Here is a 64,668-nt window from a genome sequence, read left to right as displayed (position 1 = left end):
CATAATGGTGTTTTATAGCCTAAGACAAATTTTTTCCAAATGAAAGATTTTACAGTCATCATGACCTGATACACTTACCAAGTTTTGTTTCTTTCACTAGCCTGCCCAGGTCAAATCACACCTCCTGATTTAATACAGTATATCCAGCAAGGGAGATAAAGAGGAGAACATCATGTCAGGTAGCGTAACGAGCACTGATCAGCAGAACAGAGCCTTTTAAATGTAGTCCGTGTGCTATGAAAAATCAACCAAAACTGAGAAACTCTTATTATCATTCAACCTACAGTAGTAGCTTAAAACAGATTATTATTCTGGCTGGTGTAAATGATTTTAACATTAAAATTTCTAATACCATTAAATGTTATATGCCTTTTTGAAATATAACACATAGGTCGATTTTTGATTAAGCTTAAAACTTCTCCAAGAGAAATAACTTCATTAACTCCTCTGATTAATTAAACAGTCAAATTTTCATGTGTTTAAATAAATATGAGTGTACCAAACAGGAAAGTATAACAGAGATGGTTATGAAAATATATTGCTCATTGAAGGCTATTAAATTTACACTGAAATTACAGCAATGCTGCTACTGTTTTGCTGTAGAATGGTACTAGAAAAGAAACCTAGAGTGCCACAGATTCTTCCCTATGAAAACCGTGCTCTGCAGAAGCAGAATGTCAACACTTCCATTCACATTTTCAACACTGCAGCTACATTTTCTACTTAGGAGAAAATTAGTATCATAAAGCTCCACATTTATCATTTCATGGTGTTCTTCACACTTTTGATTCAGCATTTATGAGCTTGCATTGTGCCAGAAGTTTATTATTATCCATTTATAGGAAGCCAACAAAATAGTAAATTATGTATTTGAGAACTCTGCTGGGTGACATTTTAAAAGTTCATTGGACTATTTTATTTATTTATTTCTTTAGCAGAGTAGAAATTTGTTGCAAACACTCAAGATCTGATAACTGATTCTCATTTAGATGTCACTGAGACGTAAGTGCAATGTATTTTCATTAATATTTCATTGTGTAATTGTGTCTTACTTTGACATTGCAATCTTGTAGTTATCTGTCCTATGACTAAAGAGCTACTTGTAATCAGATAGGTATACTGGACTCCATTATGTATCACCACACATTCTTAGCATACAGAATGCTATTAAATTATAATTGCTTCTGGTTTATCCCTTATGGGAAGATAAATAACAATCTATAACAATATACACATTCATACAAGAACACACATAAAATGTTGTCAAATACATCAAGATATTGGATTCAAGTCTTTTATTTCTACTAAATACAATCCCCATTACTGTAACAGAAAGATTTGAGATTGTTACTGTATGCCAAAATAGTGGTTTAAAAAAACAACAACAATTACGTAACAACAGAAGATGCTCATTTGTTTAATATACACAATTCAACCTAAAACCCAAACAAACAAGAAACAACCAACAAACCAAAACCTAGAGTTCCTCTTATTTATTCTGGGAATAGAAATCACTGTAAAAAGTAAGAAAATATATAGCAACAGTGATTATCTTATGTGAGATTGCTTCAACATAGAATATTTTAAACTGTATATATCAGAAGTTCCTAAACTGCCGGAATAATACCAAATAAAATTTGTAGATGGAAACGCAGTATTACATTTTTTCCCATCCTCCATTAAGTGAAGTTCTGCTCTGTTTTACTTAAGGATAAATTATATTAAAGCCATGATCCAGAGTTGATTCGGAAAGAAGAATCTCATATTAAATAAGTGAAGTGGAAATTGAAGATTTATGAGAAAATAATTCATCTATTAGAAGAACTTCATAGGTAAATACATAGAACTGATACCACTATGGAGAGTTCCCACTGAATTAGCACTTTGGTAGCAGCTAAGTGAAATGTGGAAGTTAACCAATTAGGAGAAAACTCCAACACGGCATGTCTCATATTTTTCATTTTCATATTTAGGGGGGTAGCACCATTCCTGCCGCAGAAGCTGAAGAAGAGACCAGGTGAGTTCACAGCACAATTCTCCCACTGTGGGCAATGCAGAGCATAGTAAGCATGGTTTCCAGGTGCAAACTGTGTTTATATCATACTCCTCTTTTCCCTTAATGCATCAATTCAGTTTGTTCCCTCTGTGAAGAAGAAGATGTCAAAGATTTATGCTGACTTCTTCCCACCAGGAAATTTCAGTTTGCCATACAAATCCTAAAGTGTTCCTGTATGGTTTCTTTAAGTCATCCTAAAAGTATCCAGCTTAAATGTTTTGTATTTTATTTCCACTTTTCAATGTGCTATAGATTTCTGTATTATCAGTAACAAACTGCATTGTGGAAGTTATTGAGAGAACAGCTGCACAATTTGAATCCTGTGTAGGGATGAATTGGTGCTTCTGGCACAAGGGAAGGAATGAAAAGTGTTTGGGGCCTCTGGGAAGTTTCTGCTGTAAGAACAACACTAAAATCATTTCTGTTGTTACCTTTAGCTTTCAGTCCCCAGCCTTTAGAATAGCAGTTTGCTCCTCTGAAGTAATGTTCCACACTGTCCACAGACTCCAACTGCTCTCTCACTGAGGATATATTTGCTCTGTTCTGATTTTTTTCACCCCCCTAAGGACGTGTACTAGATACTGTATAGATACTGGGCTGCGTGGTCCTGGTTATAAAACAGTTCTCCTTAGTAAGAAATGAACAAAACATATGTCAATCATCTTTTTTTTCATTTATTTGTATTATTGTGGAAGGTTTCCATACACTCCAGTCAAGAACAGCACCTTTACACACTGTGGCTCATATGACAAATGCCTCAATATATTTTTAGGGTAAAGAAGCAGTCCGTGAAAAAAAGAAAGACAATAATAATAATAATAATAATAATAATAATAATAATAATAATAATAATAATAATAATAATGGTGAGCAATGTTGGGGCAGCAAATAGAGCAAGTAGCAATATAACATTGTGTAAATATGTATCAAAATTACTGTATTTCATAGAGAGTGGTTATCAACCTTAGTAACTGTGAAGGTTGATTTTATACTTATCAACTTAAATCACAACCAATTCCACTCAAACAAGTAAACAAGTAACATGATAAATATTGAAGAGTCAGTGTGAATGGGATAATGATCACACCTATTCTCTTTGAACAGAAACTTGACTGTATATGCAGATGTATACCATCATAATTTTACTACTACTGCAAATTGAAAAATGAAACATGCATCCATAGTTGGAGAACCCAGTGTTTTTGTCCTGTCACCAACAATCAACATATGCAACTGCAGTCAAAATTGTGTCTACAGAATTGTATGTAAGTATGTAAATAGATATAAATATCATGAATAGTAACATTAAGAATCGTTTGAAATCATTTTGAAGATGAAAGACTTTGACAGATATTTCCAAGTGCACTGTCTTTATGATACCTCAGTTTCTCTTTTTGCTCTTAATTATTTATTTTCAATAAGAAAATAGCCAGAAAGGACCAGAGATTTCTCATATTTTTATCAGGTTATTCTCTGCATACAGTAGAAACAGTCATGAAGTGTTTCTCTAAAGGTGTAAGTGACTTTGAACTACTGATTGTACAGGAGGTGGCTAAATTGGTGTTGTGCTTCTAATTGGTGACATGCACTCTTTTGTAAAGCTCAGTACCAAAGAGGGGGAAGAAGATCCAAGCATCATTTTGAACACTTTCTAATATCAGATTTCAGACATTCTAAAGAATGCTTCTAATTTCTCCCTTGGAAAGGGACTTAATCAGTGACTCACTTGGAACTGAGCCACCATCATAATTACAAGACAAAAGATCTCAAGACAATCGGCATTTCAGTGTAGCAAAATCCCAGTTCTACCATTCTGTAATGTTTCCACAGAAATTGAATAGAATACTCCTGAGATCTGTTTATTAGATTTGTCCCACAGACTTTGACCTTTCAAAACACACAAAAGATCATGGGGCAAACCACTCACAGGAGTAATTTTTATTTTGTTTCTGACCTCTCCCTTTGACCTTGGGAGAAATGCTTTATGTATATGTAGCAGAGCAACTACTTTTATTATTTGAAACAGCAGAAACAACCACTTTTGAATATTCTTTTCATTCTCCTTAAATATACATGCAGAACAGACTATTCCATATGACTTCTATAATTCTTGATCATTTAAAATATAGGTCAGTAGAAAGAATCCATAATTTATGTCCAATTTCCAACCTTGCAAGCCCAGATAATGCAACTTATGGTACTGAATTGTAGTTAAAAAAATAGGTAGAATATGAGATGCCATTGTTCACTTGTAGTGCAGCAATTATGTATGGAAATATTTCACTGGATTCTTTGCTTATAACTTCTGCTTTCCTTCACCTTAAATGTACTGATTTTACTAAGTATTACAAATGGAGCTGACAGACCTCTATGATTAGGGCTATCTATTTACTATCCCTTATAATGGCTATATTTTAATTACTGGAATTAGAATTATCTGACTCTTCCCATGCTTTGGAATGTCTGGATTGACCTGTTTCCAGCAGTGAGGACAGGAACTAGCATTGACCTGATATTATTACTCCTCTCAGTGCACATGCAAGGTTCTTACTTGGCCCTGTTTTGAAACAGAACTGGAAACTTGACAGGACTAACTGTAATGCAATGAAAGACATTGCTGGGTTTGTCTTTATGAGAAAACACTTCAATTACGTGTTACAAACCTCTGAAAATCACCATCTGTAGACAATGGCTAATCCTTCATTCGGAATTTCTTTCAAGTGCTGTATTCACACTCTAGGCAGATTCTGTAATATGCAAGGCAGAAGATAAACAAGTACACATACACCACAGTAAGGATATAGAAATCTTGAGGTTTCTGACAAAGATTTAGAAGTCCAAGTGTATTAATGAATTATTTCAGCATCAAATAATAAGGTCTAGGAAAATAAACAAAGCATACACATTATTTTCTTGTAAAAAATACAAAGAACTTGTAAAATCAAAAAATGGAGTAAAAAAAAAATACAACAAAATTTATTTCAGATATCAGAAGCTGCAGGCAAACAAAATTTTACAGCACTAGTCAAATCTAAGTTGCTGCCAATTTATTTGGAAAGCACTGGCAGTAATAAAGACTGAGCTATGTGCCGTCTGGATTTTAGAGACTGGAGCTCCATCATTTCAGAGGCAACAGTCTGGTTTAGGCTTTAACTAGGTAATGCAAATTAGACCTCATCTTCTTTTAGTATAGATGGCTCCTTGACAATGAAAATCATTTGTAGAGAAGAGATGAAGGCACTGCAGAGGTTAAGTGTGCCCTGATTAAAGCAGTGAGTGGGATCTCCATACCACAGTTAAGATGCTCAGATTCTCTAGGCTTTTGGGCTCCAGTCAATATACTGGACCCTGAAGAAGCTTTGATTTCTACAGTCCCTAATCCAAGCTTTGAACTTTCATCTTCCTTCAAACCTCATCCCCATTCTACCTTTTAGATGCTAATTTGCTATTTTTTCAAAGTACAAGGGTCACTCATGAATTTGGATAAAACAGTTTTGCAGTCTTAGATTTTCAAGAATACAAAGGTGAACAAGAAATAAATATCATTTAAATAGCTGAAAATTCTATATTTTTAACAATTCCCGGCCTAGTAAAGTACAGATAGTGAACAACATTTTTGTATTACTCATTACTCTGAGGCACAAAATTACATCAGGTACTGATCTAGGAATTTAAGAGCAGCTTGAAGGTAATTCTTTTGGTAGAATGGTAATATAGAAAAAAAAGAGAGAGAGAGAAAAAAGGACACTCAATTCCTAATCTACCTTGTGTCTCATGATACCTGTATTCACTGTTACACAGTTTAAAGAGCAAATCTTGTTTTTAGTTCTGGATATGGAATAGACTTAATTTTTAATAGTTAAATGCAAACTGGACACTTAACTGCGCTTCCCTTCTTTGCAGACTTTCAAGTTTGGGTGTAACACAGGTTCTCTCTGATTTTCACTGACTGCTACATGCATGCATGCATTTTGTTCTGCAGTTTTAAAGTGTTAATAGTGAAGTACTAGGAAAACAAAAATTAATTGGAGCAATATTACAGACATTTTAATGTGAGAAACATTTTATGAAGATGTGAAGAATAGTGAAAAAGGTGAAGATTAGTAAAATTCAACTATATTTCTTGTGTCTTCTGCTTTTCAGACAACTAGAATTTATGGAGGACTTTGATTTACACCATCCATCATAGACAAATGCTGAACAAGAAGATGGAACTGTACTGTTCTAGAAAAGCAAACATTCAAGAGCTCTTTTTTGTGCACAGACAGTTTTGCTTTGCCTTACTTAATCAGTATGATGAAAATCTGCAGCTCTCTATTCCTATGTCCTAAAGGTCTGATTTTTAGCCTTCTTAATGTAGCGCTCTTACAAAAATACATGCAGACTCATTATTTCTTTATTGCACATAACCCTGATCCAGTCAAAAGACTAATTAAATGTACATGAATACTCTTATCCATACCAGTGTGTTTTCATATACCTATGCATACAGCTATGCCTTTAGACCTTGCCTTGCCATCAATGAACAGACCAGATACAGCACTTTCACAAAGGCAAGACTGTTTTTCCTAAAAAATACATTATACTGGTAATCACACAGACTGCAGGCAGCACCAAGAACATACAGCTGATTACTGAATTGTTCTTGATAAGGAATTATAGTCGTTTGTTTAATGGATAAATCCAAGCATACTGGAAAAATGCACAATGAGAGCATGTTTCATCTGACTGTTTCCATCAGACTCACTGTCTTTTAGTTATAGGATGTCTAAACAGACAAAGCAAGGTTTGTGGAAGCTTATATAAAGCACAAGGTTTCTTAATAGGAACCTCTCCATCAACTAATACTAGCAAAAAGCAATTTTGAAATGTCCAAGCATACTTCTGCCTCTATAAACAACTTGTTACAGGATGGGAGCTAGAACTGCCACACTCAGCATCTGAAGGAAAGGAGAACTGCAGTGATATCCCCTGGATATGGAGGGTAAAACAGGTCCTCTTAGACTTCCCATTCACAGATTGCTTACATGACCAGTGAAGAAGAGACAAGCAGTGATGTGGTATATCCATTTTGATCAACAAACATGAAAAACTACTCAAAGGAAAAAAAAAAAAAAAAAAAAGGGCTCTATTCTGATACTGCTAGCACATATTGCTAATGAGTAGCTCTGCTTTCCACGACTGGACTTCAAAATGTCACAAAGTAGGCACCATTTACTATGCTATTAGACTTTTAATCAAAATTGACAGCACTGTTTTTCTAAAAGAGTGTATGCTGCTACTTGTACTTCTTAAATCTAATAGTCTTGGTGATTATTTATATTGAAACAGATAAATTGCCAGCTTGGATACTATTTATGAACAAAGTACAGACATGACAAGAAAAACAGTATGCAGGATGTATATATACATGACTCATATTGCTCTCTTTTTCCTGTTCTTCAGTAATTTCCCTTTAACAGGAATTATTTATTTATTTGCTTATTGGATGGATGGATGGATGGATGGATGGATGGATGGATGGATGGATGGATGGATGGATGGGAGAGGGAACACTAAGAAAAAAACGTTTTATTAGGACTGTTTTTCTACTAATTTCTTGCTCTTTCTGTAGTGTTCTTCATGGATCTGCCCTTACCATGAGGCAAGCAAAGGCCAACCAACCCCATGAATATGCCCACGAACAGATTAGTGCTGCAAACTTGTGTTTTGTTGATCATAAATTGCCTTATCAGGGGAATATAAACAACCTTGGACTATGAGCACTACACTGCAAATATTCTTTAAATCAGGATATCTTGTCAAATTATGTACATTTTTTAAAAACTACTCTCTAGGCTGTTAGATTAGCACTTCACTTTCGATTATTACTTCTTTTATTAAAGAAACTTAAATCCTGTTCAGAAGAGCTTATTTAGGTTGAGCTGTCACCTTTAGCTTCAGAACATTAAGTCTTGACAAATGCTTCTTTTGAAGTCTGACACCTGTTTCTTTGGCATTTCCCACTTTCAGGAACTCACTAGACTATAATAATACTCAGCACAGCAGAAGTAAAGAGAATGAATTAAAGCAGAAATGCTTTTAGACGTGAAAGAGCAGTACAAAAGAGCATCCCCTCACTCAAGTTTCCTCAGTAGTTTAGATAGGAGCTCAGGAGAGCTCATCTCAAAGTTGTATTTTTTTCTTTAATAGGAATCTAATGCCCATGAAAGGCGGCAGATTAGCAGCCCTAGAGACCAGACAATTCTATCTTAAAACGGATACAGATCAGCAGGAGAAGCCAGCTTTCTTTACAGCTGCTTTCAGAAATATAGGGAAACATCCTTATTATTAAGACCTTCTCATAGGCCAAATATTAGGTATTTGCTCTTTCTGTAACTGAAATGCTTGAGGGAAATGTTTCTCATAGACTTTGAAACATGACTTTGTTGGATTTTTGATTACACATGTCTTCATGAAGATTTTAATAGTAAATTTTTTCAAATATTTATTTATTGGCTTGCAGATGGTAGAGGTCTACATCTATGAAACCACTTAAATCAGTGAAAATAACACTCACTGACTCTCTCCTGTCTACAGGGCTAGATCAACTTTGTTTACCTCCGCTACATATTTACTATTTACCCACCATATTTTTTTTATTTTTTTTTTTTTTCCTCATTCAAAATCTGTTTTTAGTCTTTCAAAACCAATTTTATCCAGAGAATATCTTTTGGCCTGTTTTTTTATTTTTATTTTTTGTTTTTTTGTTTTTTTTTTTTTGGAAAGATTCATCGTGATGTAATACACATTCAGTCTTATCCTGAAAACTGCAAGACTTTGTAACAAAACCTGTTAGATTTATTCTACTGAAGAAAGATTTCAAAATAGAGTCAGTATTGCAATGCAACTTGAATTCTATATCAGAAATGGTCAAAAATGTAAAAACAACCTTTTAGAGTCCTTTCATACAGCAATAATCTTCCTAATCAAACTGACCATCTTTCAGGACTACCATCTTTTACAGCATGCTTAAGCAGGGCTTATACCTACTAGGGATATAATAAAGAGGGGAGTCACAGGGACACGGCTCCCCAGAAGCAGCCTGCAAAGTGGTAAGAGCAATGATCACACACAGGATCTCAAACAAACCTCTGAGCCCGATTCTGGCAGATTCCTATTTGAAGACTCCCACACTACCACCTTTGAATTTTTTCAGACCTAAGTTATTGTGTATATATGTTTAAATACATGGAGAGGTTGCTGTTCTTATTTATGTGAGTAGATGTGAGGTGTACATTTTCACAGTTGGTAGATGCATTCATTATAAAAACTGAGCTCATTAAAATAAATCAAGAATCAGAAAATTATACAAATGTGTGCATAGACAACATGCATACAAAATACATTATTATGATATCTGAAAACTTCATGTAAACATGAGATATTATTAACTACATGCAAATGCAGGATTTACTGAGAAAACATATAATTATGTTATAAACTAATGTCAACTGTTTTCTTACCTTACTGGACATAAAAGAAAGTGAACCCCTTCTTAATTAGGTGAATGATCTGCAATATATTTCCCATCTGAAAAAATAAAATTGAAACAATTGAAATTACGTTAGCCATACAGAAAATGATAAAACTACTAGCAAAGCTTTTCGTAAGTACTGGTCACTTTTCTAGTCTGAAAGAAAAGAGAAAAAATCAATGCTGTAAAGCACTAACACCAGTGCTAGAGTATTTACAGTCCAAATCACTATTCTACTTCAAGCTATGTAGTTTAATTTGCAAGAACTGCTTCAAACTATACATGAAGCAACTAAGAAAGACATTTGTCATACTCCAGAAGACTTACTGTTTTCTACAGAAAAGAAAAAAGAAAAAAAAAAAGAACATAAAATCTCTAAGGAAGTAAACAGGTTGATCTCAAGCTTATGTTATCCTATGGAGGACAGTATAATGTAAAGAGCATGGAAGAACTTCCAGCTCTGCCAGTCAGGGAATGTAAATGTCCTTTTGCTACCAGCTTTTCATACCAACATACTTCTTTCTTTTGATATCCTTAAGGGTGTACATAAACAATAAACATATAGCATTCATTAATTCAGTTTCATATGACTAGAGAGCATGACTGCATTTAGAAGTAAAAACAGATCCAATAAGGTTTGGAAATTATTAGCATGGAAAAATCACAACTGTAAAATGATTGAAGTGAAGGGGGAAAAACAGTGGGCATAGATCTGACCAGTGTGGGAGCAAGAAGAAGGTCCTGACACTACCTGCGCATTGCTACCTGTACATCTTGCCATAATGAGGTAAGAGCTTAAGATTCATGTCTGAAGGCAACAGGCTACCCATCACATAGATCAGTGGGATTTGTTTTGGCATTCCCAGTGGTGCAGCAGCAGCAGAGCTGCTGCACTGTGGTAAGCGGCTGATTAGCTGCGTCTCACTTTTGTGTCAGGCAGTAGTTTCCACTGAATTCCTATGGGGTGTTCAGAATACAGTCAATTGCTTAATGATTTGGAAGTGACTTGAAACTGCTTCATATGAAAGGGAAGAGGCATGGTATATTACAATGCACTGCCTCCCTTGGTGCTTGGGAAGCATGGAGGCAGGGAGAGGGTAGTCAGGGACACTCCAGCTGGAGCTGGACTTGAAGATGGGCTCAGGGCACTGAATCATATGAGGCAGAAGGCAGATTTGGAGAGAACTTTTCTTGGTGATAAGGACCGTGACCAGACATTTAGGCATACTAACATTGGTTGAGAGTGCCAATGGAGAAGGCAGAAAGGAAGCTTGGGTACCAATACTTATACCTACAAAAAGTTAATCCAAAGACTATTTTTAAATAAATATGTGTCAGTTCTGATTTTTCTTTATCAACTGACAGGCTACTTAAAATACAAATAGCAGCAGCAACAAATTCACTTTGTACTATAAGACGTTTAAAATACCACACTATCAATACCAAACTTTCTGTATTAGTAAATGTGGATTATTACAATGTATTCAGGGAAACAGAAAACTGCAAAGAATTGTGTGAAACTATGAAATTTATATGCATCACATATAAGAAAGCACAGAAGTTCAAATAAATCAACAAAAGAAGTTGAAAATCACTGCCAACTTCCACCTATCATTATCATTCTGCAGTATTCTTCATTCTGTAACAGTATTTGGATGACACATAACTACAGCTGAATACTTTTTAATGAATAATTTATTTTACCAATTTTCTGTCTTTTTTTTTTTTTTTTTTTTTTTTTTTTCTGTGACATATCCATGAATAAACAGATCACACTTCTCTTTATTCATAATTTAAAATTCTCTGACAGTCCCTCCTCAACCTGCTTCCCCTTCACAGTATCTATAGTGCTTATGTTGCCTATATGGATATTCTAGATTTTGAAGTTGGGAAGGATTGGAATCTGAGCTATGCAGTTCAGTCATGTGTGGTCATACACCATTGTTTCTACCTCCCAGTTGGACTCTTCTGAAGTAATTGGGTGTGAATGCTCATGGAGAATAAATTAAACTTTGCTTTTTGTGATCTTGTATGTAAAAACAACTCTCTCTGTGCATTGGCACCAATAAAACAGAAAATAAAACTCCACAGAAAAGTAACACACAAAAGGCATGAGCACAGCTGAAAGGAATCCATTTAAATATTCATATGAATATTCATGGGAATATTTTGCAGTATGTTTTCAAATTAACCATTGTGAAAACAACCTCTTCCTTACTAGCTTCAACTTTTAGCTCACCTGTTTTTGATGAGACCAGAGGGAACACTGCAGTGGTTGAAAAGAAGGACAGGCTTGGGGCTATTGTTGGCTTGGACTCCAGTCAGTCTTTCTTGGACCCAGGCCTAAAGGCATCTCTTTTCTACATCATGGTCGGTCTCTTCTGCAAAGGAAAGCGGTGAGAATTTTGGAATGCTCAATGTGAAAGCTACAGCAGGGTTGTTTCCTGGATAGGATGATGGAGAGGAGGGGAACACCCTGCGAGCGAACACTACAGCAAAATTTCACTGCTGCAGAATAATCAGGCACTTAATATACTTATGGTGGTTTTGTATTATGTGTGGAGCACAGATTTCTAAACCCCAGATCAGATGTCAGCACAGAAATACATCATTCACATTAGCCAACTGGAGGCACTATGCAGTCCCCATAGCACCTGGCTATCTCTACTCAGTAGGTGCCAAAGGGGAGAGATGCAGCCCTAGACTTCTATTAACAGTTATCACACTTCAGATGGATTTCTAAGGGATTATGAGCTTATAAAAGCTAAAATCCATTCCAAGAGAGGTCTACACTACTAGATATAATGCACTCTTAGCAAAAAGTAAGTTTAAAGATAGACAAAATAAAACATCTGTGGTAAAAATTTAAGTCAGAAAGTATGTTCCATGAGCAGAAGTAATGCTTAAGGCTGTTTTGAATTATTATATTTGAAGCACATTGCTTCCTAATCTACTTCGAAGAAATGTTTAGGGATTTTATTAACATAAAACAAGATAGTGAGAGCAAATTTGATATCAATTAACATACTAATTAAATGTCACTTAGTAGTTTTAGCAATTACTTGATATTTAATTAACCACTTGAATACCTTGGGAGATCCAGATTATTGTACATGTAATCAAAGGGCAATTTTTCTGAACCTGTGGGTATATGCTGCATGTCAAGACAATCTGTAGATAGCAACAAAAGTAACTTTATGCACTGTGACCTAAGGTACACTGAGTTGCTCTGTACCCGAGAGATTAATTTACTGATTTGAATGCACTACGTATCAGCTAAAAGCTTAGACATACCTCAAGTGATTAGGGGTCTACATAAACATGAACAGCCTACAAACTGTCAATGATTTTAATTCAAGCCACATTTTTAATTTGTACTGCAAAGCTGTAATTGCATTTATGAAACTTGTATTCACCGTCAGGTCCTTTTATTTTTAGCAAACAGCTACAAGAATTGGAGAGTACAAAAGCAACTATTTTTTAGGAAAAAAGTAATTAAGGAGTGCAAGTATGTAAACAAACTCTTCTGGACTGTGTTCACAGAGGCACCGTGTTCTGCATGAGGGAGAATTCCCAACTGAACATTTCTGTAGTGTTTTAGGAAGAGAAAAAGTTTAATCACTGAGCAAACAAGCACAGTTTCTGCCTATTGAATTGCCATCTCCTGAAGATAACTCTCCTTCTTTCTACACCTTCTGGAGCAATGTCTGTGTCATTCAGCTCCTCTTGTCATCTTGAACTGTGCTGTCGGTGACTTCCCACAGCTACTTTTGTAGTCTCATCACTACTGAAGATACATTAGTGTGGCTTCATTCTTTTTAGTTTCTGCCACTTTTCTAAACAGATATTAACAACTCCCCTTTTTAATCCCATGCTTGTAAACCCATTAACCTTCCCACAGTTTCTGACTGTTTTCTCAATTGGTTCTTTATTTCTGCTTCAGTTTCTCCCTGTATAATGTCAATATGGAAAACAGTGCAAAGTAACCTCTCTTTAAATCTTTACGTTCTTGTAGCTCTTTCACATTTGCTCCACAGGAAAAATGAAGTTTACTCATCTTTAAAAAACAAAACAAACCAAACCAAAAAACAAACACACACTTTGCTATATTCATGTTTTCAGTTATTTTTTTTTCAATTCTTATCTGTCTCATTTCTGTTCTCGTTGAAGCTTTTTATTTACAATGTGCCTTCTGATCTCTCTTTCAGTTCAGATACCCATCCTTTTCACTCCAGTGAAACCAATCAAAATTTCTAATGGTCTCTTTGAAGTAGGTGTGGATAATGAATTCTTTATCTGCTCCCTGTCCACCTAGCAGCCCTCCTAAAAAGCAACTTGTCTACCATTTACTTAAAATCTTCTTTCTTTTGATATTTTGTCTATTGCCTTGCTTCTCCTGAAACTCCAAATTTATCCTTCATAGGACACATATTAGTGTTCATTCATACAGGGGTAGGGACTCCGCATGGATTTCTCTCAAATTATTCCTTTCACAGGAAAATCACAAATTTAGCCATCATATCTAAGCTGAACAGTCCTATTTTTACATTCTTCTTGGTATCCGTCTTCATATGTTCAAACTGAAGTTTGAGTGCTTCTCTATGACATTTCAAAGTACTGTTCCCTCTGGTTTTAGCAAATATATCTGTGTCCTACGCAAACTGGCTTCTGCAAAACCCTTTTCTTTTTCAAGACTGTCACACCAAATGCGACCTTTCCCTTGCGTGCTGATTTCAGTTCTCGTCATATAAAATATAAGCTCTTTGTTTTCACTGTGAGGCTGTATTTAGCTTCCTCGTGAATCAGAAAAAAATCACACCTTTAACATACAAAGGTAACCCTTCTGCAGCATAAAGCACTTATTACCATTACATTACAAACTACTGAACCAACAAGATCTCTGTGACACTTCACAGTTTTCTTGCATGATCCTAACAGCACATACAGAGATACTGTGAGCATATCCAGTCTTTTGCAATTCTCCTCTAAGATGCAAAGGTACAGCAAATGTCTCTGCCCATATTTGCCAGGAATTTCCTGGCACTCATATATTATCCCAAGTTTGATGTATACACATCATGTAGTTAAAACCATAACTCCCTCCTTATACCACAACTGTTTTCACATATTTTAAAAGAATTTATTATAACAAATGGATATTTACCTTGTAAGTTGAATAAAGAAAGCTTGCATGCTATTTTAATTATTATTTATCTGGGTATTTCTCTGCATTATTGAAAACATTTCTTACTAATTTGTTTTAATAATGTTTTTTGGGAAAAAAAGAAGCTAGCATTAATATTGCCAATAGGGTTGAGAATTTGCATGGAAGAAAGCCGAAATAACCTTTAATCTAAAGACACACAGTTACAAAAGGCTTAATTTTGGATCAGCACATATCACAATTTAGATGTTTTTTCTGTCCCAGCTGAGAGGAGTAATTGGAAAATCATGGTTTACACAAAAAAATCATTATTTTCTTGTGATCTGCCTTCCTTTCATGAAGCCTTGCATCTTCATCACTCAATTAGAATCTGAGAGATTAGGGGACTCAATATAAACTAGATTAAAGGTCACCTATTATTACAGACAAGATTTAATTGCAATATTTACATAAATTCCTTACTAACCGTAGGGTTTCAGCTGCTTCTACACATTCAGCATACTAAAAAAAGGATAGGATATTAATTATGATTCACTACAGGAAAAAGTATAGAGTAACCTAAAAACAGAGCAAAACTTTGTTCTTCAGATTTTTTTTTAGAAGAAAAAATAAAGAAATGGTGGTTGCTGAAAAACTGTAGATTAAATCTTACTCCATTACAGAGAGTAAAAGTTAGCTTGATTGCACTGCTGTAAGAACTTCCTAGGGGAAATTAAACTTGATAATCTCAAGGTGTTTCCCAGAAGATGCCATGCATTCAGTAATGTTCATTATAGTTTGCAGAATACCAAATACAATTTAAAGTGAAGACTCCTACGGTTTAATCAATATAGACATTCTAAATTGTTCACAGTATAAAGACCTGATTATGAAATAAAGATGTGGTTAAAAGGGAAGCCACAGTACTTCAGAGGAGGCTTTTTGTTGTTGCTTTTTCCTCTGTATAAACTGGTTTGTTCATAGCTACAGTGAATATTGACTGCCAAATCTCCCAAATAATTTTTGTAGAATCATCTGAGAGTGCTTCCTGTCTGTTGTCACTGAATGATTCTTATAGCCAGGTTAACAAATATGTTGGAGATTACTTTAGAACCTGTACAACAAGTAGCATAAATCATTAAGATGCTACAAACTATTACAAAACTGAATTGAAATATATCTTTGCAAGATCATGAGGAACATGAAGATTTCAATTACCAAAAAAAAAAAAAAAAAAAAAAAAAAAAAAAAAAAACCCAAAAAAAACAAAAAAAAAAAACAAAAACATATTAGCTGTCTGGTACCCATCCAAATTTTAAAGCAGAAACTATAAGAATATACAGTGTAAACTGAAATTGGTAAATGTTTGTTATCATCTGGTGTTATACTCACAGGACAAGCAGTAAAAGACTGAGATGACACATCAGTGGTTCAAAGCACAAAGAAAATGAATCTTCAATTTTGATTAAATGAGTCTGCAGCATCTGTGGCATCTTTAGATAAAAGAAGTTGCCAAATTGCTAATTGCAAAAATAATCCAGAGTAGCAGGTTTCAGTGCTGGTTAGGAAAAGCTGCCTAAACAAATGATTTCAGTTTCAGCCAAAGAGGACACTGACCCTCTCATACGTTCTGTTGCTTGGACAAAGATCAAGGGAGTAGGACTAAGAGAAGGACCTGGAATTTCAAACAAAATGTGACTGGAGACATTTTTTTTGAGTGAGCCAAGAATGGATTTATGGTTCTTTTCCATCTGGTGCTGGCTAGATGACATTTATTCAGCACAAAAGAGAGATGATGCCCCCTAATTTTATATGGGTACATATGTTTTCCCATTCCTTTGATATACACAGGCTATTCAAGCTTGAAGATTCAAACCACTTAATCAGCCAAGGGCCTATAAGATGGATATAAATGAAAGAAAAATTTTGGAGAGCACTTTGGAAAAGAAATTATGTTTCCGAGCCATTAGTTCTTTGAGGTTGCCGGGCTCTGGGGGCGGCTGAGCTGTGCAGTTGACCCTATTTCAAAAATAATATTGCTTTTTCTTTTTTTTTCTATGCAGTTTTCATTTTTCATAGTTTTCATTTGCTCTTCAGACCAGTGCCATTCTGTGTGCTGGAAATAAAAAGGGGCACTCCCTACAACTTCCTTCTTTTCCAGGAGAGTTTCTGCTGTAGTAACAAACGGGCTCCTCTAAGCACAGCTTCTGTGACACTGCTAGTCAGCATATGAGAACCTGATATAGACCTGATATAGAGTGAAATGAAGGAAAAAATTGATAGCTGATTGTACTTCTCAAAAGCTTTGAATTTTATTGAAGAGACAACTATCTCAACTCCCATGAATTCATTGCAGAAATATGAGCAGAATCATCTGTTCATTAGGTGGTAAAATAATTTGAAAATAATAATCCCTTTCAAAATAAACAGTATTTATTTGGATGTTTTTCCTTACTATGGTAAAAAGGTAATCCTATAAATTCATTTTTATTTTCTGCATCATTCATACTTTACACAGTCATTAAAAAAAATAATAATAAAAACGGATGAGAGAAAATATTCATTAAAAGTTTATTATATTTGAATGAAGTTGATATATTTCTTAATTGTTCTTTTCCTGTGACTCTGGATCAGAAAATTATGACTTTTACAACTAAAAGTTTGAGGCACTTTGGAAAAGGAAACATTAAATATTCTACTGAATTCTTACTAGAAAACATAGTTGGAACTGCAGGTCTTTTTTATTTTTATTTTTATTTTTTTCCCAAGAGAAAAAAAATTCTGCTAAACTCTAGTCTGGATTAAAAAAAAAAAAAAATAAAATGAAAACTACTAGTTGAATTTCAAGATCAGGAGGTAATGTTAGTTCTTGAATATTGAAATAAACAGTTTATCCACTAAATGGAGGTCACTTCATTTAGCAGAATTTAGCATGAAGGCAGACCAATACTTTCACTGCCAGTGTATGTAAACAGAGCTGAAATTTACATGATGTTCACACAATTTAATAAGAAAATTTTAAAACTATTAATTAAAAAGAAAAAAACACACACACACAAACCCTTTAAAAATATTATGGCAAAACTCATGAGAGAAAAAAACCACAAGACAATATCAGCCTTTTCCTTAACTCATTTTCCATGCACTGCTTCAGTAGCTCATTTGTAATTGGAACGTGATCTGAAAGCTCTCTAGAATTTATTGTAAAACAGATTAAAATTATGTGTGAGCCTTACTTCTCTACTTCATCACTTTTGTTCTGTTGCTGTTACATTTAGAATGTTATTTCAACATGCTCTCTTAGCAAATTAACTTCTTTCTTAAATACGTGTGAGATTATAAACAGTAATAGATTATTTAAAATCCAAACACAGTGAATTATACAGATACTTTGTCATGATTAGCTCTGACATGGTCTTAGAGACTTTACATAGATTTACTAAGTTAAGCAATCACTCTTTTTAATCACATTTAAATGCTCGCTAACTTAACAAGCAATATAAATGGAAGTTTCTTACTCAACCAGCATCTCAAAGTGGATTCCAAAGCTGCAAAACAATTCCAAGCTCATACATAAGAAACAGTTAAAAATCAGTAACAGAATTAATCTATTCAAAATATTTTTTTTTCCCATTTCCTTTCCAGATAAAGTTGTTGATACAATAAGTGTAAAATAAAGCATACAGTACCAGGATTTAGAAATCACAGGAATCTCAAATCTCTGCAATCTCTACCTTCATGTACTGTAAGAATTAGTTTAAATAATATTTATTTCAAGAGAAATTTCAGAGACTTTTAACCAGTTAGAAGTTCCAAGGTGAATATATATATATATTCATATATATATATATATATTTGGCCATTTAAAAATGAGATCTCCAGATACACTTTGACAAATTATCACAGTGCATGTTGAATTGTATTCTAATGTTCTGTGGATCTTTTAGAAGAGACTTATCAGGTTTGATAATCTCCTGTTATTGTTACAACAAATGCAGCAATATTTATTTTTAAGTCAAGTCAAAAGAATGTATCTGTAAGTATGTAGCTATATAATTATACATTCACATATACTTAAATATATTTAAATACAATCATATATGCAAGTTATAGTATAATCATCTTGCAAGAGTTTCACTGAAAGAGATAATTTAGCCATCATGTTTTTGACTCTTTCACCATAACACATCTCTACTAAAACTATGATTTGATTCTAAGTACATCTGATTGTTAGGAAGATGAATGTACAAATTATTCTTACTGAGCTTTCCTCTTCTTTATGGATATTGCCTGACCCAATTGTAACGATGTGCAGGTTCATTACACACTGACCACAAATGCAGGTCAAGTAGCACTGTGTATGAAGAACCTGTACTCTAATGGTCATGAAGTCTCCGAATTATGTTATTTTCACTGAATGAAAACAAATTACTTTCAAATGACCATATTGTTTCTTGTTATAAAAGAAGTCCTTGTGGCTAAATTTTCTTATCTCCTAAGAGAAAAACTGATAAGCCTGTTACTAGTCAAAAGTCAAAAGGTGGGTGCAGAGAAGTTAGAATTTTTTTCTTGGCAGTAAACTTGAGAGTTGAGACTAGAATAAAGACTTGTCATCCACAGCCTTGTAATCGGAGTGCTCTGAAATATACTTACAGAAATTAAAATATGGGTTAAGATTCACTGATCAAGATAAATGTCTAACACTTTAATTGTCCTGGGAAAATGCCATAGCTTTCCACTTGCTTTGTATATTAGCAGTCTACAACTGTTTTCAGCCTCAAACATTAATTAATACAAATGCAAAATCAGATGGGAACCTTTTCTGAGAATAAACAGTACTTAAAGCATATAGAAAATTCAAATCACTGCTGAGAAAATGCACTGAGACTTACACTGTCATCTTGAACTTTGAACTCCTCAGACATGTAGACCTGAAGGTTTAGCAAAACACATCCAATACTAACTTCTAAATAAAATAAATAGCTTGTATAATGTATCTTTCTGCAGCAAAAGGTGAAGGAAATGGGTCAATGACAAGCATACTGCGCACACACATATATCTCATAAAGACAGAAGTATTCCTTGTTAAACTGCAGAGTTAACTGGAAGTGATTTTACAAATAGCACTGGAGCAAGCATCTGGAAAACTGGTAATGCTCATGAAAAATGAAACCTGAAAACATACTGAACATTAACACTATCCTAGCAAAAAAACTGAGCTTCTTATTTCAGTACCTAATCATACAGGATCTATTTTTGACTTGCCCATAGAAGAGCACAGGAAAGTGCTCTTTGACACTGGGAGGCTTTTCCCATTTTCAAGGTGCATGAAAGAAAAAGTGGACAGGAGAGAACAGTCACAAAGCATTGAATTTCATATAAAGATTTAAAAAAAAAAAAAATCCTTGCCTTGCTGATAGTTATCAGTTCTAAAGTAAATGAACAACAAAAAAAGAAACATTTACACATTCACAGAAATGTTTGGTATATAACAAAACATGTTCCATGTAGGTTGAGTACTGCTCATTCTACCAATTTAACAAAGCCCATAAGTAAAAATAATAGATTCACTTACTATACTGGTAGGGAAGGGGGTGAAGAATTGTCTCAACTACTAGTAAGACACTGTTGCTATTGACATATTCAAATTAGTCTCTCTGCCAGTCCAGAATTTCAGGCACAAAAGGACCATTTTGAACAATTTGCCTGAATTAAAGTCCATAGAGTGCTACACAACTTGGACTAGATTAAAAACAGTACATTACTTTTCACAGGATCAGCACTGAGTGAAACCCAAACAAAAAATCCATATCTCCTGGTAAAAGGACAAGAGAGGGTAAAAGCACAAATGATCAGCTATTACAGGGGTGAGAGATAAGCAGTGGACAGCCCTAGCAGTCTGTGCTAAGATCTGCACTCCTCAACACATTTATAAATGACAGATTAAGGATAGCAGTGAGCCTTTTATTGCTTCTTGCACACAAGCTCTAAAGGCTGAAGTCAGACGCTAAGCTCAATGAAGCAAAAAAGGAGGTGATTCTCTACATAACAGCTGATGGTAAATCTTCACAAAGGATATTGTGCATACAGGAAATCCACATGAGCTGAAAAGATCAGGAAATTAGTTGTAGAAGACCACCATTATACTTATTTCTTTGGGGAACGTGTCATTTACATTTGTTATGAATATCAGGGTTAGTTACTACTGGAAAGGTGACACTGAGTTAAAATGACCTTTGGTGTAAATAATTACAGCTGCTGTTAGAAATATTAGTAATAAATGGAAAAATAAGAAACCAAGAGATTAGATTTGCCTCATACATTAGTAAAGAAAAAAAAAATAAATAATAATAATAAAAAAAAAATCCAGAAATCATTTTTTTGGGCCAACTAATAGCCACAGCTTGTTTCCACTGAGCTAAATTCTATCCCCAAAACAAGGAAGTTCTATCCCAAATGCCTACAGTGCCTGGTTGCTGGTCTATGCTAATCCACAGATTGTGGTCAGGCATTCAGTAGATGCTAATTAAGTTGCCATGAGCCAAAAATTGTCCAGTAATTAACGATTTAACAGTGTGAACAAGAGTGCTCACAGGCTGGTACAGATGCAGCCATTCTATCTAACAGTCCATCACTGTCAAAGGCATCTAGATTTAGGCCTTGGACCTTCACAGATTAGAAGAAGGCTGAACATGTAAGGATTAACCTATTAGTTGTCCAAGTTAAAACCTAAGGGGAAAAACAACCCACATCATTATTTTGTAGTGAGTGTAAACTAGGGCTTACAATTTATGATTGGCATACTGGATTTCAAAAACTGTCTTTCTAAATAAAATCAACTTTTCACTATATAAAACCATCAGTAGGACTAACAAATGATTCCAAACTGTAAAAAGCATCATTGCCGATCTAATTATGCCCTGCTTCTTGCAGCTCTGGGAAGTACAGAATAATCAGTGCACAGCAGGGACCAGCCATGAATCCTCCGTTCTTCACAGCCAGCCTCTGACAAGCTCTGGTAGACAGGGAGAGGACACTGAGTGCAACAGCACGTCACCAAGTCATCCTTCTCTGAAAGGGGCCATGATTTCAGGTAATTCTTTTTCCTTTATGCCCTTAGAGTAGAATAAGCCAGAAAAGCAGCTACAGGTGCAGCCCAGTAAGATGGCTGAAGGCAGGAAGAAGTCCAGAAGTTGAAATGACACAACAGATCTAAAACAGGAGGGATACAGCTGGATGAGCCAGCTGTGCACTGTGGTAGACATAGAGAATGAAATCAGGACGAGTTATGTAGAAGCTGTAGGAAAGAAGTCAATCAGGACATAAAAAGAAAGAACAGAGCATGAAAAGAAAGAGCAGAAGGGGGTCAGTAAGACAGAGTGCATGTGACAAAGAAATAGAAAGAATTAGATACAGAAGGAAGGGCACACATATCACAAGGAGTGAAGTAAGAGAAATGAGATACTATCTCTGGGGTAGAGGAAAGGAGACTTATATGGTCGAGAGACAATGAAGAAAAGAAAAATGATTGAGCAAAAATGAATTAGTAGAGTAGAAGTTTTACTTCTGCAGAAGAAGAAAGGCAAGAAAAGGCAGAGGGAAAAAAAAAGCAGAGCAATTAATAAAAGGAATGAGACAGTAGGGATGAAGGGAAGGACATGAAAGGGAAATAAAATGGCACAGGGCACACACATTGGAGGAAACAAGTGCTCTTTTTTCATACTACTTTATTTTAGGTTATCTTTCTAGCAATCATCCCACAGCTCCATGGATTTTTGGGGGGTAAAAAGGATGGGCTGGCAGTATAGTATTGCTGGGGGATTCATTAAAGATCTTTCCCTTTCTTGTACTGCTAGACATACACTTATTGAAATTACCTGAGATAGTGACTGGCACCTTTTCAGAAATGAGAATATCTGAGCTGGGAGAGGAAAATTTATTTAAAAAGAAAGAAAAAAATCATAGAGGGAAACAGATGTAAGGAAGGGACTGGTGTCAGTCTGTCAGAAGTTACTTGCAGCTTGTGAGCTTGTGAGCTCCTATAGATCACCAAACACTTAAATGACATGCAAAATAAAAAAGGGCTACGATTTGTCTTTCCTATTAACACAAGGTTAACGCAACCTGATTAAATAATTAAAACTATCCACATCCAAATTAAAAAGGCACCAATTTTAAGAATAATCTGTTCTAATTCCATATTCCTTAGATATTTTGTTGGAATTTTTAAGGTTTTCAAGAACTAAAAAGAGTAAAATGTCTACTCTTCCTGTTTACTTGGTTCTTTCTTTCACACTGGTCTGCCAAATAAGAGATAATTCTGCGAAAATAAAGGCAGCACATCAGAATGTTCTGTACCTTATTGTTAACCATTAGAATGATAGTTAAAACCACATGGAATATTTTGATAAAAAACATAGTTGAAAACTCTTATTAGCTTGGTCATCCATAACTGCCTGCTAGCATTCGTTAACAGTCATTTTTTATTCATTTCTGTGACAGTTTCTACCTGTCCATTTGTACGGTGGTTTTAGACTGCCCAGAACAAGGCCGCCAGATTGCTGTTTCATCCTGTATCACGTCCTGGATTTTTATTGGATTTCTTTTTTCCTTCAGCAAGCATTTGCTCTTGATGCTTAATTCAGAAGCTTCTCGCTTCTGTGCTGGGAATACAAATATGGAATTGGTTCTCCAATTAGCAAACATTTTCAGCTGCAAAACTATCAAATCAATACCGTATCCTCAGCAATAATTTTTGTTATGAAAGTGTGTGGTTTCTTTTTCCAAGAGCAGTCAATGCCCCTTTTTTTTGTTGTTGTTGTTGTTCTTCGTTTTTTGGCTAATTAACTGCCTCTCTGCCTTGTCCAAGATGTAGAGTTTAATTCCAAAATATAAGACTTTTGAAAGACTGTTCTCCAAAATCAAATGACTCATTCAAACAAACAAACAAATCTGTGCTGCCCTTTCATTTTTATAGTTTTCCTTTGCAAATAGAAAATCAAAAGAGAAGAAGTCATTACTCTGGTGGAATTACACTCTTCCATATTTTTCCATTTACTTTTACAAACTACCTGTAATGAAAGCAATAGATAATATCAATTATATTGATGCACTGTTACAGTGGTTATTTATAATTTCATAAAAACTCTATTAAGTCACGTTTGCCTCAGAAAACATTCCCATGAATTTAATAAAGCTTTAATTTTATTTATATATTTTATTTATTCCTTTAGTTATAGAATATCTTTTTAAATTGAATTTGAGGGTACTCCTTTGATAGTCTTGATGTACCAGCTGGCTGTTATCCTCATTCCAGAAATAGCACAATTTAGTATGAAAAGTAGTTAACCCTTTTGCTGGTGGTTTAATTAATATATATTTATCCCCATATATTTATATATTGTATATAATATATATAATAATAAACAATTATATTTATATATTATATATATAATAATATAAAATAATATATATTGATATATACTTATATCATTTTCTGTTTCCAAATCTGTTTGATTTAAATAAAGGAGCAAAATCTAAATTTTCTTTTTGGCTTTGTTCTAGCTCAAGATAGAATACACAGATTGATTATGGATTACTAAATGTGTGGCTACACCTAGAAATACAACTAACTCAGGGAATGGAAAACAGGCTGAAGTCTGGGAAAGTCACAGAGGGAATGGACACAGACAGATTGTTCTCTGTCTGCTGGTACCATACGAAAGAACTGCCCTAAGAGATCACACTGTTGGGTCAGCCAGCGTGCTTTTGGTAGGATGATCTTCTCCACAGTAACAAGCTGTGTTTGGAAAGAAGTATTTGCTTTTTTCAAGGATAAAAATTCCACTAACCCTAGTTTTTTTGAAGTACTATATAAGGTTTTGGGTGTTTTCCTCATTTTTTTACAATGAAGGAGAACAATTTGGTCAGATTTACAGTGGCTCGTAAGAATCCATCTTGGTGATGGATGGATTATATTTTCAAGTGCATTATATGGACAGTGCACTTAATTCTAATTAAAATGCTTGGTTTAAACATGGAACTTTAGATATTCCCATCAGGACTGATCTGCATCTTTTTACATATGAACATCTTTGTACATGTCACTTTTCATTTATTCCTAGAGGCTGAAAATTCATCCCTGATGCACCTCAGCCCTATTATCTAAAGGATACACAGAAATGTCCAGCACAATCTAAGAACTGCATACACTGTGTAGCAGAGGATTCAATAAATCTTCCTATTCTGTGTCCATTTGACCCTTATTAATAAGGTAAATTACTTTTTAGTTACTTTCTTCACCAACTCAGAAATATACGAACAGTCATGAAAACATACACTAGAGGATGGGGTAATGAAGATCTCATAATTGAACCATGTTGCTGGAAAAAGAATCTCAAATTATCTCAAAAAGCATAGCTGCAACATTCCTGTCATTTGAAAGAAATGTCCTTCCTCAAATCACAGAACTGCATTACAGTTAAATTATGCTGTGTTAACTGAACTGCAGGAGTAACTAATCAGCTGGAGATAAAAAACACATCATAAGAAACACACCGAAAAGATTTTAACCAAAATCATTGTGTGGTTAAAAGAACATACTGCTTTAACTTCCTTTAACTTCCAAAATAAATATGAATGTCTGTTTTAGCTGTAAGAACCTCAAACTATGTACAGTATTTTAGAACTAATTTCTCTATCATTAGTCACTCCACTTTCTATATTTGTTAACAGCCACCAATCAACATATCAGGTAATCGCAGTCCGTCATCATAATTATCATCACCATTCCATCACAAAACAAGCAACTTTATCTGATTTCTTTCCAGGAACACTTGAAGGGAATTATTTAATTCCCCATATGTATTTTACTGGAATAACAGCATTTAGAGAAAAATATGTACAAACTACAGAGCCATAATCAGCATTTTCTTAGATATCTGAATCCTTTTTTTTGCCTTTTTGTAAGAAGGTGATTAATGAATTGTTGACAGTAATAAAGAAGCAGACATCTTGCAGACATTATTATGGATCACATATAACTTGAAACACCAAGTCTGCCTCTGTAAAACATTTTATTTTTTATATTGTGCAAATCGATTGTAATTTGCTGCTGGCTTCTCTTCAAATACATTTCTTCAGTGCTGCCTTGGTAAATAATAAATCACACTAACTATTATTTCAAAATTGAGTGTTCCAATTTAGTTATGAATGGAGAAAGTAAAGATGCTTCAGGATATGAAATCCTCTAGCAGTTCACAGAAAAATAGCTTCTTAAGGGTAACCACATCAAAAATCATTAGAGACAGACTACACTGTACTAGCACGCATGCCTCTGTGACTGTAGCAAACCTAACAAAACACTGAGAAGATTATACTAAATCAATTATTTTATTCCCCTGCCCTTTAACCCCCCCTACCCCCCAAAATAAAACAAAGAAAAAAAGGTAATCTTCTCGTTGAACACCACTCAAAAATAAAGAAGACCAATACTTCTAGTCCTAGCTCTTTTTGTTGCTTTGAGTAGACAATTCTGTTAATTTTCCTATTATTCCTAAAGATCTCCGAGTCTGTCCAGAACAAATATCTGTGCATCTGGTTCTCAGAATGGACAGACAAACTATTGGAGGAACTCAGTCGCTTCTCCAGGCTCCATGTCCTAACTCCAAAAATCATTTCCTTCCAAAAATGTAAAATGCTGTAGTCCTGAGGAGGGAAATTTGCCTTAAGCCTTTTCTTCCTTCAGATACCCAGGTGTCTCAGAAAATTATCTGCCACAGTATTATATGATAATCAGGCATGCATATATGTGGCATGGCATACCCAACTATCCACATAATTTCAGAGTGTAAAAGCCTGATGGACCTATCAGGCTCATCCAATAGCCAATGACAACTTTTCTCACTGAGCTTTTTCCAGGAGAAGTGTGGAAAGAGCAACAGCAGAACAATCTAAAGTATTGTCTGTTACAACTCTCGTAACTGCTGCACTTGGACTGCTATTTAGTGATTCTATCAGATGTGGTACATCCTTACAAATTAAACTACATCTGCTTGAGCTTTTCCATTATTTCTTAAAAACTCCCAGTTCCTCTTTTATTCAAAATAAAGCTTCATGATATCTCAGCTTTCCAGTGGGATTTCAGAATCTCTCTGCTAATGCATCTCTAATGACATTCCAGGGTTGTATATTCTAGAATCTAATGGTCACACTAATCTACAGACTTTATTAAAAATAAATCATTGACTATAGTGAATCAGCAACTCAGCTCTATTATCAACACAGGCTGATAACTCCTTCTGCCCTATTACACAAACCATTTGTAACAGTATCATCAAGACAAAAACAACTTACACATTTTTCCTTGAGGTGGATTATACAGTTAAAAGATGGTCTCTGAAACATTCAGGAACCGAGGAAATGGCCACAAGTTGTATCAGATGAGGTTTAGACTGGACATAAGAAGGAACTTATTCTCCCAGAGAGTGGCCGGGCACTGGAATGGCCTGCCCAGGGAGGTGGTAGAGTCACCATCCCCGACAGTGTTCAAGAGGCATCTGGAAAAAGAGCTAGAAGATATGGTTTAGTGGTTTTATGTAGGTATGATAAAGGGAAGATGGTTGAACTAGATGATCTTGATCCTTTCCAACCTTGTGATTCTATGATTCAGATACGTACATATATATCTTCATCAAAGCTCCCGAAGTTACTCAATTAACTAAAGTTAGTTCAGTGTCAGTTGGCTCAAGAATTCCAAAGTCAGGACAATTTTGTACTTGCTTCATATAATAAAACATTTGAGTGACCATTATTTTACGTAAAATGGGGGTAAAAATGATATCACAGTTTTGACAAAACGTATTCAGTATATTACTTGAAGAGACAGTAACTAATTATTATAAACTGAGATTTCATTATAGTTATTTCAAACTGGTAAAGAAAACCAGTATTCCAAAATCATCTATGAAAGCTTTGCATGGAGTATGAAAACTTGCAATAGAACTGTTTACAGAGTGCGACTGCCAAATCACTACTTTCAAAGGCCTTGCAGTGATAAGTTTAGACAAACAACCGCTTTCATTTTTTTAATTTATTTTTATTTTTTTTAGAATAGAGTTTCAGGACTGTTACTGGAGTCCTTCACTCACATCTAACCACATACCTCAAGGCATTCTGCTACTAGAGGGTTACAGAAAAACATATCTCCATAAAACAAGGAATAATGTAAGTCATACTACATGCTTACTCATCCATTATCCTTTTTATCCAAACAGGAACATATTCCTGATCTGTTTCTGTGTTCACCTTTACCTTTTTCCTATGTTGAGGAAAGCTGTTAATGAGAACTTCATCCTATTAAAGCTTTGTTTTCACTTTAGTAACATTAAAGAGTAAAATATGGAAACAGCAGGGGAGGGGAAAGAGACTACAGGTCTATTTCATAATGGCTAGTCTGCGATCTGTGGTGCTCCTGACATATATTAAGAAGATCCCTTGGAGAATTCTGTCTCCATTCATTATATCCTGAAAGAGTCTGGTTTCACTGACCTTGCTCTCAGTACAGTGCCTTATGTCCCACTGATTTAAGGAGTTTTATATAATGAGTTGTTGAAAAGGGGTGAAATTAGCCCAGAGAGCCATCATATATAAAATGTACTTTGCTCAACACTAATTAGTTTATTTGATTTTCATCTGGTAGGTCTTGTCTCCAAGGTACAGAAAATGAATTTGTTTTCAGATGCAATAACATCAGACACTTAAGTTCTTTAGTTTCATATCCTGTTCAGGGGAGTAGTGGGGGAAGCCATGATGATGTTGACGATTTTGTTTAAAAAAAATAAAAAAAAATAAAAAAATCATATATCAGCAAATAGATGATTATAAATTTTTTTGTCAGATTTAAATATGCATACATTTCATTATTATTGGAGGCAGGAGAAATAAATTATAAATTAGACTTTTTGATAATTGAAGATTAGTATTAGTCTACTTTCAATCAAAAATTTGAGCATTTGAATATTGAGCAGTTGAACACAGAAGCTCGTTGACATAGCCTCCAAGACAATATACCAAAATAGATACAGTGATGAAGCGGAGGATGCTTTTCAGCCAATGAATTTACTGCTTGTCAGATTTGTATGCATGTTCGAATGTGAGGGTAATGAAATAACATTATAGATTTCAGAACCAGGGCAGCTGTTATTCAGATAAGGTTATAAGCAAATATGTTTTAGAGTGAGTGTCTGTGGAAGTAATATAATCCAATACCCACATCTTCTCAGGAGTTTAACTGTTTTCTGCAATGTTTAAATGTCTTCAGAAACGGAGTTTGGGATCAAATACCTCTACACCTTGAGCACATACACAAAACTAAGATCAAAAGGCTGTTTGTGGGTAGTTTAGCTCAAGCTTATATAGATTCGAATTTTATTCCCAGTCTCACAGCTCCTTCACATCTTAGTCACAGTAGTAAACAAAAGATGCACTGAGTTGTCAGATTCCTGTGAGACATTCAGGTCACATCCCAAGATAAATACACTACGTAGTGCAGAGTGCTGCACTTGGGTCAAGGCAATCCCAAATATTTATACAAATGGGAGGACAGTCTCCTTAAGAGCAGCCCCGTGGAGAAGGAGTTGGGGGTTCTGGTGGACAAGAAGCTGGACATGAGCCAGCAGTGCATGCTTGCAGTCCAGAAGGCCAACTGTGTTCTGGGCTGCATTAAAAAAAGGGGTGGCCAGCAGGGAGAGGGAGGTGATTGTCCTCCTCAGCTCTTGTGAGGTCCCATCTGGAGCACTGCGTCCAAGCATGGGGCCCCCAGTACAGGAACAACGTGGAGCTCTTAAAGTGGGTCCAGAGGAGGTCACTAATAGAATCATAGAATCACAAGGAGGTTGGAGAGGACCTACAAGATCTGGTCCAACCTGCACATAGCAGGGCAGTGGAAACTAGATGAGCACTGTGGTCCTTTTCAGCCCAGGACATTCTATAATTCTGTGATTCACTGAGGCCAGACAATGCAGCAAATAAAAACAGATTGACCTCATTGATTTAGGACTCCGTGCATTTCCAAAGCAAAGCAGATAAACTTTTAAAAACATCTAACTGTGACACAGATTTTAAATGATTAAAATTAAATAATAATTTAGAATTTTGAAACATATTTGGCTGCAATATGATACAGTGGGTTAAAGCTAACCCTACTTTCAAGTGCTAATGTTCATCAACAGGATGAAATGTTCCCACTGTAGTTTTGTGGGAGACAAGAGCTACTGCTCAAAAATCCTTCAGATGTATCAATAATAAGACTAGTAGTGCAGAATTGGCAACACATTGCTCTACAATCTACATCAAACCCTCTGCAACCAGCATTACCACACTAATCAACACAAATCTAGAATGCAGTACATGGAGAGGAGGGGATAATATCTTGAACTGTTTCCATTCACACTGTGTACAAACTGAGCAAGGAGGACAGGAATGGTGTTTCTGAAAGAAACAGGGCAGTATCTAGCATTGGATCTGATGGAAATTCTCCAGTTGCAAATGTAAACTAAAAAGGGTTGTTAAAATATGAAAGATAAAAGTGACCTTTGGTTATTGGGGTTTGCAAGTTTAGCTTTCTTTTCTCTCAAATCAGAAAGAAAGGATGTGGAGCAATTCAAATGAAATGTGTAGGCAGCAGAGATTAAATTGAAATGAATAGCTCAGCTATGATAGAATTAAAAGTATGTTCTATAGAGCTACTGAAGATATTTAATCCATTATCATTTTATTCTTCGAAGGCAGTCTTTTAGCTTATTCTCAAAGGGCTGAGCTTGTGACCAGTATATTCAAAGCAAAGACCAGATATGCCCTGAAGAGTATTTAAGTTGTGGGATAATTTTTCTATGGAACACAAGTAAATATGCAAAGTGGAGCAGACACATTCTGGGAATAATTATGGCCTTCAGTATATTAAGTTATTCAGCATTAGGCTATTCAGCAGTAATTATACTACCCCTGGGCAAGGATGATTTAGTACTGTGTACTGGTGAAAGCCACATAATTAAGAAAGAATGGAATCTGGCTACTACTTAGCACACCTTTCCAAATGCTCATTTGATCCAGTTGGCAACAGCCACAATGGACTGCATACTATGGGGAGGTTAGCAATGTGTCTTGTGTTACATTCTATTTAATGCAACAGCATTTAGCACTCTGCAGCTGGAAGGTTAAACTCTTTCCCCATTTAACTGTTTAAGCCAACCAGCTTAAGCACAGTTGCCCATGACTAATTAGAAGCTGCATGTGGTCTGCTGGGCCACCCTCTGTTGTTAATGTTTAATGCACATTTTGTACAGTTTATTTTGAAATAGGCAGACAAAAAGCATAGTTCCAAAAATAATCTGTGTTTCCTAATGTACTTGAATTGAAAAATAATAATAATAATAATAATAAAAAAAGAACAAAGAAAAAAAAAAAGGAAAGGTTTACATTGTATTGTATATTAACGACTGTTGCGAACACTGAGTTATTGATAAAAAGGAGGAAAAGGAGGATGGATTGAGCAACATCACAAAACAATTAAGACTCTGCCCTATTCTTTCTGCACTTCCTCTAGAACAGAAAGTAGGCTTAAACAGGCAGGAATCTGTTCCATAAGAATTAAAAAGTACCACAGTATAAGCAGTCAACTTAGTCCTGTCTGAATTGCTGAGTTAATGCATATCTCAGAGCCTGTGCACAGTAATAACACTGCAGCTTCTGGTTTGTCCCTCTGCTTCAGTTTGCAATGAGTGCACCTCATAAGAACATGGGATTTGAAGGCACATAACACAGGCAATATTCTAAAACATCATACTTCAGTATCTTTGCTATGGCAGAAATTATTCCTTGAAGCCTTATATCCACACATGGAAGATTATCAGTAAACATCTGACAGAGATAGCAAAATCTGGAATGCCTCCAGCATCTGAATCTGGCTTTCTGCCTCGGTTACTTGGCTTGCTCCCTGACAGATCCCATGACTTCCTTCACAAACAGCAGCAGTGGCAGTTTGGAAACAGCCTCTAGGGAAGGTCATGGGTGGATTGGCTTGGTTCCTCAATATCATTTGTCTTTCTTGAAATTAATTTTGAAGAAGCCACTCAGCATTGTTTAAGAATAAGATTATGTATTAGCAATAGCCATTCATTTTCCTGCTTAGTACAAGGTAACAAAATAAAACATCCAAAGGCTAGGATCTATGTCACTCTAGGGAAATGTCCTAACCAATTTGATTTTTTTTTCATCATTTCACAGTTACTATGCTTGAAAGAGACATCAGTGATAATCTACAGCACAATAGAGAGAAAAAAAAAATGGATTTAAGAAACATAGGAAATCTTAACATACCTTGCTTCTTTTTCTTAAAAGAAAATTCAGTAAAATGTTAATTTCAATTTTGTTTACATTCCTTTGCTACTTTCTTCTTAGAACTCACTAAATCCTTCAAGAAGGGTTGACACTGCTATTATTTTTCTCACATCTTTCTTTTTCACAGCAAAATACCTGGTGACTTTCATTTGAAAAAAGACTTAAAAAAAAGACTAAAAGTCAAAAACTTCAATGAAATTCATCAAAGTTAGGTCTAATCTGAATTCTATGTATATCACCAATTCTATAGGCCTCCAGATATCACCTATTATGATTCATTTAGGTAACAAGATCCACTTGTTCTGTCTAATTCAGAGAACTGAACCAGAAAAGGTATAATGGTATTGAAACATCCAAAGATTCTTATGTCAAAGCAGAACCTGCATGGACAAGATATCCGTGTTCATTGCAGGGGAGTTGGACATGGTGATATTCAAAGGTCCCTTCCAACTCTAAGGATTCTATGAGTGTATGATTCTATACCACGGTCAATGCAGCTTCTGTTGTAAAGGCAAAGACACTGTACTTCAGTTTGGTCTCTACCACTCATGTCCAGAACAAATAGAAAAGCATCATGTGTTGATTGAGAAAGTCAGAAGTCACTTAAGGACACTAACTCTGTGCAGTGAGCAAAATAACTGAGGCCTGGAATCTTTCATCATTCACTGAATTTCACTAATGAGATAAAAATCATGCTCACATTTTAAGCTAGCTAAAAGCTAACAGTATAAGATATTGAAAGTTGCCAGAATTCAGATCTGTTATCACTAATACAGATAAGATTTCTGCCTCTGGGTGATGAGCCATCATTCCTTTATACAAAGAAGTTCAGCATCAGTTCACACACCTAGGCTCAACATTTTGATATTTTTCTAAGTCTGTACATGCTTCGAGACAAGCAGCCACAACAAACATCTGTTAATTTGATAAGGCTCGAGGAGAAAAAAAAGACAGCTGTTTACAGTATAGAGGCAATCTCAAAACCAAGATAAAGATTCAATCTGAAATAGGGAAAAGCAGAAGTATTTTCAGCACATGCATTAGCAGTGGCTTTCCTGCTTTAGTGTGTACTTTGATCTAGCTCTCTTCTCATTCTCATTCTTAGCTCAGAGGCTAATGATACTTGTTGCTAAGTCACATCAGTGAAATGCTACAAAAGGACAAATTCCATTTAAACGAATGAGACTATTTTGGCATACACTATTTTTGTGCATGTTCCAAGGAATTCTGATATGCTAACTTAAATTAAAGCTTATTCCTGGACTTTTTAGCAAGACACATTGCCCTGGGAGCCTGCGCTGTAAGTAACACTTCATGTCATGCTCCTTTCTCTTTTGGAGAACAATGAGCTTAGATGCTTAGAAGGAATTTTAAAAACTCAAAGAGTAAACAACATACACAAAACATGAGGATATGCCATACAGAGTGATGCTATGCATTCAGATATCAGATGTAATCAATATGTATTATCTATAGGCTGGAATTTAATAAACATATCCTTGAAGACCCTTGCAATAGTTTCCACATTGAAGATGAGTGGAACAGAGCTGGGATAAGAACAGGAAGAAATCAGAGGTGTGGACTTCCACAAAGCCTCAGTGCTGCAGGTATACTTGATATAAAACATCACTGTCACTGAAAGGAAAGAAGGCAACAGATATATGGTGAGGCAGCAGGTATTTCTGCCTGGCACGCAGCAAAATATTATTATGGCTATATTACTTCTTGAGAGAAGCAACTGAAAAACAGAAAGGTTAAAGTGATGCAAGAATTGGCCCTTTCTTGCCAGAGCCTGCCCAGATGGAAGATTGTCAATTGTGCATTCAGTGAACAAAAGCGGCAGGGATATATTCAATCTTCATCAAGCTTCATGGAGAAACTTCTCTGAAAACTTCACATTCTTATTCTAATCAACATGAACTAAAGTATTTCCTGAAATCTCAGTAGACACAGTCTAAATTAAGTGTTCCCTAAGAAAAAAACAGAAGTATCCAGCTAGCTGAATTTGTAGTGGCTTTAAACTATAACTGTGACTACCAAATTTGAATGCTCGATTATGTTTGGTTCACAACAGAAACTGAAGAATATTCTACTGTGGAGAGAGAAAGAAAGAGAAAGAGTTGTAAATATTAAAGATAGAAGAATAAAAGTCTTTTGAAGGGGAATTGAGCTCTTGCCTACTGCTTAAGAAAAAAGCACTATAAAGCAGCTATTGATTTTTCATTCAACAGCACTGAATGTTTTATTGAAAAGCAGCATTGCTCAGTAATTTGAATTTTCAATTAAAGTAGCATGTTCCTTGGACACATTTACTGCTGCACTTCAGTGACATTTATTTGACTTTTAAAATCCCTCTACTATTGTATTTGTGTTTGTATAGATCAAACTACCGATACAGAAAGTGTTAGGATTATAACACTGCTGATTACAGATACATGTTTGGAAGGCTCCACGGACAACCTAACGACTTTATTTAAGGGTAGGACAAGTGTAGTCAGTCACAGTTGAACTAAAATATGCCACTATGAGATGAATTAGGAAGTTCAGTATGTCACCTTAGAAATACTTACACTTGCCTTGTCTGTATAGACACTTTATAGTTGTAGCAAAGTTGAACTAGTTATTCAAACTACCTAAGTTATGTTTACATTCCATATGATTGGGAGAACCTTGTGAAATTCAGAAATAGCAAATTGATAACTATCCACATATACAGAAATTTCAATTGTAAATAAGGACAAAATATTTCTGGACTATAAATAGACAATGCTGGCTCTTACTGCATTTTCTCTTGTTCTAACTGAAGTCTTAATAGTCTAAATAATTATTAGCCCAGTTTTAATGATACTAGCACCTATTTCTCAAAATATAGAAGGCTAAAATATCTACTCAAATTTTCTAAAGTCAATGCTTTTACAACGTGTTATCCTTACTTATACCTACATTCTCTTTCTCCTCATCTCTAGGTCCATTTGGGTAATTTTTATATGCTTTCTCACGTGCTCATTCTTTGCTGGCTTGCAAGTATATGTTACATCAAATGTATTATATATGGTGTGTTTTCATATATTAGACATTCTTCTTTCTTCTCCTTGTTACCTATCCCTAAAACTGGTTTCACACATGTCCAAGGCCTGATTCCTTTACCAGCAATCATCCACTGCTGCATTATTTTTAGCTCTCGAGCTTTTGATATCATCCCGTGCTTGCAGATTCAAAGACCCTGCTGTTATCTCCATCCTATACTCTTCTATGCTGCATTTTTATTCCAGGGTCATTGGTAGTTCACTCTGCACAGCAAAACTACCTGTTATTCCTCCCTATGAGTTACAGAAATATACATATGTTGCTCTGAAAGTAATGTCTCCTATTTATTTCCATGGAAACTACAAAAAGTAAAAAGAGCACAGTAACACTATTTTATAGAGTAAATGCTCATAAATGCTCAGCTACAAAACACTGTTTTTCAACATAGTCACCACCACTACCTATGCATTTTCACCATCGATGAACAGCATGCTGGGCTTATGAAAATCTACACCAGTGGATGTGACCTACTGTCGCTGTTGCCACTACTGAAATGCACCATCCATCTTCTCACTGTGCTCACATCCACTGTTTGGTCTTCAGAAACATTCAGCAAGTAGTGATGCATGTAAATAGGTGCCATTCTTTTTCTACAAAGAAGAAATAAATTCCACTCCCTTGATTCATGCACACTACTATGTCAGGCATCGCTTTGTCAGACTGCCTCTCTGCTGCCATCTGCTGCACAGCAAAATGTAATGGAATACTTGTGGGAACATTCAGCCTCTACTGCCATACCATCCATCTCTGATGTCATAAGCAAACATAATAAAATAGAAGGCCTTGCTTTCAGAGCGGCTATACACAACAATATGTGTATATATATTCATGTTCATATATGCGTAACATATCTGGCAATAATAAGACAGCTAAAACAAAGTAGGTAGTAGCGTCTGTTTGGCAGATAACTGTTGTTCAAGCTAATTAAGTGAACAAAGAGGTCACACAAGTCAAGATCATACCAAACAAAGCCTGAAAGGTAGTAAGGACATTGCTGTTAGCTCAACACAGTCTGTGGCCTGCTCCAGGTAATAGCAATACCATATTTAGAGGGCTACAAGGATACAAAAGCATGATTTCACATAAATGATGCAAGAAAAAAAAATGACAGTGGATTAACAATACCTTCAACAGCTCCTGATTTGCTTCAACAATCTTTCTGCTGCTGTGGATGAAGCAGATTTTGGCATGAATTCAATACTTTCTGCATAAACTCAAAGTAGCATTCAGACATTAGTCTTTTCGACAATCCTACTCTTTCCCACTGTTTTATAACTAGTTTCCCAACCTTCACTCTCTTTTGGTAGGATTTAATGTAGGATTATACATCACTTATGGCTGTTTCTGCTGTAATAATGTAATAGTTTTCAAACAAATCTGGCAGAGGCATGAATGGAGAAAGTAGATAAAACTTTTCTCAGTTACTTTTGGCAAGAGCTAACACTTAATCCTGATGTGTCATAACAATAAGAGTAGTTGGCTAAATTGGCACTCCTTGGAAACCTCAATCCATTGTCTTGCAGTGGGAAGTAGTTGGCTTGCCCCACCTTACTGCTATTCCTTTTCTTTAGCTGTTCAGCATCACTTTAGGTGTGATACTTGTGCTATAGCCTTGTGCTTCCCTTTACCTCAATTCAGGGACCTGTCTGGACCCCGGTGGCTGAAGTTGCCCACACAGCACATCGCTAGGGAAAGCACAGCACAAATGCTGGCCACAGTTATCACTGTAAAAAACAACAAAATATACTGAGAAGCCGCAAAAGCATCAAGTGACAAAGTGTGCATGTAGGGTATGGAAATGATGGTACTTACCTACTCACAAATAACAGAGGCCACTAAGGCTGCTTCACACAGATTATTCTCTTGACCAATCTAGATTCATCCTAGACAAATATCTTCTTCTAACCCTTTAAGCATTTGGCATTGCCATGTCAGACAGACAAATGGCTTCTTGGCAGACAGGAGGAGATCCTCAGTCTCTTCCCAAGGCTCTGAGCCAGCCCAATACATTACACCACTTAAGGTACCTTGTTTCTTAACACGACCCTTTAATAAGGATGGACAGTACAGATGTACTTAGTGAAGTGCTCCCAGCCCTGCTATCATCTGACGGATATTTCCTGTTAGAGCTAATGAGGTTCTGCTCCCACTTAATCTCTAGATATGGCATAGTTAGCACTTTTTAGTTTGCTTAATGACATGCTATTAATAAAGACATGACCTGAACAGTTACTTGCATTTATTGTCTTTCTTTTTTTGTCCACTTTTATAATTATGTCGAGGCAATTTAATTTTTTAAGATCATAAACTATTGTTTTGTTTGATAAGTTGTATATAATCATGCTACGTTCTCATGAAAGCATTCACCAAGGTCAATGTACAAAGTTAGTAATTTATCTGAAACATTCATCATGATATTGCTTTGCTACTTCTTCAAGGTATTCCTTATTACTACTGCCTTATTGACAGAACAGTATGCGAACCCACTCTAAGGAGGGGTGAGACCTCTGTAATTGCCTGCTTTTTTCAAGGAGTTTCTAATGATTAAACTACGCTTAACTGTAACTGTCGAACAGTTAATATGCTGAACAGTAACAGTTCAGCATCTTCAGTTTTTTTTTCTAAAGAGTAATAGCCCTAACAAAATTTAGAGCAACTGACACCTTTATCCAAGCAAACTGTAATTGGCATAAGTAGAAGTTTTTTGATGGAGGTAAGGAAACCATAGTATAATTCTCTGATCAAAATCATTACGAGACAATCTTGGTCCAAATGAGATTTTCAGTGTGTGTGCGTACGTTTGTTTAAGGCACAAACATTAAACAGTAGAGAATTAACTTCTACATCATTATTGTAAATTGAAAATAAACAAGCAAACAAATGTTAATTACCTTTAATTCTCAAAACAAGAAACCTTGTTTATGTGAGTGAAATAAGAGTGAATTGAATTTTAATGGGATTTGTGTGTTTTCTCTCTTTAGGCTTGATTTGATTCTATCATTTTCCAAATATGGGTTCTTAGTTTTGCTTTTACATGACATCAAATTGCCCAAAAGCTACTGCAGTTCTCTGTTTACAGAGATCTGTCTATAAATCTGTTACTTATTTTAAAGCATGTATTACAAAAGAGCCAAATATCTAAATTGTAATGGCATATGTGTTACTCTTTGTAGATATCAGCCATTTTTGATAGTGACTATTTTTGAAAGTGCACTCTGCCCTAATTTCCAGGCTTTTGATAGCAGTTGGTAGTCCTGTCCCCAGCATCACCTCCTAAAGGATATAGCCAGCATCCAAATAACAGATGGAGTCTGAACTACTGGTCACAGCCTGAGTGGTTCAGCAGTTTTCCATCTGCATTATCCACACATGAAACATATTTGGAAAAAAAAAAAAAATTAGATAGATAGATAGACAGATAGATAGATAGATATTTACAACCATTTTTCATCCTCCATACAAAACTTCTGTTGTTTTTTACTGTTTTGAAGTCAAGGAGGAAATACAGCATTCAAACGTATAAACGCAAACCAAAGAAGAAAATAAAAGTTAGTTAACAGAATGCAGTCAAGCTTAAGAAAACTTAGGAATTATATGCATGCTCTATGCTTACAAATGATCTTAATTAGCACCTAATTACAATTTAGTTCAGCTAATCAGATGATCAACTGCATTGATTTTTATCAGCTGATTAACCCTAATGTAAAGTACTATGACAATTTACAAAACTGCAATAGAAAATTCAAGTTACTTTCAAGTACTTTGTTCTCAGGAAAAAAAAAAAAAAAAAAAAAAAAAAAAGATGGCATATAATAGCATGGTTTGACCCACATACATTCTAGTCTGAATTTGGGAGTGCAAAGAGCTTCATTAATTTTCTGCTTTAAATAAATTAACACTTTCAAAGATTTTAAATGGAGTTCTACAAATGTATGATGGGAGCTATTTCAAAACAGATCTTGAACCATTGCTGCATAAAACTATAATGATTACAAATGACGAATGACTGATGACAATGACAAATGAGGACATATATGGAGCTCTGAATTTCTGTATGTCACAGCTGAACACTTCTCATCCTGATAAATTATCTCTTCATCAACTTTAATGCTGTGAATATTTGAGAACAAGAAGTGAACCTAGCCTGAAGTTTACCTTTCTGAAGAACTATGGGTTTTACAACATTCTTTGATTACTTTTCTGGCTTGAAAGTTAAAGTCAAGCCAAAGAAATTCACTAATAAGTATGCAAAGAGTCGAAATAGACAGTAATGATTAAAATTTTACCCTTGGGGAGAGTAGTACCAGGACATCGCTCAGTGCAATCAGGAGTCTCTTCTTTGTACGTATATGGACAATTAATATAAGGGCCTTGAATTTGTTTGAAAGAAATTGTATTGATAGGGACTACCTCAAAGGCTTTTCTAAATTACACACATATGCACATACACACACATACATACAAATATGTATGTATGAAGTAAGACGTAATCTCCCTTTGATGTTCACTTTTATCTCCTTATAACACTAGTGTGTTTTTACCTGAAAGGTGGTCACTGAAAAAAATAACAATTCATTACTTCTTTGGAGCCATAAGAAAATAGAAATTAATGCTGTTGGTGTTCAGATCTGACTACTGACCCTAATCTAATCCTGATTTGTCTTGTATACTTACATTACACTCTCTTGGAATGAAAATACTGATACTGAGCATGCAGAATGGAATACATCAAAACACTGTAATCCTCCTTTAAATTCCACATTTGTTTACAACTTCACTTGCAAGACAGCTGAATCAAACCCAAATACAGATTTCCTTACCTCCTTGTCAATTGCTTATCCTTTCTGCCTGTCTCCAAAGTCCACAAACAAATGCAATAGGGCTGTCACTGCATACGAAATGTTAAGGAAAAAGAAAGTGCTTTAAACTTCAGGAAAAAAAAAAAAAAGAAGTCTCTCTAAAAATAAAGTTATTCAGATACCTATTAGAAGAACATGGCCAGATGCAATGCGCTCTTGCTTTTCAAACAACAAAATAAATTTTAAAATTGGAAAATACAGATAATTTAATAATTTTTCAAAGTGGCAACAACTAAATTCTTAAAAAATGAAAATCTGCTTTCAGTAACTGAATAGATTTTAGTTTAGATGCATCAACATGTCATCTTGCTGTTTTGATATACTCTTATTTTCCTACTTTTGTGGTTACGCCTTCTCTAATACCTTGTGGAAATCACAATTTGTGCCATTGATTTACCTTTCAGTCTCTGTGACTGATCTCTCATCCAAATGCAACTCTTTCCTTTTTCATCACCTTGTCTTTGATTCACTATAACAGAATGGAAATATGCAAAAAAAAAAATAAAAATAAAAAAAATAAAAAAAATATATATATATATATATATATTCAGAAATCAAAATGCTAGATATTACATACATTTCTGAAGCACAGGAACAAGGTAAACTGCAGTAGCAAGGTAAGTATGCTTCGTTTCTCATTGCCTCATTTTACACAAAAAACATAAGATATGAAAAGTAAATTAGGATTCTGCATCAACTGGCCTAACATCCTCAGTGTTTGTGATTTTAGGAATTGACCCTCACTAGTCATTTTGGTTGTCTGGTTATAAAACTGAGGAATAATCATCTTAATACCTACATAATAGCAAGAATTAGAGTTTTGAAACAGGTTAAATGTGAAATACTAAATATAATATTCGTTTTACCATTCTATTAGAAAAGCTGATTTTTGGAAAATGTTCTCTAATATTCCACTGGAAAAATGTGCATAACATATTACTATAGATACATGAAGATTTAGATCAAATCAATCTGTATATTGCAGTCATGCCTTTTTTGAAAGTGAGGTTAGTTTCAAAAACCTACATTGATCTTAGGACTTCATAATCAAATGCATTGACCGGCATGGGAATAAAGACAAACTGCTTTGAAAGGCCTTTGCTTTATCTTCCCAAGGGCACTAGAAGAAACTGTATGAGGGGAAGCAGTCTGACTTGATCTTTATTTCCAAGTAAAGTTCATAACAAAGATATTAGATACAAAAGCCACTTGTACCTTGCTGTGTGCTGACAAAGAATTTACTTAAAGTTATAAAAAGAAAAAAAGAAGGAAAAATAGAAGCAATAACTTTTATGTATCTGTAGGAAACAGTAATGTGACAGCAAAGTCTGCATTTTTTGAATGTTAGGTGTTTGCTGTAATACTGGTTCTACAGATAGTTGACGATTTGGGGGCATTACCATCTATCAGCGGCAGATTCTTACCAGAATGGTCGCTGGACTTTATCCTGCTACTCAACTTCTCTTTATTCAGAGTCTATCAATCCTCATGACTGTAAACCCAATTTACCCTTAAAAAGTTGCACACAATTACTTCTGCAAAGTTTTAAGAAATTGAACAACAGAGCACAGGAGTTCGTTGGGTATTCAGACCTTTCTTGTAAAACACTAGTGTCAGTACATAGGAAACATTTATGGAAATAAAAACACTTCTAATTTACTTACGGCAAAAATATTCAGAAAAAAATGCACTTTGTGGTGAGCACATACTTCAGTTCTGTTTTCATTCAGTGCTTCACCCCAGAACTCGATGGGAGATTTCTCACACAAACTTCTTTGGCAATCAGATTTAACAGTTGCATGTTAACACATTATAGCTGCTAATATACTAGGACAGTGTCAGTGGTAATAACAATGAGTTCACCTGAGTTGCAACATGTGCACTCCGAAGTACTTTTTGCCTCGCAATGGTACTTTAATAAATTAAAGTGCTGACCACTATGTCATTACTGCAAAAAAGCTGGAATTTTATAACATTAAATCTTAAGGATGAGAATCATGAAGCTGAGTACCTCATATGATAGAACCATTCTCCTCTTTTTATTAAAAATGGAATCTCCACCTGTGGGCTTGCTTTTATAATCTACTGTTAGGGTTATCCACCTGAAGCACCAAAAGACGGTGTAGCAGATTTCAAACTACTTGTTCCTCAAAGAAAACACACTCTAATTACCAGCCTAATCTCTTCCAATCGCCTTTACATATGTTCCAGTGACATTTGTAATCAAAACACTTTTTTAATAGTCTAAGAGAAGAGGATAATCTTTGAAAAGTCAATTTAAACTACCTTTTTAAATTCTATTTTATTTTTTTGCTGTTAGAGGAAGAGAACATTTTTTACCTGTCCTAGATTAACTTACCTTTCTTACAACAGGTGCATAATCTGGTCAGAAATAGAGAAATAACACACAGTACTTCCCTGCAAGAGAACATACAATCCTAGATTTGTAAAATGGACATCCAAGTTCATTCAAGTATTCAAAAACGGAATTACACCTGTTCTCTGATGCCTGGAACTTCGATGAAAACTAATCTATCAGTTGGCCAAACCAGATACCAGGCACATTTGCCATTTACGGAAATTACAAAACTGTTTAATCACAAAAAGTGAAAGAGAAAAGGAAATTCACACAAACAACATTAAGAAAGAAAGAAAGAAAGAAAGAAATTCTCATAGCTTGAAAGTAAACATCACTTCTGATAAAACAATCTATAGATTTATTTTCAATTTTTCTACCGTCAGGCTTACCTCAGTGAGCTTATGGCATGATAAGTGCATGAGCAAAACACTGTTTCTTTCTGCTTACTAATTCAATGCCACTTTGTAATCTTTTTAATGATTCAGTGTCTGTTTTTAACTCTCCAAAAAGAGCACTCACAGCACTCACTTAAAGAAAAAAAAAAAAAAAAAAAAAAAGCAACTAAATACAATTGTGATCCAAATGTCAGTTAAACCATAAATAGAAGCTTTCCAACTACAACCTGGTTAGTTTTGAACAGTAGATGTATAACATCTGTGTAAGCACTTTACATATATGAGAGAAGTTATACATTGTGAGAAATAAGGGAAATAAGGCCTTAACAACTATGAGAGGCAAGGGTATTTTCTTCAAGAGTGAAAAAATAAGTAAATTATAGAATTAAAATATTCTTACTCACTAACACATGAAGCTGTATCCAGAAATAACATTCAACAGTAGGAATGCAGCATGCAATAGAATTAATGGCTACAAGAACATTTAGCCTGCTTTCAGGAGATACTGTATTTGCAGATTACTCTGGTCCACCACATAGGTAAATCCCTAATAGTATTCTAATGGCTCTGCCAAGTATATCTTCTACTATGGTAGAGTTCAGATGACAGACTATTCCTTCACAGGGATACTTTTATATCACTCAATGAATTGGTAATATATTTTCATTTAAGGAGTTGAAACTTGACTGACTTTGAGCTTGTAAAAACATCAAATTAAAACAAAAATAAAAACAAAACAACAACAAACTATCAAGCATGAGATGGACAGACAGTAATATCCAAACCTTTGTTTCTCATGATGTCCCATCCTTCTTGCTGTCAGCACATAGGACTGCTGCTCACTGTATTCCTGTTACATGATCAGTAAAGATTCATTTCAACTGATAGATAATCACTGCTTCCCAAGACATTTTAGTGAAGAAAATCCCTCACAAGCTCATGGTGTATACAAAGGAACATCAAATACTTCTGAACAGTGAGAGTCAACATTCTAAATAAACTACATATGCTCTATAAACAACAATATTTTTATAGAAGGAAAATAAGCAAACAGTCTTTAGTTTACAGGTTTAATTAAAAACAGCCACAGCATTTCACAGTATGAATTAGAAAATCATGGAAATAAATAAAAGACACAAACTGTGCTATTTTCTCATCTAAACTGCTATTCCATTGCACATATTTGTGTTTCATAACCTCGATTTTCTTTTTTGTTGTTGTTGTTTTGCACGTATTACAGAGCACTGTAACGGCTAACTGTCCCTACATTAAAACAATTTTCTTGTCAATAATTTCATATAATTCACACAATGCCTACATAAAGCATCATATCAAGAAGTGGTAACCTAGGATTTATATTGCACTCTATTTCACAAGGGGGTATTTAATGTATACGCTGAGAATAAACTACTGCAGAGGCAGGCTGCCTAGGAAAATGGTGGAGCTGCCATCCATCTCAAGAAAAGAGTAGACAATGCACTAAGGAACACGGCCCAGAGTGGTCATGGGCATGGGTTGATGGTTGGACCAGATGATGGTGGCTTTTTATATTCATACTTTAGTGTCTACAAAACTACTTTAACTAACAGGCTAATCCAGCCTACCTATGGTCAAAACACTTTGTGATATTTTCTCTTCAATTATCCTTTCCTATCTTAAGTGGAAAAACAACTTCACAAGGTTTGACACCTGAAAATAAGAAGGCTGAGCGCAACTTTATTTTGCATCCTCACCCTGGGCACAGGGATTCAGTGAGGACATGGCATTGCCCAGCATCAGATCTGCTCTGTTTTTTTCTGGTCAGCAGCAGCAGCTTTAGAGACTGCAGTATAGTGTGTGTGTCACAAATTAATGAACACTCAAAGGAGTTGCATGCCAGTGATGGTACCACAGTACTATGGAGTTTCATTGTTTACTCTCCTTTTCTCCCCTTGTAAGCCAAAACCCTTTAGGTATCTATACTTTCTAAATTTAAAATACACAAGTTGAAAAGCACATAAAGAAATACAATGGGAACAAATGTATATAGGAGATAGCAAGTTGACTTTAAATTGCTTGCAGTTAGTTTGAAAACTTCAGTACTGGAATAAATTTACCATGTAAATATGATAATGAGTAAATTCTATCATATTCATTCAAACATCTACAGAATTTTTTGTGTCTTGCTTAATTAGTTACAGTTTCATGTACTGCCATTTTTCATTAAGTTTCTAATTCCTGGGCATGCATAGGTGGGTGCCTCACCAAATATTATTTGATTAACACACAGTACTCACATAATATATGCTAATTTTTATTTGCTAGGAAGTTAATTATAAAGCTTTGATAATCTGTTTTGATAAATGTAATTCAGTGGAAAATTTGTGTTCCTAGAACAGAATTACATTAAATTAGGAGAGGGTTTTTTTTTTGGTTAAACTATTATCTACCACATTATTGAGATAAATCATTTCCTTGCGGCATAGGTAAGCCAGCTTAGGACTAAGCATCAGTTACTCCATCTTTTTAATAACACTCCATTTTGAAACCTTTGCTACAGATCATTTGCACATAAAAAATTAAATAAAAATGTGTCAACCTTCTCTGAAAGCCTTTCACATTCTTCTTTTTGAGAAATTGATGTTCCCTCACTTTTTTTCTTTGTTTGCATTTCCAGTTTCCCTCCCTGTCTCTAGCTTGTAAGCATATGTACCATCTGTTTTTTATTTTCTTGTTTCTAGGAGTCCCATGAAAAAAAGCATTATTCTAAAATTTTCATGACAAGGGTAACAAGTTTTGTTAAGAAAATAAAAATAAATTTGAATTCAACTGAATTTAGTGCACTGTAAATTGTTAAATTCATCTTAGATTTAGCATTATATGGACATATAGAAAACTGATTGTCACTAGATACTGATGTGAGTCAATAACAAAACAGCATAGCTAATTCGGTATAGAAAAAAAATGTAGCTCATATATTCAGTTTCCTTTAGCTTAATTTCTAAACTTCTAAAGACTTCAAAGGATTACACAGAAGCAAGATAAAGAGCTTATCTGCATAATTCTTATGCTAATTCACAGAAGGTGTCTTGACTAAAAGGATGCCTACGTACACAGTAAGAGTTCACTGTTACTAAATCTTTTCCTCTAAAAGCTAAAATATTACACACTCTTTAGGTTGTAATTCATCTTACTCCGCTTCCTTAATAGTGTTTGTGGTGCTGGTGGCAAACGTGGGCCTGGTTGCAGGCTGGCCGCTCACTTCTAGGGGATGGCTGCAGGTGTTGCCCACAGTGCACAAATGCAAACTGAGCATGAATCACAAATGCTCATATGCTTTTAAAATAGTAATAAAAATCTGTCTGTGTCCTGAGAAATGGTGAAAGAGAAATGCTTTTAACCACTGCTCATTACAAAGTTGTACTCACTCAAAAAGCTGGAAGCAGTAATTTTCTCACTGAGTTTTCCCTTCCCCAGTCCTACACTCTCATATCTCTAAGCAGGCTGTACATTAATTGTTTCACTCTTAGGATAACAGCAATTTGCAGTCCCAACATTACCCATCTCTGACAATACAATTTCCACATAATGTTTATAACTTTGTAAACCTTTTATTTCATGGAGCTTAAAGACAAACTGAAATGATTTGCACACAAGAGGCACAGTTTTCTGGTAGAATTTGGATAGCTTTTTAATGTTATACTTTTATTACCTATTTGAAAATATTTATTACTTGTTCATACTATTTCTGTGCTGTCAAATGCACCAGCTATTAAAAAAAAATTATCTTGCAGTTGCAGTTGAATAAAAGGTCTAAAAGCATATTCCGCTAATGTAATGAGAGATCAAGATTTGTGTTTTATAAAACTAATGTTTATCACTTAATGATACCACAATGAGAAAAGTACAAAAAAAATATAATGGTTTAGTTGCTCCCTCCACTTGAATAGCTTATGATACATGAATTTGTTTCATGTAGGATTTAGCTATTGTCTTGACATGAGAACGTATTCAAACACAACTGGTTTCAAACACATTGAGGAAGAAGTGACTTCTGGCTCCAATACTCTAAGGAGAACAAACTTCTTTGCTGAGAAGCCTACTGCAAACACACAGTACTGTATACCTAAGAAACACGGAAGTTTGACGTCATGCAACATTAAAATCTATATTTTCTCATACATATGAAATATCTGTGTAAGTATATACATCTTCTGAGTTTTGAATTGCATAATTAAAGATTAGCTACTCCTTATAAACTATCAGCATAACGATTGCATGACAGAACTCTCCAAAACTACTCAGCCTATGCAATTGACAGAGCTCCAGGTAATTCTACTGCCCTCACGCACATCACACCTGCAGAAGATTCTTAATGTAACCCATAAGAAAATACCACTACCATTTAAAATGCTTTTAACCAGATTGTATTTTATGGCCTTTACAAATTACGGGTGTTTTTGTTTGTTTGTATGTTTATGATTTTGTTTTCCTATAGGTATATCCACCTTGTGCTTTTAATTGTGCATGTAAGGGTTATGGTGATTTTTTAACTTTCTGCACTGTGTACTGGCTAATGCTAATCATGACTGTGCACATACATTTTCATTACCAGATAACTCAGTGTTTGCAATACTAGTTCAGCAAAAAATAAAACAACATTGTTGCCCACAAAGCAATTCCCTGAGACTATCTCCAGTGGTATTTTATATAAAAATGTATTAACTCCGTTTACTTACTTGATGAAAATGGTAGAGTTCAGATTCACATACGCAAGTGAAGCAGGCTTTTCATTTTTAAAAAGGGAAGGGACAAAATATGAAAGAAATATAATTCTCTTAGAAGTATAAAAATAAATAAATAAATCTGAAGAGTCGCTGCTTTCTACATAATACTTTATTGTTCCTGGAATTATACTAATTTATGACTGTAGTATATAACTTATTCAGACAGCAACTTTGGGCTAACCACTATGCTATAGTCCATCATATGATGATATGCTATATTTCTAATTATTTCCTTTGCTTTCATAAAAGACTTCCTACTTTTTCCACTTCCTTTTACCTCCCTAAATATACACAGCCAGATTCTCCAGTATTCAGTTTGAACCAGTCTGCCAAAATCAGAAATTGTTTTAATGGGGTAACAGTCTATAGGCTGCTTACTAGATCTTAGAGAGAAATTGCTGAATGAAATGTAGGTGCAGATTCTGCCTAAGATGAACAGGAATTAAGCTTCCACTGTTTATTTTACCCCTACTACTTCTGTTTCTACTAAATCTGCTGTGCATAAACAGGATGCTGCAGGCTAAGAAATTCCATTTCTATTGGCAGCCCTATAACCTGAATCACTAATGGTAAATACTCCTACAAACAGAAATAATTAATCTTAGAACACTAAAACTTTTACTATCATCCTACCAAGGATGTCTTAAACCTAACATAATAGGTGCTTCTACTTGTCATCCTCTTAATCAGTTCCTAGACATTATTTTTACATGAGTCACAAGTTGTTTTCAAGCTCGATTTCCCCTTTGCCTGTTTTATTTTAGTCCACGTATTGGCCTTGAATTCTTCACATCTTTTTCTAGAGCGTCTAGATGTAATTGTTCCTTTTATTGAGCACTGTGTTTTGATATATATCTCCTTTAAGAAAATCAATAATAAATTTTAATCTTGGAGATATATTGGTAGAACTACAGCGGCTGTCTTCTGAGTATATAAATGTGACTTCTACTAGGAAGAAAACACCTCGTCCCCTCAGAAATATTTCTAATTTTTCTTTGTGCTCAGTACACTCAAATGTAATGCTATTTTTCTGCCTGTGGAAAGGGAGGTAACTAGAACAGCAGAAAATAGAGAGAAGGAATTGAAAGAACTGTCTTTTGTTAAAAAAATAAAAAATCACTTTTACTTCAAACTCAGTATAAAGCAGAAGTCTTAGAAGTTTGATAATGCATTAAGATATGGGAATAAAAATAATCTGATTCAAATCTATGGAGCTGCTCAATACTGACACTGGCAACAAGAAGTTTTCAGAATGCTTGCCAACTCCGTCCAATGGATGTTCCAGGATAGAATGCAGTTACAAATATTAAATTCAGTCCAGTGATTTGCCATGATGTTTTACAGCACAGATATTATAATTCATAGCTAAATTACATTTTTTAAATTTGGAAGTGTTTTTTGTTTGTTTGTTTGTTTTTTGTTTGTTTTTTGTTTTTTTTAAGATTGCTGACACGCAGACGCACATAATCAACTACAGCTGACTAATTCGGTTCTAAGAGCTTATCCTGTAGCATTAACACGGCATTTTCTAATTGTATTTGAAGTGAGGTGGTGTCCTCATACAGCTCATTTGCAAAGCAGTTGGACTTTTGCCAGATTCTGGTCTTTTCTTTTTACCTCTGAACACCGTATACCTTAAAAAGCTTGTTCCAACACACCATCCCAAAGGGAATTTGCAGAAAGAACATCCTAGCAGATGTTTATATAAAGCCTACATAAATAGGAATTAGTAACAGAGCAATCTATCCAGCAACTAACATTGATATTTTCAGCAATAGCTATAAAAATACACCAAACATACCCTTTGTCCTCAATTCTTAACATGCATGATGAAAGTTTATGCTATCTTTGCAAAATTTCAGACCTCACTGATGTTACTTTGGACGTAGTCTATTTTTGTGATCTATCACCTGAATTAACAGGATAACTCTTCAAGCCAAAGAAACACCTCAGTTTGCAAACTGAAGTAGTGTCTTTGAAAGAGCCCTGTAGAAACCCTTCTATGATATTACAATATTAGATGCAACATCTTGTTCTGTTATTCTGAACTTACTTCTCTACTTTCATTGACTTCAGCGCTACTAATGATCTATATAGCTCACTATCACAACAGAGGAAAACAAAATACCTGTTAAATATACAGATTTCTTTCTGAAGTTGTATTTCCTTACAGGGGATTATAGTATTGACCAGACTGATGGAGCCATTTTCTTTTCGGTTAGCACTGAAACAGGAGATAAGTTCACATAAATGAGTGTGTGATTGGGCCTGATAAATTCTTTCTGATGCTTTGGAAGTTGATTTGATGGTATCATCCAATTTCCAATGAACAATGTCTACACTGCAGAAATTCTAGGTGATGGCTATCAACTGTGTTTAGCACACTCAACCAAAGACAACTGAACAGGGAATAATCATGGGACTAAAGTAGCCTCTTATCTCCAAAGTCAAGTTAATAACAATAGACCAGAAAGGAAAACAAGTACCATTTTAGAGCCAAAGATAAATGCAATTTTTTAATTTTATTTTTTTTATATTTTTCCTTTCTGGTAATAGAAACAAACTGTACACAAATATCTTAACCAATTAAATAACGGAGTCTCTACTGCTCATTTGATAACTGACTTTTTCTAAACTTTAAATTACTCTTTATTTAACTGACGGGTAAATATTTTGATGCAAATATTTATTGAATTTAACTTCCAAATCTAAAATGATTAATCTTCACAGCTATTCTATTCAGACCAATTCACTGATATTTGTTGAAAAATCACTGCCTTCAATTTTATCTTAAAGATGTTTAATATTCAGTTTCTTTTTCCTGCACCAGTTGGATGTTTTGGAAAAGCCTGTAGAGCTGTCAACTCTCCTGTGTTTTATTTGAATGCAGAACAATTCACTCCTGAGTCTTTCAACCAAATATGCCAAGCAGCATACAAAAGCCAAATGAAACTCATGTTTGTAGTAGTTATCACTGTATCCTGGGACAGTGAGAGATAACACTAGAAAAGCATTCATGAGCAACAGAGGGAATAAAACATGTTGCTACTGATGGTAGAATAGACAGAAAGATAATTGTAGCATGAGATGTACGCACATTGTGCATGGTTTGTATTTTAAATCTCAAAATCTGAAGAAAACAAAGAAAAGGTTATCACTCCAATACCTTTGCTCTTATTATTGTTATTGTCTCTATTTTAGTTCCCTATCTACCCTTTTGAATACCTTCATGACAGGTGCTCCTGGCACATATTTAAGGACACAAATGCATGTGAATTCAGAGAGACATAGCCAGATAGTGTTTCAGTGATGCAGAACTGAAAGAACTGACCTCCAAAGGAAGATTAAGCTTTCAGGTGCCATTGAAGCAGCATTCCACTCATGATCTCTGTCACCGGAGACTGACTTGTCCACAAAGCCACTGCTGATGATGAAAGCAAAAAAAAAAAAAAAATCTCTGTATTTGTGCAAAAGCCATGCTTGTGGAAGAAGAAAGGAAAGGGAAAAGGAAAGATAGGAAAGGGAAGAGGAAAGATGGGAAAGGGAAAAGGAAAGATGGAAAAGGGAAAAGGGAAAAGGGGAAAGGGAAAAGGGAAAAGGGAAAAGGGAAAAGGAAAGGAAAAGGGAAAAGGCTAGCTGCAATGACAGGCAGGGAAGCAAATACTGCTTTCCCTTAGTATGCTGTGGTAACCTGGTACTAACCTTCACAGGTAGGAGATCTTAATCCACAGGACAGTGCTAAAGAGCTGGAGGAAAAAGTCAGTACGGGTAACTCATGTCTCTTTCTTGCAATGTTTTGACTAGAGTTCACCATCAAAGCCTCTATTTTTAGTTACACATTTTGCAGTCAATTTCTTTGTACAATAACTGAAAATGAAGAAATTGAATGGACACCACAGGAAAATGAAGACACAAAGGCAAACAAAGAATTATCTTCCTGAGAGAAGGAGAAGCATTCTAAAGTTCAAAATGTGTTATGTTAATCATCTGATCAATATCAGTAATTTCAGTGCAGAAAAATACATGGGATTTGGTTTTTGAATGGGTGCAAGTATTCTGGAGAAGTTCATCTCCCCTATTTTTTGTCTGCAAAGGATGAGTTCATCCATCTCCTACACATCAGTATGTAACAAAAGGATAGTGAGACTTTCTACATGAGGAAAAAGAATTTCCCACAGGCAGAAATATGAGAAAGACCAAACTTTTTATTACAGCGCCCATTTCAGAAGTGCATACCAAAGTAAAAACATAGCAAAAAATGCCTATGAATTTGTGGTAACACACTACTTGTACAGCAGCCCTCAGGCACAGCTATAACTCATGTAGATTCCTAAGGACCTTTAATTTAAATTCTGTGTTTTTCTAAAAGTGCTCTGTTGAGACAACAAAATGTCTGTAAGCCAAAACCCTCACTTTTGTTTCTACCTACTCTCAGCTGCTATTATGCTGCATTTAGAAATACACAGATAGGACAATTACAGTACTTTGTTGCTATATTACTTTGAAATTAAATTTGAAAATGATGTTTCTTTAAAACTACAGAAAGACATAAATACATCTTAATGTGTTTTTTCTTCCCCCCCTCCACACACACACAGACCCCTAATAAACACTGGCAGCATGAAGCCAACTGCCTTGAGCAATAGGGTACCCAGATACAAGGGTTAAATTTCTTCTTAAATAAAACACTAGATTACCTCTTTTTAAAACATAACCACGTTTTTCATACTGTCTGCATTTTCTGCAGTCGTGGTACTGAACACCAGTGAAGTTAGTTTAATACTGCCCATGGTTTTCAGCTAAGAATAATGTTGTAGGAGAAGTTGCAAACGCATATATACTTACAGTAACATGTAAAACACAACTGCTGTCACTTCTCAGTTTGTTGGCTAATAAAAGCAGTTTGATTCCTGGGTATTGAAAATCAATTTATCTTTTGGATTTGGAGTTCTGCCTGATTAATTTTTAAAAAAAGGTCTAAAAGTTTAAAACATGCTCTCGGTATAATTTTAGAGGGCAAGGCTTAACATACCAATAAAATTATCTTTGTCAAGGGAACTGTCAGTCCATTTATTTCATCACTAAGCTATGGACTACACTACATCCTATTTTAAGATAAACTGCTATGTCCATTTCATTTAATACTAAGGGAAATATAAGCATTTTATGATTAAGCAGTAATTGAGACAAACAAGTAAAAGTGTTGAAAGTCATCAGCCCACCCAGGGACCAAGAATTCATTTTGTGTTTCATCTTGTGCCTGCAACACCACTGCCTCTTACTCCAACTCCAAAGAGAGCAGAGTTCTGAGTGGCTGCTTCAGGGATTTATGTTCCTCCAGGGTAATAGCGTTGATTATTTAATCACCTCGTATGCACCACTTGGGCAGGGAGAAATGTAGTCATGTGCATCAGGAGGCATGAAGATCGATTGCATCGTCTGTTTCATTCACTCTGAAAGAACCTGCTCTGACACTCAAGTGGCTGGAGCCAGTTTTTAGGACAGGTATGACATGTAATCAAACCAGCGGCCAAAACAGGAAAAGAAAAAAGAAGACTTTATGATGTAGAGACTAGCTTTTCTAGATAAGTAAAGCATATAGTTCCATTTCTGAAAGAAAGGGGAGCATCAAATAGAATCTCAAAACAGAATCACAGAATCACCAAGGATGGAAAAGACCTCTGAGACCACCCAGTGCAGCCATCCACCTATCACTAGTATTTCCCACTAAATCATGTTAAACACTTCTGGATGTTGCAGGAATGAAAGCTCAGTTCTGCCGGATTCATTTTCTTCTTCAATGAGAAGTTGTCCAAATTGTGTCAACGAACCCAGGTAAAAATGAAAATTTACTATCACTGGCAGTTCTGCAAACTAGCCCTGGTTTAAAATGAGTCAGAAAGTGATCAGACATAGAGTAAAACCACCAAGACTAACATAGCATTTGAGAGCAAAGAGCAGACAGCAGTAAACAGGCGAGCGCAGAAACTCTTATGTAAGCCCAAGCAGCAGCTAAAGCAGTTCATCTGATTGTTCACATTATTACTTAATATGGATACAGGTGGACTAATCTCAGTGTCAAATCACATATATATAGACCATTCCATCTTTTCCATCTTGATATAATACTCAGTGCTAATTACATTATTATCTGAATTTATGGTCATAGAGTGTGAACAACAATGTAAGGTAATTAACCAACCAAAGGAGAATCCTACTTTTGCATCATATTCCTATTAACTTTGCTTAAAAATGTTATGTCATATTATCAATCAGAGCTTTCTTTAAAAAATAATAACATTACTGTTAACATGCTTACCGCATGAAATGAACTTGCCAGCTTTCTTGCTTAACAGTTCTCCAGTGTATAAATTCTAGTCTTAAATTAACTCATCATAATTTACAGTAATTTCCTGCTTTAAATCAAAAGTTGACCCTTTGACAGTTTGAAAATCACATGGATGATTCTAGGATTCTATGATTAATGCAAAGATTTCCCATGATAAGATCGACATTGCTCTAGATGTACAGACAAAATTATTTCTTAAGTAGACAATCACAGAATCATTTGAGTTTGAAGAGATTTTTAAAGGTCATCTAGTCCAGTTTCCCTGCAATGAACAGGGACATCTACAGCTCAATCAGGTTGCTCAGAGCCCCATCCAGCCTGACCTTGAATGTCTCCAGGGACAGGACATCCACTATATCTCTGGGCAACCTGTTCCAGTGCTTCACTACCCTTACCATAAAAAAACATTTTCCTTATATCCAGTCTAAATCTCCCCTCTTTTAGTTTGAAACTATTTCCCATTGTCCTACCACAACAGACCGTACTAAGGAGTGTGTTCCCTTCTTTCTTCCATTTTAGATACTGAAAGGCTGCACTCAGGTCTCTGTGGAGCCTCCTCTCAAAACCCCAGCTCTCAGCCTGTCCTCACAGGGACGCTGTTCAATCCTTTGAATCATTTCTGTTATTCCATGATTTCTGTGACCCTCTGGATGCTTTCCAACAGGTTTACATCTCTTCTCTATAGAGGACTCCACATCTGGATGCAGTACTCCGGGTGAGGTCTCACCAGCACAGAATAGAGGGACAGGATCACCTCCCTCACCCTGCTGCCCATGCTTCTTTTGACACAGCCCAGGATAAGGCTGGCAAAGGTGACTGGCGATGCTGATTTTTCAGAATTAAGAACAATTCAGTAAATAAAAAGCAAAATTCTTACTACTACCTTACACAATATTATCCCCACCCTCCCTCCATCCACAGACTGAATTTTAATGATCAGTTTTGTACATCTTAACTGATAAGTTGCCTGCTATTTTAATAAGAGTTCCCTTACGAAATTTTGGATGGTCATTTAAAGCCTAAAATATGCAAAACTGGGAGTTGATCTGGGACCTGAGAGACCCCACATGCACACACTAGGGCCCAACCTTAGAATCAGGAACAGTCACTATCAGTGAATAATATCAAACATCTTTATCTAAGTACTCACCATTACTCACTGCTGCTTTCTATTTCCTTCAAAATCCAAACCTCTTAAAAGAAACAAATCTAAAAGCCTCTGTATGCTGCCCTTAAACACATTTTGGGTTTGTTTATGCTTGTGTTTCTTGAATTAGAAGCACAGAAATAAAAGGGGCTTCACATGTAGAATATACATTCAGATATCACGAAGAGCCCAACTAAAACAATGTCTGGAATGCTGAGTTGCTACTGCATCTATCCTCACAATCCCCTGTTGTGGCCGAGCTCTGAAGGAGTCTCCAAACAGCGGGTAATTTTATAGACCATATGATCTGCAATATTTACCATGCATAATAGAAATAGATAAGGCAAAGCAAACAGCTTGAATTTTGTATTTCCTTGCTTTTTATTTAGTCTAGGTTGTTAACATCATGTGAATATGTACTTGGAAGTCTCTATGTTTATGTGTATATGAATTTGTGCATGTGTGTGTTTATAGGTATAAACAAAGTTATAATTTCACATTATTTCTCATGTAACATAAAAGAATACCTTCTTAGCAATTAACTTGTGATTTCTGGAATTGCTAAGGAAAAGATTTGTTCATTTTAGTCAGAATTGGAGAAAACAAATTATACTTGTCTTGAGCTGTTATGTTCTGTTGTCCCTTGTGTATGCTGCTACTTCATGGAAGTCTTGATTTTTAATAACAACAGATGTCAACATCTATAATCAGTATATTTGACTGTACAGTGGAAATAATACAAGTATGGTATTTGTACAGTTGGAATAGTACAAATATAGATGGAAATGAATAGCTAGAGGGTAACTAAGAAAAAGCACTCACCAACTCTGAGGCCTTCAAGATAGGTGCTTGCAAACGTCAAGGCTCACCACAAGAAGTCCACAATCTCCAGAAAGAGATGCTACCTTTAGTGGTGGTCAGCCCTTATGAGATCTGGGAGAAGTGAAGTCAAGCAAACAGGAACAAACGGGGAATGCATTTGCTAACAAGAACACTAATTATTGATCATGGCATACAATAGTAGGAGGATAATCACATGTAGAATTTAAAACCAAAGAAAACCTCTTTCCTATAGACCAAGTGTAAAGGGGTTCCTTTACAAATAAGAAAACAAATACAAGTCACAGGTAACTCTGCCAACATCTAGATTGCTTGTCTAGACCTATTTTTGAATAATCTGAAAGGGAAAGTAATTAAGTGTGAGGACAATTCAATATTTCAACACTTACTTGCTACTTACCTTTAGACTAATAGGGAATAGGGTCAAATTGTTTCTTTTTATATTCGTAATTTATCTCTGATAGCTCATCCCCTCAATTTTCCCACTCGTGTGGTTTACTATTATGTATATCACTCAGTATAGCACTTGAAATCTGCCTCCAATTTTTACTGTTCCACACTTACCTAAGATTTTCAAACAAACTAACAAAAAGCTCATTTGGTTTGGATGCTTCAAATGTGATGCTCCTCCTGCCCAACAATAAGGTGCTATAGGGAGGACAACAGCAGTCAGAGAGAGTGCATGGTATGAAGAAAACAGCCATTCTGTGCCATCATGCTTCCCTGAATGGAAATGAAGGAAATAAAAATTCATAAATTCCAAGGAGCACTTCTCTGAGTTTCATAGCCCCCAGCAAAAGCAGCCTGTAAAATTAGAGTCCTTGTTCACTTCCATGTGCTTTGAATCTGGTCCTGAGAAAGCGTATTTTCCATTTATGGTTGCTTTTCATCGCTGCCTTCAGATCAGATTGAATTCTACAAGAACTAAACCTTCTTCTTTACTTATGAGCTGTCTCACTTTTTCTGTGGTTATATTAATCGTTATTGCTTGCAGAATTGATTGTACTAATCATTTTTTTAAAAAATCAGCGCTGTTTGCAATACATTCAAATGAAGAGTTTATGATCAGTTACCTAAAGATGTTGGTTACTAGTTCACTTACCTTACCATATACTTGGACACTTTTTTAGGCAGGAGAAGAACGTATGAGGAATTAGGAAAGATGGTGAAAAAGAAGAATGTACCTTCAGGATATACCAGCGAGCTACAAATTACTTGTACTGAATCTCATGAAGCTTTTGAGTTTTGTAAACAGTTGCTGGGAAATCATACTACTTTTCCAGTATCTTAAGGCATTTGCTAGTTGAATCTTCTATTTCTTTATTTCATTTTGATTATTTTCACTTGGGGTCCTTTTTCCCTTTTCTCATGTTTAATAAGGGGTTGTTATTATTTTATTATAGATGATGTAAATTTGTTTATTTTTAGAAAACATTCTTTAACACTCCAGCTTCTTTGTCAGAGTCTGTACTGCTAATAGCTTTGCTAATAGTATTATTATCTACCGTGAAGAAATTGCTTTCCATTCATAGATGTTTAATGAGATGGAAATTTTCAGGATCTAAACTGATTATCAGCAGTGGTTTGGTAGACTCATAACATCTGCCCATGTGCAGACTAGAAATACTTGATGCCAATAGAGATGTCAGTAAATCAGCTCTGCTTTTGTGTTTCACTTTTTTCCAACTTTCACAGATTAATTTGGTTAGCTAAATGCTATGAGTATCCATATTTGCAGTCTAGAATAACTTTATTTCTCAGGTAAATTGGTTTTCAATAACACCACAGTGTTAGGCTTTTTTATTTATGTTACTTTGTCTCCCTGGAGGAATAAAGAACCTAGTGCATGCATTTATTACACCCTGATTGTAAACAGAGTGAATTCACCAGTGACTGCAGATCCTTCTACACCTATTAACAGGAGGAATCTATTTAACATTTCCATAGGCTTTGTTATTATCACCTACTATGATAGTATGAAAACAAACACCACACTGCACCTACTCTGATTAGAGGCTGCTGACCTTTCCAGTCTAGATGTGCCTATTCTAACAGCTACAAATACTTCACCTGGGGCTTCAGATGCATAACAAATATAAGAACTGAACAAGTGAACACAAATAAAAATGCTCATCTTGTGTATGCCTAAACAGATGCAATGTTCATATAGAAAAATGCAAAAGCTGAGGAGATTAAGGAGAGTCCATTAAGGAGACTTTTGAGCCATTCTTTTATCACTAAACCTGTACAAATTAGGGATGAAAAACACAAGTTTATCAGAAAATCATAGGTGTTAAGAGGTACTTTTATCACAGGTATCATTTTTGATGGTTCTCTTTTTTTTTTTTTTTTTTTGGTCCATGTTGGTCAACTAGTTCATAATGTATACACATTTTGATTTCATCTTCATGTATCACATAGAGAACCAAGCTGCTTCTTGCCTTGCTTTCATGAACTACCTTAATTGAGCTTACATACATCAAGCTTGTCCTTGTTTTATTCCTGTTACTCCTCATCAGCTCTTTCAAACAACATCTCCTGACATTCGCCATTAAGGAACTCGCCATTCAAAGGAGATGTAAGTGGCATTATCATTTGACTGTGGATCCTAAGGAGCAAAGCCTCTAAAAGATTAAATATTTAATCCTTTGATCTACTGTGCTGGCAACTGCCCTATCTGTTTTATGAGCAGGCTGACAAAAGCATTATGGGGCCTGGGATTTGTGTAATGGAGCAGTGTTAAACCTTGCACTCTTCTATGCTAAAAAGAGCAATAACATTTTTCTAACAGAACAATATTACAGATAATATCCTATAATGATACTAGGGGTGAAACCGTATGTGTATGTTATTTCAAACAGTTTTATGGGGCGGTTTTACCAAGGCCTAATAAAACAATGTAACTGAAGTTATTCAGAATCAGACAAACTACTAACAAGTTCCAAGAAGTGAGCAAATTAATTTACAAAGATAAAAATATTTCAAAGGGTAGGTTGATCTCTCTGATACAGTAAGGAAAATAAGTATGGCTACATAAGACTGGAGAAGGTTGAAAATGGCACCTAGTAAAAGGTCTAACCAGCATGCAGTCAAGAGCATTGAGGAAAGATATCAGAACTATCAAACATTTTGGATACATCTTGGCAATGTTTATTAAGAAGTCACTAACTGGCTATTGACAGTTCTGTGGTTGGTTTTACGCTTAGACAAACTTTCAATCTTGTTCTTAGATAAACCCATAATATTACAGAACTAGGTCCAAACAAGTTTAGGAAGAACAGACAGAGAACTGGAATAGTTTAAGTTAAAGCCATCATGACAGTGTTGAAAGAACTGTGGGTGCTTTGGTCAAGAACATCAACAGCAGAGTAATAATTGTCCAGTATTTAAAATGCCAGCAGTAAGACATCTGTGATCAATTGTGTCATGCATCTACCTTATTAAGACATCTACTCAGCTTTATTTGCATCAGTGTTAGACTTTAGGGAAAACTTGTTAATTTTGAGAATAGGTAAACCTTGGAATATGCTACACAGAAAACAAAACAAAACACACCAACCACAACTATATTTGGTTTGTTGGTGTTTTTGCAGATCAGGAAAATTATATGTGTCTCAAATTATCTAAATGTAGCTGATCATTCTATCCTCTGGTTCTGATAGACTAGATAACTTGTTCAGAATCATTCTGACTTAACATTTCTGTGAATCCTCTGGAAACTCATATTAAATAATGTCCTTTGGCAAGTAACTGCTGCTGTGACAAGTATTTAATAAAAGTTCTAACCCAGTGCTACAACATCATTGACAGTCTCAGATAAATCTGAAGGGGAACCTTCCCACCTTTCAAGCGGATTAAGGAATCTCAGGAAGGAACCATTATTTTTCATTTAAACATTAAAAATTCTACAGTACACTTTGGCACAGCTGCAGAACAGAAGTAATCCTTTTCCTTCCTGAGGTACTCCTCAGGAAGAAGTAGTACCTCTTCATTCTCTGTAGAAAATAATCAATACCAGAATGTGATTGAAATTAAATCTGTAGCTCTAATTAGAAGCTAAACATACAAGCCCATCCAAATTCTGTAAAGAACAGATTTTCTTGACTTTACAAGTGATATAAAATTGCTTGAAAATGCTGAGCTATTTAGAATCAATGAGCAAATCAGAAATACTAACTTGATTTCCTTGAAATCTTCAGACAGAGGTGGAACAACTGATGTTAAACTCTTTCTTTCCTCCTGGCCCCTACCGAACACCTCTGAAATAAAAAGATGAAAATAAAAAGGAAATTACATTTCCAAAATCCTGTGAATCTTTCTCCATCTCAGGTGATCTTTAGAAAGTCATATACACAAAATATCATTAAGAATACAAGTAGCTCATGACTTAGACTCCTCTGTTTCTGAGGCAGCTGAAACATTCATAAAACAGCAGCTCTAATATCATTTGAAAGAGATAAAAAATGACTGGAGTCTTCTATTTATCCAAGTTCTTTCTTTCTGAAATAGAAGTACAAAAGGAATATCTGGTTACATTTAGCCATGTCCTTTTTGTAACAGGTCTGAACCAATATTAGAACAGTTATAAAGCCTGAAACCAGCACAAACTGATCGCTAGAAATCAGTATAAACTCATCACTAAACTGCTAGATGAAATTAGAAATTCATGTAGTATCTAAAGAGCACACGTGCATACAGTAAACTCTGCCAAAATATCCTACCTGCCATCACAGGATACAAAGAGGTAAGGTGACCTTGCTGAAATAGTTCTCAGAGAATAAGTACTCCCAACATGGGTTTAATAATGAAGCTAAAAATAGAAACTGAATTGTTCTTCAGATTACCTGTACAATTAAAAGGATAGAGACATGAACTGTGCTAATGGAAATAATTCTAGCATCTAAACAGTTCTGTCCAAAAATAAATCAATGGTACTACCTCCAACTTCTTTTGTTAAGGGAACAAACACTTATGTTCCTCAAGTGGTCTGAAATCAGAAGGTGAGCGTGGAATTGACAATGCAATCTATTGTCTAAAGAATTTTTTGCTCTCTAGAGCCAAAGATAAGGAACAAATATACCATAGCAACACCTTGGAAATTATTTCAATTTAAACTTGTGGATAGTTCCTATAAGCTCACAAAACGTTTCTTTCTGCTCAACAATATTATTACATCCCCTGAACCAAGATCTGCTCTGAAGCCTTCGTTGAGGAAGAGACACTGTATAAAACTACCACTGATGTTTTCATGGTGCTCTCCCAAGTATGTTAAACAAGTTCTTCAAAACAGACACGGCCTGATGATTTAGAGAACTAGAAGGTATTAGCATACTGACAGTACACTAAGAGGAACCCGGTCCTCATCTCTCTCAAATAGAGCTGATAAATGGCCACTCAGAACCTAGTGACTTGCAGTATCGCAGCCTACTCACAACAAAAAGAAATATATCAGATCCTTCCCTAAAAGGTGTTGTTTCTTTTTGTTTGTTTGTTTTCTGATAGTGTAAAGGGCTACCACTTAACAAGTTGCCTCCTATATGCTGTATCTCACAGGGCATACAATTTATTTGGATTCACAATGTTTTTAGTTTCTCCTCCCCCTAAGCTCTCCCTTTTCTTGAAATCTTTTGACTTCCCTACCAGTGTCACATATAATGACTGCCAGTTTTGTATTCAGCCCGAGATACCCTCCAAGCAGAGGGTACAACACAGTTACAATATCTGGTTTGGTCTGATCATAAACGTAGCGCTAGCAAGAAATCCTTCAAACAGTCAAAAATAACTCCGATTTTTTTTTTCTTTTTCTTTTTTTTTTTCCTTTTTTTTTTTTTTCCCCAGTTTCTTCATGCTGTTTTCCCCTTAATTCTTGGTCAGCTCAAAGAAATTCCTAATTGGTGTTGGCCATGCAGTTACAGCTCACCGTGGTGTATCGCACCAGGCTTGGGAGTTAGAAAATCAGAGATGTAGCCTGCTATCTCTAAGTATCCTTAATCCACATGTGTTCACAGCAACGGCAGCAGGAATTCCTTAATGCCTTCAAATTCCCCTATTCATGCATTTGAGATAAAGGATAGTGGTAGTCTTTGCAGTAATACTGTGGATAGCCCTGTCCCTGAACAATTCTATGTTCAATATCATTCTACACCTGCTTCAGTATGTCTTTATGCCCTTCAAATAGATAGAGCTGTTCTTCAAATCAAAGGCCATTTTACAGTTCTTGTATAGTCAGAATTTAGATGCATTTGTAAGGAGCACAATGACAGTACAAAGAGACAAGTAAAAGATATATTACAGCAGGCTGCAGAACACAATAATAAGAAGCATTCAAATTAAAAACAAAAACAAAAACAACCAAACAAAAAACAACAAAACAAAAAAAGAATGCTTGAGAGCTTCACATAAACTTTTGTTTCAAAAATATCTCCTAATGCATCTATTTGCTTTCTAAAAACTGTTTTACATAGATGGTTATGATGCTTTCTCCATGAGAGGTTTTCAGTAAATCATGCAAAAGTTTAGTGGTTTCTGACTTTTATTAGGCTTTTATTTAACTGATTGTTTCTATGCACCCTCTTAATGGGCAAAAGGGCTAAAAAGGGATTTGTCACAGCATATAACATGCTTAATTTCGTTCAAATTCATTATATTTAATTTTGCAATAACAATAGTCATAGATGTTGTTTTTTTGTTTTTTTTTTTTTAAAGCCTGCATTGTTCTCTGATGCCTGTAAACAGAGATAACCTTGGGGAAATCTGTGAATGTACTCTGCGAATGTGTTTTGCAAGAGTGGCTGTGTTAAGTGGTTTCTTTGTCAGTCTTAGCACAAAATACTGTGGCCTGATATTTCTGTGTTGCCTTGAAGACCTTCTTTGTGAATACAGATGACTGTATCATGAAATTTAATTTAAATTATATGACTATCTAAAACTAAATCGTAATCCATAAAGAAACAAACATTCAATCTACAGCAAAGGATTTATCCAACAAACACTGTTCACACTCTATACGCATTAATAAAATTCTGAGCTAGCCTCTTTGATTTGCTTCATTTTATTTGTGAAATCAGTTTTTTAAGGGCTTATGAAAAAGGCCTTGCATAATCAAAACTAAGCTATGGTCTTTTTTAAAAGCTTCACACATGCCCCTCTACAGAATACCACACTCTCTTTTCCAAATAAGTTTAGAAACAGTGTTGTCACCACATTTCTGTGCAATTATAACACCTTGATGCAAACTATCACAGAAAGAAAATGAATGCTGCAAATCACACTAATTTGAGAAAAAGCCTGTTTAGAACCTGACTGCAGAATTGTTATCACATCAGTGTGAAAATGCATCACTCTTTTAAGTATAATCCAAATTTTACTCAACAAAAGAAATATTTTCCAATAGATAATTAGCAATTTTTTTTCTAGGCAGCATATAGTAAAGATTTCCATAGGAAATGCAAAAAGTGCAGAATATCTTTGAGTGACTTGCATGTTTCACCACAAGGATGCCTCATAAATTAAAAAAAATAACAGAATTTTGTTACCAATTATTCTCAGGGTTTCATGAACATTTTTTCCCTCACTTTGGGACGTACTCCAATGTTGACAGAAGCCAGCTGGGAATTTGTAACCATCACAGAACTTATCAAGGTTTGTAGAAAAGTGATGTAATAGACACGCTATAGCTTAATTGCAAAAATCAAAGACTAAATACAAGTAAGGAGAGTTCATTGTTGAAGCACACACTGAATTATCATGTTTGCTTTTATTGTGTGTGATTATAAACCTAAGAATTTTTCTTTGTTTTAGAAAGACAATGCAATAATTTGTAACTGGGCTTTTGCTACTTTCAATAGGTGTTTTTATACATTCAAACCTTGAAAAATGTTAATTTCTCATTTGGCTTATTCTCATGACACAGCACTTCTTTCTGTTTTCTTGTTTAGCATTGGATTGCTTTATTATTGAAAATGATACACTTAATTAAATAACATTTTTTTTAACACTTAATTCTATTCCTCATAGAAAAAGCAAAATAAAACTCACCTTGCATTCCTTTAGGCTGAATAGCAGTAAACCAAAATATTTCATTTGACAAATTTTATCCATCTATCTTTTCTAAACATTCCTGTCAAACCCCAAAATACACCTGCTGCTATCCCAATAACTAAGCATATAGTAAAATCTGTGATGTGGAAATGAGCATAATATGTCATTTTCCTGCCACTCTGATGTGTGTTAGGTTTTGACACTTGTCTGTCTTACTTGTCATCTTGGAAGTCCTTTGGATTTTTTTCAAATATATTGCCATATCCATAAGCAGACAACATGTTTCTCTTTTTATCAAATTTGACACACAGTCACATGAAAATAAATAAATAAATAAATCACTGCAGTTATTTTTAAAACTATTCAAATATAGTTTCATGCATTTCTGCCCCAAAGGGATGACAAGGTGAATTAATTAGTTGAGTTTTAAAACCACTAAGTGTCCTCTGATGTTCTGCTCTAGTATCATATGTAATCTTACTTTTAAAATAAAAGAAAGAAAGAAAAAGAAACAACAGTCTAAGCATGCCATCTGTGTCAGACAGAAAAGACTGAATGGTTGTTATAGTCCAGAACCTTGTCTAAGACCAAGTCATACATTTTTATACAAATGTTTATGATGGGTGTTAACTGCCATCATACTGAGCTTTCTTCTATTAAAGGAAGTTACAAACAAAAGGGGATCCAACCCCTCTTCTTCAGACTTCTAAAACA

General features: G+C 35.1%; 1 long non-coding RNA gene across 1 annotated transcript; it reads right to left on the bottom strand.

Annotated features, from left to right (window-relative positions):
• Positions 1-9,560: 9,560 nt before the first annotated feature.
• Positions 9,561-51,058, bottom strand: LOC107312659. The gene is made up of 6 exons (XR_004307118.1): positions 50,910-51,058; positions 42,418-42,476; positions 40,456-40,527; positions 40,020-40,087; positions 11,812-11,953; positions 9,561-9,628 (listed from the first exon to the last, which is right to left on the bottom strand). It is a non-coding gene; the product is annotated as an uncharacterized LOC107312659 (long non-coding RNA).
• Between the last annotated feature and the right edge of the window lie 13,610 nt (positions 51,059-64,668).

The sequence above is a fragment of the Coturnix japonica genome, chromosome 4 (assembly GCF_001577835.2).
Source record: "Coturnix japonica isolate 7356 chromosome 4, Coturnix japonica 2.1, whole genome shotgun sequence".
Classification (NCBI taxonomy): domain Eukaryota; kingdom Metazoa; phylum Chordata; class Aves; order Galliformes; family Phasianidae; genus Coturnix; species Coturnix japonica.
Note: the sequence above shows the minus strand (reverse complement) of the source record. Positions and strands in the feature narration are given on the sequence as shown.